Source organism: Nyctibius grandis, chromosome 6 (genome assembly GCF_013368605.1).
Source record: "Nyctibius grandis isolate bNycGra1 chromosome 6, bNycGra1.pri, whole genome shotgun sequence".
Lineage (NCBI taxonomy): Eukaryota > Metazoa > Chordata > Aves > Nyctibiiformes > Nyctibiidae > Nyctibius > Nyctibius grandis.
Window position 1 is genome coordinate 51,827,990 of NC_090663.1, and position 64,279 is coordinate 51,892,268.

Here is a 64,279-nt window from a genome sequence, read left to right on the forward strand (position 1 = left end):
TTAAACAAGTTTCCCCAAATGTACAATATTGCTCAGAGATTTTCCAGAGCAAGAGCCTCTTCAAAAAATGTTATAAAAGTTACAGTATTGATAGCAAGTTCAGATAAATGGAAAACCCAAGGTCTTTGTCAATTTTCACACTATGAGAAGTTCCTTTAACCAAGTACAACTGGCTGAATTTTTTTTCATTAAATGGTTTATTGGTTTGGATGATTCAAATAAAATGGGGAAAAACACCTAATGCTGTTTCTTTTTCATTTCCAAGGTTGGGAGTGGACATTTCTGAAATTAAATATTCCCATTTTGGTAGCAGACTTGCACAATCACTGGCATTATCTATACTCACTCATGTACACTCAAATAGATACATGAGACAAGACAGCAAATACTTGTCCACGCTGTAGGAGATCCAGGTTTAAATCTGTCCTCCCCTCCCCTCTGTGCTCCATGTCCTAGTTCAGATCAAGAGCTCAACCAGTAACCAGAGATTTTGGTAGTTACACACTTGAATAGGGAGTATGCTGAGTGTTTCTCCTTCAACTTTGCTACTGAAGCTTTTCCAAATAGTATAAAATTATAGAATAAATCAGATAGAGAAAGAATAAGCTTATGGCCTGATGACTAAGTTACTCACTTTGCACAGCAGCAGGAGAGCATGAAGTAGAGGGGTCAGAGCCCATCTCTGATCCTCAGCTTCTCTCTTGCCCCTGTAAATGTGTGCTGTGGCCGCACGTCAGACTCATAAACAGAGAAGATCCAGCACAAGAAATCTGACCCAGGAGTTCTGATTTCGCTTGCTTGATCCATTGGGGTTATTTTTTAATCTAGGCATCCTAGGAAAGGAAAGAAACAGAGCTCCATCCCAGATTACTTCATTTCCAGTGTTAAGACTTTTATCTGAGAGTTAGGTGAACCCTACTAAAAGCTTGAAGCAGTTTGGAGCCTTGAATTTAAGTTGTTAACATCCCAGGTAAATTGCCCTACTCACTCAACCAGTGGGTAAAACGGGTGAGCTGCAACTACTTCCCTTTCATGTTTATGATCCAATCCTTTGCTTTTATTAAATGTACCTGAAAACCAAATGAAGCAGTTTGTCAGGTGTTAAAAAATGTTTCTAGAACCTCAAATCAATTCTTGTTGCTCTGCTGACAATTCTAAAGAAATGAAGTTTCCATTCAGTCCATAACATTTTTTTTTCAGTTCAGCTGCCAAAATACTTTAAACCCAGCAACTATTTGCACAGCCCTATAAATTAGGTTTACTAAAGGAAACAATTAGCAAGCCTGTAGCCTTCAGGAATTTCAGTTGGTGCTGCTACAGTGCATTGTTTAAGTAATTAGAAAATGATTCCAACTATTGTAAGTATTTGCAACACAAATGCAGAGCACATAGATGCTGTCGTATTAATAATGGGAGCTATAAAAAGATTGAAAAGCTAGTCTGCAGAGGAGGTCACATGCTTATTAGTCTAACCAGTATATGCTTTTCATTGTCACCGAATAGCAATATTAAAATAAAGTAGGACTGTACAGGGAAATGTGCTCCTGCACTGCTAAATTTGTAAGAAATCAAAAGATACAGATGTGTCACTTATTCCAATCAAGCTTAAACAGAAAAGCATCTGAATAAAGACATGAATATAATAATTAGTGAAGTTAAGGTGTACCACCGGACTAGAATTCTGTATGAAACACAAAGCAGAGCTATAAAATCAGCAGCAAGATGTTATGAAACCAAAATGAGTTTCCAAATGAGTGTCTATTTCCAAATGGAAACAGCATCAATCATAAATGTCGATCTTGTGGAAACTAACTCAATGAGAAAACTCAGTAGAGATGCTCAAACCACAATTTAATACACTCCACAATCCTGAAATGCAGTTAATCTGCTTAAGATGGTAATACTTCCAAGTAATAATTTCAATTGCAGCCTTAAAAAATTCTGCACCTCAGATTTAGCTATTAAGCTTTAGAGATGGGCTAGCAGCCAGATGTTTATAAACTCTTTTCAGGTTACAATTTAGTTACGGTTACAGAGTTAGACAATGTCCTCTCGTTTAGCCCTTCAACTGACTAGCTTAACCATTATTTGCCACTACACTAGGCATATGCACCCTGCTGGCTGCTACTCTCCAATGCCAAGTCATCTATTTCCCCGCGACTGCTAGGCTGAGCCTGCTCCATTCATCCCCTAGACAGCCTCCTTTCAGAGGAGCATTACAGGCTCAACAGACCTCTTTGTTGGAGTTCTATTTACACCACCATTTTTTGTTACTCAGATTGTGAAAGGAAACAACAGGAGATGGAGAGGAGACGGGCTGCTAACACAGTGGACCAGAAGTCATCAACCTTGGTTCTTTGAAGTGATACGCACAGTAAACACGGAAACTATACCAATACGTGAAATAACCTGGTGGTCTAAGTGCAATTCCCAATAGATGCGTGAATCTATATCTACAAAAATCAGCATCACAATCAGCAATAACTGGCAACTTTCCTTGTTATTTACAAAGAACTGCAGTGTAATTATTCACCCGGCTCCCATTGGTTATAATGGGATTTGGCTGGATAAATCCCCATGTAACTCTTTGAAAATTTAGGAGCTTTGGGGCAGTTGCTGCTCAGAGGTGCAAAACCAAACACGCATTCAGATGGAATGTGCTCTCTTCAGAACACAGCTAAAATGCAGCAGCAAGTATTGTGAGCCTTTGACTCTATTGCTGCTGTCTCAGAGCTGTTGCGAGACAGAAATGCACCTCCCTGCAGCAGGACAGCACAATGACCGTGCGCCTCCCGGACACAGGAGGGCTAGAAGCACATGCTGAACTTTGAAGATGTGTTTAATTCCCTTTGACTTCAGCAAGACTAAAGCATGCACACGACTGCTTCATGGCATGGATTTCAGCATGTGACCCAGAACATAAGGCGTATGGCAGGGGTCCGGAGGCCTTGCAGTGGCTTCACTTGTCAGGTTTTAGCTGGGGAAGTTGCTTTGCATACACACCATGCTGCTCAGCAGCTGCCTCCCAGTACGCCATGGGCCAGTGCACTCCTTGCCCACACCACACTGCAGCCACATCACTTCACTCCCATGATTCATCCTATAGACTTCAGTGGGAGCAACACTCTGCATTTCAGCAAGCGATAGCAAGACCAAGACTTTAGATGCCGAGGTGAAAGACACAGTAAGTTGAACCACAAGCTGAGTAAGCATAAAGGGCTTAGGTTCAGTGAACTCTGTGCTCTTCAGACTTCCTACACAGGAGAGCCGCTCCAGTAAGGGTACATGTGTATCACTATTTCACTGTACTCTGGCTGGAATACACCTGTTATCACCCAGTCGTGTCATCTTCTTTACTTCATGCTGCACCCCATCGCCCAACTCCAGCTTCCTCTCCAGCTCTCAGCCATCCTACTACTCCTTGCTGAGCTTTCCTGGAAGGTAGCTCCACACTACTTCAGTTGCCAGATTTTAAGTTTGCAAGTGCATGGCACTCCACTCCCACCAGCCACGATGTCCATTAACCTTTCCAGCACTCTCCCATTCTCCGGTACTATTTTCCAAAGTGGTGATGCCTTAGACAACATAAACACCACCGCAAGCAAAAGTAATGCTGCTTCTCTATGGTAATTATTTCCCATTTCTACAGTGGGACAGACGCCAGATAGTGCTATTGTGTAAGACAGGTCTACATGTGTTGCCTTTACCATGAGTCCACTGCTGGTCTTTCAAAACATTTTATTGGTGTCCAGATTCTGGGGTACTGGGATGATAAATGTCTCACTGTTTTCATTTCATGAAATGCGCATTTTCAAACTTCCTTTTTCTGGAAAAAAAATTGAAAAAGAGAACCGTAATAGCTAAAAAAGTTAAAAGTGACTAAGAAGAATTGTATTGTTATTGTGGAAATTTTTCTATTCCTAAACCAGTCACATCGCTGGGGAAACAGGGAGATTGGCTCCTGAGTTTTCATTATTTGAAGTAAAGAGGTTTGCTTCACTAACTTTTGCAGCTATGAGGAGAAACAGATTTTCATGTCCTGCTTTATGGCAGATTAACTTACTATTTCTCCCTTGTCTGGTGTGCTTTGCTGCTTTTTAAGAGCACCTCCTCCACAAAATAAAAATGTTCTTCTTTTATCTGACAATATCCAGAGGCTGGACATAAAATAGACAATGCACAGAGCACAGTGTGTGCATGCATGTTTCAGTGCACAGAAATTTGCACTTTTAATTTTAACCAGTGCAAATGACAATTAAAAGCAATAACTTTTCAACTTTTGCAAGAAGAAGTCCCATTTTTGCATTTTACGGGATAGTTAGAAAAACAAAATTTTATTGCCTGTACAGGGGAACAATTTTCAGTCATTTAAGCTTGTAGTGAAATCAGCTGATGTCCATCTTGCTTTATCCACATTGCTTTATTTTTTGATCATAAATGTATTCAATGAATATTTTTATGTTATTTTACTTTCTTGGTAAATTGCATGCATCATGAGATATAAAAAAGTATACTAGTTACTTGATTTTCCTAATGGGTTTTCCTTTCCAGTACAGTATTGCATTGTAGTTATCACACTGAGAATTTGCCAAAATTATCTGACAGACCTGCTCTGGAGCTTCAGCAGTTCTGACATTCCCACAAAAGCTCCAATAAGAAAAAAAATCCATTATTTTTTGCTTCCCAGGAGTCCCAGAATCCAGCCTAGTCAGCCAGAATGAGTTGTTTCCTTCTACAGCCAAAACAAGCCTTTTAAGTATATCAAGTTTATAAAAACATAGACGAATCCAGTAAAGCAGTCTTTAGGGGGGAGCTCAAAGAATAAAATTTGAAGCGTTTGTTGCATTCTGTTGAATGGTGGGGTAAAGCTAACTGCTGACAGGTCTGCCTGGTCGTCAAGATGGAGATGGGAAAACAGGGCCCCAAATGTTAATTGCGCATGTCATTTAAATTGCTGTGATTCGGTTTACACTATCTTACACAGCTCCTTGGCTTTGATTAGATTTCTGCCAAGCGTTCTGAGACTCATTTGATAAGTGTTATAAAGGTACAGTATGTGCCTACTGAACATGGGCACTGTTTTTATGCAGAAACATTCCTCTATTGCCTAGTCTAATTTCGGATGCTTAGCTCTATTTATTACAACACAGAAGAAAGAAAGGGGAAAAGTAGGATAACAATATATACAAATTTTCCCTTGAATATTTCTGCTTTGTCAGAGCTAAATGCATTTTAGCCTTCCAACTTTTGCAAAAAAGAGATCCTGCTGTTGCATTTTAAAGAGCAGTTGGAAATATAAAGCTACTAATTTTATAACAGAACAATTTTTAGGGATTTAAGCTTATTGTGAAGGTTTTGCAGTGTATTCTGTGTTAAATGGCCAGTATGGAAACTATACAACAAAACTGCATAAAATTATGACATGCAACCCACTGTATTATTTTTGTAAATAAAAAACATACGTACTCATAGGGAAATATATCACTGTCTTTCTCAGATAAGGCCTTTTCTTCCCACCAGTGGCTGATATTAATTATATTACTGTAGCATTTATCCATGCACGTACAGGGAGAACTCTGTGGCAAAGACTGCACAGGTCTTGCTGGCAGGCGACCCCAGCTGGAGAGCTGGCTAGCCAGGAGCAATTTGTGAAGCCGCCATAGCCATACCTGAGCAGCACTCAGCTGCAAACCCCAGCCCCTAGGCTACTCGGTACAGGTGCAGAGCCGGCCCACCTTGGGTTACTGCAGGGGATGTCACACGACGAGGGCCAGCCCCTGCTGCCATCTGCAGCAGGACTGATGTCTGCTACATGTGAGCATGTATAGACTAACTACTGGTATTTCTCCTCCGTGCAAGAGGCACACTAAAAACCTCCTTCTGCACTACACAAAAAGCGGACGACTACGTACAAGCCCTCGGCAACCTTGCCACTTAGAAATGAAGCACTTCGCGGCCGTTGGGGACTTGCACTTGTGCCCATCTCTTCAGGATCCTCAATACCAGATTTAGAAAGGCCCTGGAGACCACATACTACCTCCATTTTGGTGTCTCGTGCATCAGATAACAAAATTAAGTAATTATCTGGCACCAACAAACAGTAATGATGTTTGATTTGATCAGCTTCTGTCTTCGAGCGGGCTGCTCCAGGGAACTCAAACAAGCCACTTCCCCACAGCCGCCCGTCAGGCGCACAAAGCAAACTCAACAGGGAGAGTATTTCATAAGGACACGTGTCCCCTTTCGTGTTTAAAACGGGTAGCAGAGGTGGGAGAGGCCAGTGGCCCACGGCACCGCTCTGCACCGCGCATGTCCAGCCGGGCATGAGGGCGGAGGGAGCCGGGTGCTGTGTTGTCGGCGCGCTACTGCTCAGCCCCAGGCTGGTGATAGCGATGCCGGTAGCCCTCAGAGTCAGAACGACCCCACGCCCTCTGTATACCGCTGCCGTGACTCGGGCTGAGGGAGCGGGGACGGGCGGGCAACGCCGAGCCGGCCCCGGCACGCCCGCGCCCCGCTCCAGCGCCGGCATCTTGGGGCTCTGCGCACCCCCCGCCGCGCCGCCGCCAAATGGCCGCCCGCCAGCGCCGCCGCTGAGGGGCCGCGGAGGGCGGCCGGAGAGGGGCTGGCGATGGCGGGGGGGGTTGGCGATGGCGGGGGGGGACGGACGGACTGTGGTGAGGGGTCTCTGCAGCCGCGTGTGTGTGTGTATACGGGTGGGGTGCGTGTGTATACAGGGAGTTGCATTTTCAGCCGCGACGCCCCGCAGGCTGCGAGGGAGCAGGGAACTCGGGGGATGCCCAGGCCTCCCCGGGAAGGGGCAGAGACACACCCGCATTTCAGCCTAAACCCAGTGCTCCTGCCCCAAAATACACGGGCATTTGTGCTTCCCAGCCCACTGGCTCGGCATCGCTCACCTCTCCTGGCACAGCCAGGTGCGCGCCCGCCCGCCCCTGGGGAGCCAGGCTGTGGGGTCCTCGTTCACCTCTACGCCTTGTTCCTTCCCTCTTGGAAATGGAGCCATCAAGAAACTTCCAACCTTCCCCTGGTTTTGCAGGGGTTTTGCAGGATTTTATGACAGCTGGCACAGGGTGAGACAGTAGCTGTCTGTACAGCTCTATGCATTAATCATAATTACTCTTCATTAGGACTATAGTAGTATTGCAAAGCCCAGGCACAATTTTTGGGTGCTTAGTGGCTAAAGCATACATAAGAATACATGGGCCTTCCCCCAACAACCTTGCAATCTAGTTTAAAACAAGACACAATAAATGCTGGAAAATTGGTACAACACTGCAATAAAGATGAGATCAATGATAATGAGCAATGCAGATGTATTTGGAGAAATTAGTTTTTCCAAGATTAAAAAACCCCCAAAACTCCATCATCCAACAGAGGAAGTTAAAGCGCACATCAGGGCATCTGCTTGTTTGCTCTGAAGTCTTTATTTCACCCCAGTGTAAATAAACTGGGAGTTACCTGGACTGTGACAGGAAAATAGTTGTTCTGCTCATATAAAAGCCATTCTGCCCATCCTTTTAAGTTGGTATTATTTTTTTGTCCTGTGCTTTCCACTTTTAGGTAGATAACATTAGTTTGCACCTCATTAGCAAGTACTTTTTACCCAGCAGCCAGAAGAGAGGCTCTGAGTGGATAAATGGCATCTCGTCTTTATCCCTGTCTGCTGCTGACGGACACTGTGTTTAGACAGGATTTTAGCATATGTAGCAAATACTTTTTTGGCCAGGTCACAGCTTGCCACTAATGAAGGGACACTGGAAAGGGAAAGCTCATTCACATGGCCATACATTCACCAATCATCCATTACACACTGATGTTACAGTCCCTAGCTGGGTCCAAAACCTTTAATTGTGCTTTTCCTGGGGGCCAAATAAAACTTTCAGATACCTTAGTCTGTCTACACATTAAAACAGGGCTTTGCTGTCCTCTCCCCATTGCCAGCACCCACAATACTCTCCCCCTTGCTCCCATGCCACGCAGCAGCCCCTGACACTTTCCCTCTACATTGTATATCCAACCTTCACAGCCAGGGTTGGTCTGTGTCTGGTGCCCACCACTGCACACACAGCACCACGCTGACGTGTAGTATTTGCCTCTGCTCATTGTATTTCTCCATGGCCACCATCAACATACTCCACTGTGCTTCCTTGTATACACCACTTTTTTTTCTTCCTTCTCCCAACCCCTGTGCCACAAGCTGCAGCACCCAGATAGCAGCATCTCATGGTACATCCCTTACTCCTTCCTGTCCAGTCCTTCACCCTACAGACAAAGCCCTTCCTAGCTGCTTTGTTGTGACAAGCCTTCACCAGCTGCTCTGGTCTTTGCCTCATGTGGCGCAGCCCCATAGCCCAGGGCAGCCCTCATCATGAAGCCATTGCCACTGCCATAGGGGAGGAGAAGAGTAATCAGTTTAAAAAGGGAGCAAGGATTCATTTGGCTGTGCAGTATCCAAAATAAAAACACTGTGTGGACTGTAATTTTGTTTCCATTTTTTAACCTCTGCCACATGCAAATTCTGGCACAGATAGGATGATACTTAAAGCAAAAGTGTCATTATCAGTATGTGTTGAGGGAAACAAAAATCAGTATTTTGTACAAGTTCTTTAAGAAGTTGGGAAGAAGTATGCTAATAGAATATGATTAAGTACTAGCAAATGGTCTGCTATCTTTGAAATAAAACTAATTTTATTTTTAAGGCCCAATAGCCTTCCTCTTGACTGGTCCCTACCTTGCTACAGAGTCAAAATGTTACCATGTACAATGGTGAGAGAAGTCGAATCTAAACGATGCCAAGTGTATTTCCAGCTTTATCGCACAGTAACAACAGAAACCAGGTTTAGCAAGATATGAACGCATTTTCAGAATCTGCAAGTTCTCTGTTACTTGCTAGCTGGTAAAGAAATAAATATTGCAGTGTGAATTGAAATGCGTCTCTACTTTGAGCTGTATAATGTAATTGCTGCAATTTAATTTGGCTCTAATGAGATTAGAGTTTGCAGATCTGTAGTCCAGTACTTTTGTAAAGGCACATTAGCATACATACAAACTACAAAAGCAAGTCTCCGTTTTACAGTATTTGTTAAGACTAGACTGTCAAGACATTTACTTGACTCTGCAAAAGTATACTGAAGACTTTTTTCTTTTATTTTCTTTTTTTTTCCCTTATTCCCTCAATTCAATCCTCATGACCTCCAAAGATGAGAGATCAGAAGCCACTTGCCTCATACCTTTTCTGACAGAAAGAGCAAAAGGAGCTGAGGAAGCAGAGCGTGGCAGCTGGGCATCTAGATGGGTTTGAAGTTTCAGCTAGGTCCAGCTGTATCTTTCGGTACTTAAATTCTTCTAAAAGCATACATCTTTCCCCAAGTGAATGATGACTTGCATTCCCTGTTTTCTCCCTTAGACAAGTACAAAGTGCCACACAGTTACTTAAGGCAGATGGTAAAACTGTAGCATACACCTCAGTACTCAGAGCAAAATGCACAGACACATCATCCGTAGGGCTAACATGTACATGGCAAAAAACAACATAAAGTGGTACCTTGACACTTCGAGTTATGTTACAACAACCACCACCACCACCACACATGGCCATTTCAACTGAAAAACAGCAAACATTCATAAAAATCAGAAACATTTGCCCTGGAGTTTTAGAATTTTTATAGAAAATTTAAAGACATGTACAGAATTGGAAGATTTTGAAGGAAAAACAAGAACTAAACACTGTCTTTGATAACAACCTTTTCTGACAGAACCAGTTTGGAACCAAAAGTACTACCTTTAGACTTCATTGAGTACTCTCGAGTTCCCCTTTTTGGCCGTTTATTTGTGAGTTATACCACAGGCTTATGGTGTACCCATACCGCTGCCTAATTAGAGTAGCTGAAAGATCAGACCTAGACCTTTTTGATAAGTCTAGGAGACATCTCATTTAAACCTTGGCTTGCTAATTTTGTTGCAATGATTTTGTGCCCATCTATTGAAGAAGAAAAAGAGAATTCACTGTCACAGAAGGCTCAGAGGGGCAGTCAAATAACCATCCATGGAGATATTAATAACTCAGCTGTGCTCAGCCCTGAGCAACCTGATGTCCTTCACTCTGTTTTGCACTGGAGGTTGGTCCAGATAGCTGCCAAGGTCCCTTTTGGCTGAAGTTACGCTATAACTGTAGGTCTCTAGAGCATGCAGTCATCCCTGTTGGTCAGTCACCCTGAGGGAATTCATTAGCTGCACCCATCGTACACGCAGCCATTGAAATTGCGTGACCACCATCCTTGGCATAGCTGCAGGTTTCAAAGCAGCTTCCAAGCGGGAGAGGCAGAGGGAACTTGCCAACATGTCCAGCAACTCACAGGACTGAAGGGATGGTGAGGGTTAAGAGAAGAAAACCCATCTGGCTATTGTTCACCGTGAAGTTATAATATTTGTTTTGAATGTGTTTCAGGAAAATGATTTATTATCAACAGAGGAACAATGGAAGTATGTTAATTTACATATTGCTTGCAAATGTTTTGTTAAATGAATTGTACATTTATAGCAATACCAGAAACCTTTAACATTTTGTTCACAGAAGTGTAGTTAGTAAAGAATTTTCTTTTCTTGAAAAGTTTTACTGGAACTTTTTATTCTGTCAGTTTAATCAGTTCCTCAGCAAAACAAAATAGGGAACAGCTTTATAGCGATCATTACGGAGACTGCTGCTGTAGTACAATGTTTTCCTTTAGGTATAATAAATATAATGCTTCCTCTCCTTGCACATCTAATCTAAAGAAATGGTCCTTTCACCATCACTTTAATGCCTGCTTGAGGGGGGGTGAGAGGAAAAGCTTGTTATCTCCCTGTGGCCGCCTTCCCTTCTCTTAGGATGCACATTAATTACGTCACCCCCAGCTGCTCGGCGCAGGGGCACTGCCCGTAAGGGGGCACCCTTGGTCGCGGCCTGAGGGACACCGATCAGCTGCTTCCAGATGCTTAAGCAAGCACGCTGTCAGCAAAAATGATGTGGTACTCTGTGGTACTTGCATAAAGCTGGGAAGAAAGACATGTTTGACACTGGTATCGGTACCCACTTCGGTGCTGTGGCATGTGAGCGCAGCATCCATTGCATAGCCATTTATTTATAAATGCAAAAACAACGTGGCTGCTGTTGCACTTTTGCTTCTTCAGAAGGGATGGGAGAGAACCACATGTTTTAAACCTATATCCAGATTTCTGCAAAGTCAAGAGTTTTAATTGGATTCAAAGTTTGGCTAACATGGGATAGTGAGTAATAGCAGCAAAGAATGGCTTCAGGCTTTTGCATAGTTCTTTGCTCAAATCTGGATCCCAACTGGTTTAACACTGGCTGTCTGGACAGAGTAGCTGCTGCCCATCAGCCACCATGACACAAGGTCTTGATCCACGAATCATCCAGGGCAGGTGTCAACCAGAACATACTGCAGCTCCCTTCCAGCCCATGTGCACACTGTTTCTCCCCACAGGGACCAGAGCATGGAAGGGGAAGGGAGACAGTGCATGTCTGTCTCTAGCTTTGTTTCAAGGTGCAGTTGGGGTGCATTCAGTGCACACACAGATCTAGAAGCCAGGAGGTGCTGTTGAGTCCTGAAATGTGGGCTCTGAAATCTCCAAGTCAGAGGAAAACTGACACCCAGGTTAATTTGAGACAAGCTCAGATGAAGATCAAGATTCTTACTATAGGAGCATGAGGCTCTGATCTAACATAGAAGCTCACTCAGCTTTAGTTGTAAAGGATGCTGATGTATGGCTCCAAGAAATCCCTTCTTTTCTTAGGGGGTTCAAGGAAACTCTCATTAACTCTAGAAGCAAGATAAATACCAGCTACAATTCTCACTTTATAGGGAAGGAAGCTGAAACAGGGGTTTAAGCCCTCTTCCGAGTTTGCATTTACCTTGGGCTAAAAGATTATAAGGGGCTTAGATCTGCGATTATGAAATGTCTGGTTAAAATTCATAGGCAGTATGTATTTGTGGCTATATGTATGTTCAGGCCTGATTTACTAGAAAAAGAAAGACAATTCTCTGCCCATTACTTTACTCTACATTTACTTTTTGCAGGATCATAGTTCTAGTTACAAAGACCAAGTATTCTCATCTAGTTTGTTACCTTATATCTTCATGCATAAAAACACTAACCTATTACCTCATAAAGTATCTCTTGTACATAGGCTTACTGTCACCTCTAGGTATAACAAACCAATCCAGACTTTTTTTTTTTTTAAATAGCATGCATATTTTCTTTCAGGTTGCAACAGCAGAAGATGCATGCAAAGCACCATGGCTGTGAATCAATGCATATGGAGATGGTTCTTGTTCTCATTGAGGCCTTGGTTGTTGCCCAGATTGTGCTTGTTCAGTGGAAGCAAAGACACTGTCAATTGTACAATGTGAATTCTTGTCAGAAAGGCAGCAGTGCTGGAGCTGTAGTGGTTAAGACATCATCTTTCTCAGGTAACAGTTGGGAATCATGACATACTCTTAAGGGTTTACATCTAGAAATATGACTCAGCCTCTGTGGAAAGCAGCAAGCCATGGCTTTTGGTCAGGTGGAGAATAGCTTTTATGTAGGAAGACAGAACAACTTGTATTTTATTTTCTGTGTATGCATACTGATGTTGTGGTCAGTCTTCAGTAGGTTAAAGCTTTTGAGTTTTCAAACAACTGTCTAATAACGGACTAGGTAGGAGATAAAGTCACTACCCTTATCTAACTGAAGTAATGCTACAGAGGGTTTACTGAGAGAATCCGAGGCCTCTATTCATCAAGTTACTCATGCACATGCCTAATTAGAGAGAAAGCTTGTCTTGTGGTTAAGGTGCTAGAACTAGGGCTTATGGTGCTTCAGCTCACTTCCTTCCCCCTACCACAGACTTCTCTGCAAACCTGAGAAAACTAGAGTGACGTGATTTCCACCCCTGACCTCCCTATTCAATAGTTTAAAAAAAAAGAAAAGTTAGGCAAAGGGCCAGTCCTTAAAAAGCAATGTGAGTTTCAAGTAAATGTTAAACAAATAATGGGGATTACACAGATATTTCAGACAGGCAGAATTTTAAGCACACAAGCAGTTTCTTAGCTTGTCCCTCTTCATCAGCTGATGAGTGCCCTAAGCCACCTGTAGATGGAAATCCAGTTTTTTGTAACTGAAATTCTTAATAGCAGTGACAGCAATAACTGTCATGGTCAGTACTTTATCCTTTGGCAATTGCTCCTCAGACTTTGAAGCATCATATCCCCTGATTTGACAGGTCTGTTAAATGCTAAAGAATGAAACCTTGATACAATTTACAGAAACTGTTTTAGTAAGGGATATAAAACCACCCTGATCTATGACAGCTTTACTGTTAGTGGAGTTTCACAGTGGCATAAAATTGCAATACAGAGGTGGTGAAACAGGCTCTTCAGCTGTACTTTACAGAGTTAGGAACAGGAATGAAATGTTTATCATGGCAACATATATCCAGGTGAAGTACCTAACGAAGTCACAGGTAGCACAGCTCATTGAGGATTTTAGCTTCATGTCACTAACTCTCTACGTTTACAAACACATACTCCTAACCCTGAGCGCACACAGTACCTGAGGATATATAGTATAATCATAAATGATACTACTGTACCATTCTGTTCTCTTTAACTTCTCTTCTAGACCAGTTCTGTTGTATGATTGAATCATTTTATGTTCATGTTAGCATCTCAGTCCAGAGCTTTTCAAGTGTTTCTTTCCTATCAATTTTGTGGTGCTTAGGGACATGGTTTAGTGGTGGACATGGCAGTGCTAGTTTAATAGTTGGACTCGATGATCTTAAAGGTCCTTTCCAATCTAAACGATTCTATGATCCAGCAGACATTTAGAATAAAGAACACAACCCTCAAATGACTGAAGTCATTCAGACTGTCCATGTCTTTGTTTTACATTGAAAATATTTTGCATGAGACTGGTACCAAATCAGTGCTGAAACACACTTGAACTCTAAGTATGCATACAATGATGACCATCTGGGAAGGTCCCTGTCTGCTCGGAAAGCGTGTGGGAGTCTAAGCAGCATGCACGCTGCATTGCTTTGGCATTATCCTCCTTAGCAGTACTTAAAGTTAGTTAATGTGTACTACATCAACTTAACCTCTGTCAAAAATGCCAATAGCCTACACTTGTTACAGTCCTATTACTTGTGTAACAGTCTTCAGCAACTGAAGCTTCATTCCCAACTATTAGTGTACAGGAGCCAGTCACACCTACAAAGTGACATAGCCAATATGGAAAAAGTATACTTTTAAGTGCATTTAGTCTAATTTAGGGAGGCTCCAGTACAACTACAACCATCATAACACTTTGTTAAGACTTTGTGATGGTTTTTGTGTTTTTGCAGTGCATTTTAAAATAAACAAAACATCTGCACCAGAAACGTGTTGGGGCCTCAATTTTCAATGCATAGCGATATGGCAGCAGCAAGGCCTCCTTCTCCAGTAAAAGAGGAACTGAAGCAGAGCCGCTTTCAGTAAAAATAGCAGCACCAGAAGCTGAGGTTCACTTTGTACTGAGTTTTGCCAGTTCCACTTCGCACTCTGTTTAGTTGGGAGAGTAATATATTCTCACACCTACCATCTATCTGTGTATGAAGTTACTTTGTAATAGTGAACACTGCTCACAGCGGGTCTCTGCCAGCAGATGGTTTATTGCATTTATTCCATGTTAGGTAACTTAAGAGTGTTTGTCACCGAAACAACTTACAAGTTTGTGTATTGAGTTATAACTGCCCTCGTGTTTCATACCTAGATACTTCTGTGTAGTTTTTGAACACACTGTTGATCTCATCACATGAGCTTTCTTTAAAAGCGTGTCATGCAGCAATGTCAAAGTTACAAATTTCTACCAGTACAGTAACTGCCAAAATCTGATCTGCTGTACTTTGAAGACTAACAACCAGGACAAATATTAAGATTGAACAATTAATGAGATCCTGATGCAAGATAGAAGAAAAATAATTAGTATACATTGTTGCATCAGATAAAGAAACCTTCTGATTTAGGAGCAGAAACTGTGAAAATGGTCGCATTTAGGATTTAAACAACTTAGTTAATGCATACAGGAAATTATCCATTTGACATTAAACAACAACAACAAAAAATCTGCTGCTCCCCCTAAGTACAGACAGGTCTAGACTTACGCATTACAGTTCTTCCAGGTGGCAGTTATTACGCTTGCATTCATGTGCATATCATTTTTGTTTGATTTGGTAGGAAACGTTTAAATAAGTCAAAATTTGAAAAACAACCACATGCTGTTGTGAGTTGTGAGAGAAAACAGCCCTCTACTTCTGCTTGCTTACACATTTCTCTTACTTGCCATCCAGCTTTTAACTGCTTGGTTTATGCCTGTGTAGTTCACAAACAGCTTATGCACAGCAGTGTGATACTGAAGAGAAAAAAACAAACACTTTCCCCTACTTGTAACAACATGCTTGCATCTTTAGGAGCAACAGAGAAGGGAAATCAGACAAAGAGGTAGAACACATTATATTCAATGGGAGGGGTAAACCTAAGGCTCCTTTTCTCTGATCAAAACCTGCTTTTTTTTTCTATTTTCTGCCCCAAGAGATCAATAAAACAAATAGCTAGCCCTCCATTGCACATCATGGCTTGGAAGGCAGCATCAGCTGACAAACCTTTCTGTCTGATTCTTTGAGGTCAGGGTGGGCATTTGCATGTATGCATCCCTGCTCTGGATACTCATGCTATTCTCAGACATTGTAAGAGCTCACAGAGAATTGCACAGTCCCATTAGCAGAAATAAGACACAGGATTGCAGTGATTGACTCCCTCCCTCCCCTTCAAAGTGCTTTGCAAACATGTAAAAAAGAAAAGTTTGATTTCTTTTTGAAAGAAAAAAGGAAATGAAGGTCAAAGGGAGCATCAAATCAGCCCTGCATGGAAAGGGCATTCATTAACTTGCTCAAAAAGAACAAAAAATAAAAAGCAGCAACTACTTACTAGATGCAAGAGAAACAGCAACCGCTTGTAGCTTCCAAAAGAGCCTTATCCAGGCTTATCAAGAATGTAAAATGTCTCCTGGAAAAAAAAAAAAAAAAAAAAAGACATGCTGGGGAAGGCTCCTATTTCAAAGAGGAAGCAGCAAAAAAGTTGCAGCAAAGCAACCAAGGCTCAGCTGTGGATAATTTTGGCAAGAGAGAAGAGATTGCCGTTCACCAGATGGCTATATGGGTGTGATCCTAGCACAGAAGGGGGAGGAAAAAATTAAGGAAGAGGTTTTTCTACTAAGTCTTGGCTTGAAATAAAATGTACGCTGCTCTGACAATTGTGTTTTTTCTTCTAGATGGTAGCTGACAGTTTGGGATTAATTTCCACGTGATGACGAAGCAGATTAGAGAAAATGATCATTTCTTAGTTAATTTTGAGAATTTTATTACTGTTATTTGAGATTTTAAAAAATAAATATGGAACCTGTGTTCTGCTAATTTACATTGTAAAAACCTAATTTTCAATAGGTTTGCATCCGTGTTCAGATAATGCTCTCATTTCTCCACAAATTTTGCACTCCTCTTATTCAGAGAAGTGAAGGCAATTATGTGCTTGCAACTGTGTAATGTGATCTGGGACGTGGGGTGGCAATGAAGAATGCTAGTCAGAGAATTACCATCCTTGAAAAACCATTCTATCCTGTCCTAGAATATCCTGTCCATCTTTCTCAACGTAAAGGCAGGAGTCTAGCATATCAAATGGGGAAGGAAGGGAAAAGCTAGTTAGTGTTCTGACTCTCTATTTTCCCAAAGGAAATACTGACTATCAGGTACTCAGCTGATTCTTATAATGCAATTGCTTGCCTTTGGATGCTCTCCATTGATGAAAATTAAATAAATATGATGTATGTGGACAAAATTGTTCTCCTCTGACATAATAGAAATCTTAAAATACCTGAGATAGATAGAAAGGCAGATTTGTCATGGTCTCAGAACAATCTCAAACACAAAAGCCTTACTTCCGGTCCCATAGGTGGTTGCCCATTTTACTGATTATATATCTTGTATCATGTGGCAGTCATGCAATGAGAACTTATTTTGGGATACAGTTGAAAAATGAAGCAGCATAGTTATGACAGCATTGATTTCTATACCTAAGTAATGAGGCAAATCTCAAAAATAAGGTTGGTTGATTTACTTAATATAGAAATCCCTGCCAATTTCCAATGTACTATCAAGTATAAGCATATTAATTTAAACCTTAAAAAAACCCAAACAGCTGATTTACTATTTCTTTCATGCATATGTTTTTGAGTATTTGAATATGTCTACATCAAAAGAAACTAGAATTTTAGAGAGCCAGTTAGCTTGCGTTGCCAAGTTAATGACTGCTGGTAAGGTCAGCCTGTCACAATAAATCTAATTATTGCGCAGTTATTTTCTTTATGTATGCAGTTTTCACCATATGCTATAAGATGGAAAGGCTAGTGGAATAATGCTGTTCTGTTGAAGTCGCTGGTGATAGGCATTCTTACTTGCTCAGAGGGGGGGAACATTGTGAGGGAAGCAGAGGACAGATGGACATTTTTCAGTTGGTGCTTGTATGACCTATTTAATCTGCATAATTAGAAAATGGGAAGGTTGTCTATGACGCTGATGCTGACTTCACTTCTAGGTCTTTTTGAGCTCATTTAAAGTACGGTAATGAGAAAAACATTTTACCTTTGGGCAGCAATCTGATTTGTCAGGAAATTCCTCTTGCTATGATGGGTGGATGAGAAAAATTTGGAATAATATGATCCAGATGTTAAAGCTCCCATTTAGCAGCAATGCAGATGTATTATTTTATGGAATTGTTCAGATGGTGACCTTCCAGTATTAATAATAAATCAATACTGGGGTTTTCATCGGTATGACTTGATTCCTATCTTTGTCCTCATTTACATGACAAAATACTCATGCATTTCATGTAGAGGCTAATGGTATTGAAATTAACAATCTGGAAGACATAAAAATCAATAAGGAAATTTGGAACAATTACTGCAAACAATATATACCAATTGATCTGATAACAGCATCACCCAAGAGAAGCTGTGATACCATTTTTTAATTAATTAGCATTTCATTTTGCAGCTAACATGATAACACAGTTCTGTTATAGGTTTGTATTAGAAAGAGCTACATTACCAAAGATGTATGCTAGTTCAGTTTTGGCTTTGCCACTTAAATTCAGACTTGACTTTCAGTTTACTGAAAAAAAAAAGCAACCCACAGGATGTAAGCGCATTGAAGAGGGATCACGTTGGACAGTAGCAAGGCAGGCATGCAGCAAGGAGCCTTTGGAGGCCTCCAGTGAAGGCCAGGAGACCTCAGGCTCCGTGATCAGGGATGTGTAGGGACCACTGACCTGTGGCATGCCAAAAGGACTGCATGGCACAGAAGGAGTGCTGCCACTTTTATGGTCACAAGCAGCAGACTGTGGTCCCATAAAGCCAGGGCTGCAGGGAGAGAAAGGCATAACAGTGATGTCATCTAATGATGCTGTGTCATTATCCTTTATAGGTGTTTCTATCTGTTAATTTATTAAAATTTATATTGTGAAATACCAGTTTGCTCAAGATTTGCATGCTTTCTGGGGTTTTAGGGGATTTTTTTTAAGAGTTTCTCCTTTTTCTTAGAAGAAGAAGAATCCAGTCCTGCTTCAGTTGAAATATGTGGCAAAACTGTGTTAGGTTTCACAGGGAGTAACACACATTCCTTCAGAATTCTACTTTTTGAGTTAAGGAAGGAGATTCATCTTCCGTAGAAATAGCTTTTTACTGTAGATGGACTGTGCTTTCTGTTTGCTTTTAAAAAATCCCGCTGCCCCAAACCAAACATAAATTTGAAAACCATCTCCCCTCAGATTTTTTTTTATTTTTAAGAAACTTTCTGTAAAGATCATAGAATCATAGAATGTTAGGGGTTGGAAGGGACCTCTGGAGATCATCGAGTCCAACCCCCCTGCCAGAGCAGGACCAATCTAGGGCAGGTTACACAGGAACGCATCCATATGGGTCTTGAAAGTCTCCAGAGAAGGAGACTTCACAACCTTTCTGAGGAGATGTAGAAGCTAACTCTACAAACACATATTAAAGTCAGTCTCTCTTTATCTTTGTCATCATCAGGCTTCCACAATCCCAAATCCATGGTTTATTAACGTGATCGTGGAGGGAACTGACATTACAGGGCTTTTGACTCTTCAGTGTGTTTCAGATATTTGCTTATTGGAAAAGAAGTAGAATATTTCATCACTGTGGGCAATTCAAGCAAATATACGTATTGTTTGATATAATTTCATTTAGAAAAAAGGTTTAAAAGTTTAAGCCACAGCATTTTGTTGTGCTGTAGAAAGAGTTTTTAAGAAAAAACTTCAGCAGTGTGGTTGTGTAACTGAGTGGCATCCCGAATCAATGCAGCCAAATGTGCCTTTCTGAAAGTTTGTAAGAGCAGCTCTAAGGCTTAAAGGCCAAATGCCTCCAGCGATTTCAGAAAACTTGCTCCTAAAGCTTTAGCCCTGCTGTCACCATACATAATTTGAGTTAGAAAACAAACTTTAATGTTTTTTTTCAGTAGCATTAATTCTATCAATAGACAGTTTCGTTTTTTGAGGATAGGATGTGGGGGTCTGATGACTTGTACCTCAGTGCTATAACCATTTACTACACTGGGATTACTAATTATTTACAGGGTGCAAGGCAGACCAACGTCATTAGTCTAGGGTCAAAGGCCCTCCTGTGTCAGACGCTGTACAAGTCACATTTTTTTGTATGGGTTTTACAGTTTGGCAATCTGTTAATCAAACCTAGCCATGCAAAATGGAAACATAGGATATCATTACTCTGAAATGACTGTCTCAATTTTGCCAACAGTTAGTCACGCTGCTACAGATGTGGGTTATTCCTCTTCATTTCACCATCAGACTTTACTGGTGGAGATCCCTGTCCATGTGGGGAATGCTCTAAATTATTGCCAGTTACATCACTTTCAGAGCAACCCACAAGCCTCTCTCGGGAAGAACACCACAGTATGTCCTTTTTTGTTGGTTTTGCCTTGATTTTGTTTTTTTTTTTATTGTTTCTTAAAGGAAACCTGTAGAAGGAGAAGAGTAAATTAGAATTTCCCTGGAACAAATCTTCACAGATTACAAAAAGGGCCATTAGCAGTTGAATTTGAAGGAATCTTTCAACTGCAGTAAGTTCCTCTAAACCAATGTTTATCAAACATGGCATGCAAATGAAAAAGAATTAAACAAGAGTTAATATTAAATTAATTCCATCAGTTCCATCTTGGTTTTTCATTCTGCAGACTTACCATTAGCAGTCATCCCAGGTATTATTGAGCCTGAAGAGCTCAATTTGGTATGTATGCCAAATAGTCTGAATTTATTCCTTAGAGCCCCCTCTGCCTCCCTAAAGCGAGGTCTGTATTCTTCCTTCTCCAGTCTTCTGAAACTTCGCCTCTCCACCCCAGGCTCACAAAGACAGCTATTAATGGTTCAGAGATTGCTTCTGCTAACTTTTAAGTATTTTAGATAAATTTCATTGGTGGTATACTGTCTTGACTATATCTAACTTACCTCAGTTGTTCCTGCAAAACAATGAAATATACCTAATTGTTCTGTATAAGACGACCCTAAGCAAAGTCTCTTTCTATAAGAAAATGTATCATCAGATTGGCCTTCCTATAACAGAGCTGAGTAGCTGTGGCTTCAAAAGCAGTTCATAGCCTGCTTTGAACATTGCTTGACATCAAGGATATTGATACAAGTATGAGGGTGCTTGCTGCTGCAAAAGAAAATGAAACTAAACCTGCAATTTGAAGGAAGCAGGAGCTAACTGGAGTAAAAATCTTGTTGATATTTTATTCTGGCGTTTGGTCAAGAACAGACTCACCCGAGTACTCTTTTGTGGTTTTATGACAGAATTGAGTCCGATGACTCCATGGTTTTTGGTGTGATGCTGCTTTTTTACAGACTGTACTATGGAGTGATGGGAAGAGACTTTGCAGAGATTTGTTCTGACTAGACTACATGGCTTCCACCATTGGTCTAAGTGCTGGTGATCATCATCCTGAATACCACTTGCAAGGACTGGAAGTAAGCTCTTGAATCGCTTGTGCCCCTGGGTTCATGAGAATAAGGTCTACTGGATACTTTTGCAGTAAACTAACCTCACTTTTCCTTGAGGAGAGCTGTTCTTGTGCCACAGACAGACTGTTGAACTCCCTTGTCAATCTTATCATTAGAAGGACAGTCTTAACGAAGTAGTAGCCAGTGACATATGCCAGGGCCTGATTTGGGGTTTCCAATGGGCTGATCCCTATGTACAAGAGACTAAAAAATTTTCCTAATTGCCATAGGAAGACAAGCTTCTTACTTCCCTAAAGTCTGTGAAAGCCTCTTCTTGCCCTTTCCTTTTTATAGCTCTTATCTTCCCTTTCCAAATAAGGTGATTATCTCAGCACAATTCTCTTCTGTCCCAGTTACTTAGAATCAAGCAGATGTTTGCTAAAATTCTTGCATCAGCAATAAGATTTTAATATTTCTTGGTAACTCTGTGCATCCTGGCACTAGTAAACTAAGACAACTGTAGCCATTTTCGTGGTGTCCGTATCTTTGATGGCACTTAAAATGTGTTTATGCATCCTTGACTCTAAGCAAATATTTTGTTGTTCTTTGGCTTCTTTTTTTTCTGTGAACTTGATCTTGATAGTTTTACAACATCAGTGGTATATCCAATGACATCTGAGCAGTCTGCGGGCAGAAAATTTTTGTGGATATAAATGAAGAAGGGATCATTGGAAATACCTACCAGCTGTCCTGTAATCATGTGTATCCTTTCCATGTAATTATAGAACTGTTGTTTTCTCCTCTTTTATCCTGCATTAAAAAAATAATAACAACGGCAATAAATACCAAGAAATAAAGGAACCAAAACCATATTCAGAAACAACACAGCACAAAAGTAAAAATAGGAGCACTAAATATACTTCAGTTCTGTGACACAAGCTGAGGCCACGCAGCTTTTTGACAGACAAACCGATGCAAGAGTGGCCATAACCCTACAGTTTCAGGCCTAAATCTGCCTTGCAGGAACTTCATGCACAGCCTGTGTGGGTGTGCCTGGCAGTACATTAGACCACGCGTGCTAACCCATTGGTTAGGTCTGCTAATTCAGGCTCCTGTGTACTGCAGAGGATTTCCCCAGGCTGCGCCTGGGGCTGTGTTTGCTGGGTAGTTTTAAGGCAGATGTGGAACCCATCTCAAAAGGTGGCACATACTTAACCTACAGCCTGAGAGAAGACCCAGTGTCTCATACTCAGAGGTACCAAACAACTCCGCATTTCACATTCCAGAAACCAAAAAGAAAGGTACTGGAACATTGTTACTAATCACCCTCTTCTGCAGTTCATAAAAGTTTCCTGGCTTCTTGCGAGCTGGAAGATACAAATACCAGTCTGGATGTTCAGGACATTGGATTCAACTTTAAAATAATTCTAAATATTCTAAATATTTTAAGTCATTTGAAACTGCTCGGTTAGAAAACAAGGCAGTATCCATAATCACTCATTAAAATTATCTGTTAATGGTTTGACTAGGTTTGCAGATGTATGCACTGGGCCTTGTTTATATTTGAAAGATTCCTTAACAGTACACCCAATAACAGGTTTCATAAATTCTGCCTCTGTGGTTGGTGCATTGCTGGCAAGAACCAGACATGCCCATACTGCCCTGAGAAAGTTGATTTGAAGAGGATGTTAAGCCCATATCCTTAAACCCATACCCTTTCCCTAACAAGTGTGCTTTTGATCTGGATTTTCTAAACCATAGCCTGATTACTTGCTAATTCTTGTTTTGATCTGCAGTGGAGGGATGAGATGGTCACATTAAATACATAGAAAACCAATTATTATTAAGGAACAATTATATTTAGGGAAGATGATAGTTCTGTGTGGCTTTATCTTATCTAAGACCCCAAGAAAGCTAGAAAAAGAAAAGTGCATATATATTTTCCTTCTTGATTTTAAGACATCCGGAAATCATTCTTATAATGAGAGGAACATTTTAAAGAATGTAAATCGCAGTTTTAGAAAGACCATGCAGTGGATTTTGCTCTTTAATGAAATAACAAAATTGATATAATCCACTTTCAGAACAAGTGCTGTTGTTTCCCCCTTCTCTTAGTAGTTAGTAAACAACATTTTTCCTTTAGCAAATGAAATAATAGTTGAAGATGTGCTGCTGCAATTGTAGAAACATGCTTGAGTGGAAGCAAAGTTTGGCTTACTTTTTTGAAGCCTATTTTAAACATATGTGAGGAGGATATTTAAATTTAACCTTACCCCTACAAAAAAGGAAGTAAATTAGAAGAGTTAAAAAGAAGGCATTTCAAAATTTTAACCCAATACTTTTTCTTTCATTCTGCCTAAGAAAAACACCAAGATTTACCTATTGTTGCATTTCCTCTCCAGTTTCCTTAACAACAGATTAGGTGGGAATGCACACGTATTGTATGCACAACTTTTGGACTGGCTCTGCTATCTGGTGGTTTGGCAACTGGTGGCTATAGGCATCGTCCAAGGCATTAATTACTCATTTGGTCTAGAATACGACTCAGATTATTAGTGAGAATGCAAAGTGTTGGATATTTACCTATCTACAATAATATGCATATTCTGTACTTAAATTTAAAAGACTAGAGAAAATAGCAGTTGATTGAACTCTGATGTGCTATATACCCTTTTGCAGGATAGTGCCTCTTTTTGCATTATTTTGTTTTCTCAAAGCAAGAATTAAAAGAAATTACTGCCTTTAATGAGAAGATCATGCTAGAAAAAATAGGACTTATTTTCTTATTATGATTATTCCTTAAAAAAGGAAAAGAAAGTGCCAATATTTTAAGTTTATTTCATTATTAAATATATGGGTAGTGGCTTCCAGTTGAAATTCTGACTACAGAAAGTTGTGCAGCAGATAAGGAGAATTTTAAGTCAGATAATGGCTTTGTATACAGCAAATTCTGAAACATCACACCCAAACAGTTTGATCGTTTGGTTAATGTAAAGTAAAGTAAGGTTACCATTAGCTGTTTTTTTTTCTCACCTCTTTCAAGAGCTGCTGTATTGTAACTCATACATCTTCCAATGGCCATTTACAAAAAGCTCTGACCACAGCATTGTTATAGTGTGCTTGGTAGTCAGATAGGCCTATATGAGGAGGTCCTATATTAAGTCCTCTTTGACTTACTGTCACCATGCTCAAAAGTCCCAGCTTCCAATAACCAGCTTCTCAAACACAGGAGGACAAATTTGTGATCCCTAACCACCAATTCCATATGTTGCTATTGCTTTTCTTTTTTTTTTTTTAAAAAAAATAAAAATACGCAAAACAGGTCAAAATGAATGCCTAAGTCTTCCTGCTTAGCAGCTGAATGTTTGACATCTATACTACCCTGGCCACACTGTGAGGAACTGAAACGCAGCATGTTTATGCAAAAACAGGCAGTTCTGCATAGGAGTCAGAGACGTTGGTCTTAAAAGGTAATTAGCCCAGCTGAAGTAGCTTTTGAACTCAGATGAAAGGGTCTTACACTTCGGCCACAACAACCCCATGCAGCACTACAGGCTGGGGGAAGAGTGGTTAGAAAGTGGCCCGGTGGAAAGAGACCTGGGGGTGCTGATCGACAGCCGGCTAAACATGAGCCAGCAGTGTGCCCGGGTGGCCAAGAAGGCCAATGGCATCCTGGCCTCTATTAGGAATAGTGTAGCCAGCCGTCTAGGGAAGTGATCGTCCCTCTGTACTCGGCACTGTTGAGGCCACACCTTGAATACTGTGTCCAGTTCTGGGCCGCGCACTTCAAGAAAGATGTTGAGGTGTTGGAGCCAGTCCAGAAGAGGGCGACCAAGCTGGTGAAGGGTCTGGAGGGTCTGACCTACGAGGAATGACTGAGGGAGCTGGGGTTGTTTAGCCTGGAGAAGAGGAGTCTCAGAGGTGACCTTATTGCAGTCTACAACTACCTGAAGGGAGGTTGTAGTGAAGTGGGAGTTGGCCTCTTCTCCCGGGCAACTAGCAATAGGACAAGAGGGCACAGCCTCAAGCTTCACCAGGGGAGGTTCAGGTTGGACATGAGGAAGAATTTCTTTTCAGAAAGGGTTATTAGACATTGGAATGGGCTGCCCAGGGAGGTGGTGGAGTCATCATCTCTGGATGTGTTTAAGACAAGACTGGACAGGGCACTTAGTGCCATGGTCTAATTGACTTGGTGGTGTCAGGCCAACGGTTGGACTCGATGATCCCAGAGGTCTCTTCCAACCTGATTGATTCTGTGATTCTGTGATTAGAAATCAGAAATACAGATTAGCTTAACTTACTCTTTAATGTATATGAGAATAAAGCAGAGATTGCATGAAGCCACCTACAGATGAAGGTAAGGTTTAGATGCTAAAAACAGGAAATGAAGGAATAAACAACTCCTTAAGTAAATGAAAAAAAGAGCAAGTCTTAAGTACATAGAAAGAAGCTAGCTTTGTTTGCTTAGATGAAATAGCAAAGTTAATAATTCTCATAATGCATTATGCCTGTGTTCATATATGCAAAAATGCACATAAATAAATCTTTCTCTTTGTGTTGCGCTGTCAGAGTTGCCTAATTGTGGGTGTAATGGAAGAATGTTTGTCCTTCTCAATGGCTAGCAAAGGACAGGAGGACTTCTGCTCCCACTGACATGTTGGCTCTGTGGAGAAGAACCTCCTAAAAGCAGTAACACAACAGGTAACTAGCTGTGACATGAGACTTCCAATATACCAGCTCAGTCACAAATATTGAGGTGTTTGAACAGAGATTTTGTACGTGTTAGATGCCCAAGACCAAAACACAACAATAAAAACATTAACTTGGACATGATCTAATCACAGGTGTAGCAAAATGCTGTAGACATTTCCATGTGAAGGCTTTAAGATCTGCTTCTGTACATGGCTGGAAATGTCCTACACTGTGCCTAAGCCCTGAACTGATCCAGAAGTTAGTTGTCCCTATGCTTACCAGATTCAAGCTGCTAGGGTTCATCTGAAATTTTCTGGGGCTACAATCACCTAAGATACCCCTTTCTTTTTAAACCATCTCTGAAGGAAGAGCTTGATGCCAGTGTCTCCCATTTATTCCACTTTTTCAGCAATTAGAGGCCTTGCCCCAGCAATCTTCTCAAGAAAACATGGCCCCAGCTGACAGCAAACACAATGTCTGAGATGGGATGCTCTCTACCAGCTATGGTTTTGTGAACTACATTTACAGAGGGACCAGAAAGGTAGGAAACACCCATTTCATGCCTGTGCTAAGGCTGCTGGTCAGAGAGAGGAGTATGGTGTTGGATTCAAAGACTATATATATATGAAGTGCTTCCCACATTCTAGCTGGGAATAGCTTAAACTCTATTTAAGCAAGTCGGAAGAGTGTTTGGACCCTACTCTGAAGCATCTATTCCGATACATGGTACAATGCAACTAGAGAGAAATCATCCATAGGTGTCTTTCACCAAGAAAGTTGTCTGCCATAGAACATACATGCTACAACAGCCAGCACCGCAGTGTGAAAGTGCATTCTTACATTAAGCCTTGAAGCCACAATCCTCGGGAGATCTGGACATTTAACTTACAGTGATTGTGAAATACTGCTGAGAATCAGTCCTTAGATCCACTAACTAGGAGTGGAGCAAAAATCCTTGCTGCATAAACTGAGGTTTATTGTATTTGATTAGAAGTGGTTTATACAAAGAATGCAGAAAAACCCTTGGCCAGGCAGGCTCTCTCCTAAAGCTTTTACAAAGATAAAGATACATAAACTACATAGCTGTATATCTAAACAACTTTTAATCATTAAATATTTAAATGAAAGAGCTTTTGCTAATGCTGCTGATTAACGTGTGTAAACAACAGTTGTGGTTTAGCCCTAGAAGGCAGCTCAGCACCACGCAGCCGCTTGCTCACCCCCCACCCCCTGCCGGTGGCACAGGGGAGAGAATCGGAAGGGTAAAACTGAGGAAAATCAGGGGTTGAGATAAAGACAGTTCAATAGGTAAAGCAAAAGCTGCATGCAAGCAAAGCAAAATGAGGAATTCATTCACCACTTCCCATCAGCAGGCAGATATTTAGCCATTTCCATGAAAGCAGGGCTCCATCACGCATCACAGTTACTTGGGAGGATGAACACCATAACTCCAAATGTCCTCCTTTCCTCTTTCTTTCCCACAACTTATATTGCCGAGCATGACATTATATGGTATGGGACATCCCTTTGGTCAGCTGGGATCAGCTGTCCCAGCTGTGTCCCATCCCAAATTATGTACCCCCAGTGTACTCAGTGTCAGAAGAGCAAGAGAACAGAAAAGGCTTTGCAAGCACTGTTCAGCAATAACTAAAACATCCCTGTGTTATCAACACCGTTTTGGTCACAAATCCAAACCACAGCACCATAGGAGCAACTATGAAGAAAATTAACTTTGTTCCAGCCCAAACCAGTACAACAATTCACGACCACAGCAACAAAAAGAAAATAATCTCACAGCAAGTAATAGAATTCACAGTAGCTCACCTGTCTGTTACTGAGGTACAGATAGGTGATGGGATGAATATGCAAGGGAAACAAATCCAGAGTAATTTGCTACATATTAAGTCTTTAATGTCCCTGTCTAGGATCTTAGAGCTATTTTCAAATTAAACCAAAACATCTCCTGCTGCTCTTCTTCAAGAGGCCACTCCAGGTAGGTCTTTGTGTTCATGATCTTCCGCAGCTTGCAGAACCTCTTGGGAATCGCTTTGCTCTGGATGGGCTCCAGGAGGACGAGAATTGCTGCGTCGTTGTTCTCATCAAAGAGGCGGAAGTGCGAGAAGTCCAGCTCATATTTGCACCACTCGCTCTGCACAAAGTGCTCAGACAGCACAAAGAGCGTTTTGTGGCTCTTCTCTATGGAGTCGATGATGTTGTCCACGATCCACTTGCCAGGCACAAAGTCCCGCTTGTGGAGGCAGAGCCGAAAGGGGGGGCAGGCCTGCTCCAGCTCCTGCACCATTATGTTTTCCACCCAGTCAGAGTCATTCTCACTGTAGGAGACAAAAGCGTCGTAGCAGATGTCCTTGGGGGGGGCTCGCCTGGGCTTCCGCTTGGCTTGGAGCCATGCCCAGGTCATTCGCAGGTACCAGACCGCGTGGTACTTGTAGCCGACGGCCACGAGGATGAGAATGACCAGGAACACCAGGGCACAGATCAATGACACCATGAGGGACCTGTGGCACTCCATCAGGGAGAGGTGCACGGCTCCAACCTGCGCCCCTCTCACTGCCAGGGGAGAGTCACAGACGTACTTGTCTGGCCATCCCACTAGCACCTGGGCTATGCCAGCCTGGTGGTGGATGAAGGAGAGGAATTCACAAGAGCAGATGAAGTTGTTGTCACTGGCATCCAGCAGCTCCATTTTCTTGAAGGACTGAAACTCTTCCCTGGAGAAACTGTTGAGCTTGTTTCTTCTGATTGACATGGCCACTAAGTTAGGAATGGGTGCAGCACCAGGCAAGGTCTTCAGCTGGTTTTTTGCAAGGTACAGCTCTTTGAGAAATGGCAGTTGCAGTCCAAATTCCCTCAGGCTGTTAGCACTAACATCCAAAACTTCCAGGGTTGGGGGAATGCAAGTCGTTAGTTTAGGAATTTGAGTGCTAGAGAGGTTTAAATATTTCAGGTTTTTTGGCCATTCACACACATCTGGAATATCACCAAAATTATTTTGGCTAATGTCTAAGAGAATTAGGTTTCTTAGATGAGACAAACTTTTACTTGTCATTTCGAAGTCACTCAGTGAATTCTGACTTAAATTTAGAGTTTGTAGTGAGGGCCAACCACCCCGACAGGCTGAATGCTCCAGACTCTGGTCTCCGAGCAAATTTGCACTAAGGTCAAGATATTCTAATGACAGAAGATGTTGCGAAAGGCTGCATGGCACCAGAAAGACCTTGGTGTTTTCAACTGTGACTTTAGTAAGAAGAGATAGTAGACCTTCCACAGCCTGAAGATCTGTAAACAAATAAAATTCTTCTATAGATAATTTCTTTATTGTCAGAACTTTAAGGGTCTGTGATTGGTTTGCTTGAATTTGTATTTCCCATCGTCCAGTTCCCAACAGTCTACAGTCTATCATCTCCACCTCCACTAATTTTGGCATGTCTTCTAAAATGCTGACCATCTCGGGCACAGTAGCATCTGTTAATAACGCCTGTCTAAAAGAAATTTTCTTTGCAAAAGAAGACGACATGACTCTCAACAGTTGCATTTCAGCAGGTATACTGAATGTTATTTTTCTCACTTCTAACCAAATGACAGAGTGCAGAAGGTCCCTGACAATTGCTGAGAATACATTGATACTTCTTAGATTTATGATTGTGTGATTTATCTTCTTAATCGGTTTCAAACTTCCCGGCTCATACTGAGAGAGATTGCCACCATCAATCCACATCTCGTCAAGAACCGCAATGCCTTCAAAGTTTCCTTGCCTTATCGTGGAGAACCATGGGTTGCCCAGGTGGAGAGAGCTCAAGTTCCTCAGCCTAGAAAAGGGAGAGCTTTCCCCCAGGTCTCTGTAGGAGTTCCCTTGCAGGTGGAGGTGCTGGAGTGAAAAGAGGTGCCCAAACCATGCAGGTATCAAGTGAGCCAAGCTGTTATTTGATAAGTCCAAGAGCTCCAGTTTCCCAAGGGAGCGAAACGAGTCCTCGTCTATTGAGCTGATTTCATTGGACTGCAGCAGCAGGGCTCTCAGGTTCACAGCCTGCTGCAGATCCTGGGATCGGATGTGCTTTATCCTGTTGTGGGCCAGGTTTAACACTGTGATTTTGTCTGTGAGCCCTGGGGGAATAAAGTCCAAGCCCATGGAAGAGCAGTTGCAAAGCTGAGTGGCATCGCATGAAGGACAAGCCTGCTTCAGCACTTGCTCTTCGGAGAGTTTTGCAGCTAAGACCACATAGATGGCCCACACTTGCCAGGTGTGTTTAGTCATTATTTTGCCTAAAATACAAAATACAGTCAGAGCAAATATAAGATGAATAGTTAGTTTTGAAGAAGCTACATTTTAGATGTAGCTTAAACATAACCTTACGGTTCTGTCCTGTTGAAGGGACTAGAAATATATTTGGTTTTAACACTGTTCAGAGAGGAAACAATTAGTCGAAACAAGGCGCATGGTACAGAAGTATTCCAGAATCATTTGCTAAATGCTAAGTACACTGAATTTACTCTTTTTTTCCCCTGTGTTTTCTAATTTTGGAATTAGGACTATCAAATCAATTAAGAGCTGCAAAAATCTTTTGCAGATTCAGCTGCACACCTGAATAATCACAACATTATTACTAATCTGATCCTTTGCCTGTTTAGGAAATAGTCCCCATACGTCCCCCCCTCAGACCCGTCTTAGGTCTTTTTCTTCTGGACCTGTGAATATTATTTTTTATATTCATTTTTTACTATAGGGAGTCTCCTGTACGTGTTTCAAATACTGGTTACATCAAGAAAAGTCAGTCTTGCGGGCGATAGTGACGTTCACATTTAAAACTCATTTCAAGCATATGTCTAACCTCCGTTCTGACAATAGAGAGAAGAGAGTTGCTTATGTTTCAGTCCCTTTCCTCCTTTTTATCTGCCTTTGGCTATTCTGATTGTAAACACGCTAGGAGCAGACAAATAAATATTTGCCTGGATATCTGTGTAGGCCATCGTTACCATGTTGCAATCAGTCCAATACTTGCTGATGAAACTTAAGCTGGGAAAACTGACCATTGTAACCTACCGACTCTCAGCTCTTCCTTTTTACTGCCACATCCTTCTCCTCTGCCAGTAGCTTTTTCTGCTTTGGGTCTCTGTGGCACAAAGAAGGTCAGGCCCAGCCACGAGGAAGAGCCAAGGGCTTTTGGAGCCGCCTGCAGATCTGCTGGCTGGACTACATAAGATTTTTGCAGCCCCACAGCCTGTTCCTCATCTTCTGGACTGAAATGATTCAAGAGAAGCCGCGTAGCTGTGCATCCTGTGTCACTTCTCTTTCCTCTCACAGTTGTGCCTTTCATAGTACTGATTTGACACAGTTTTTTGTGTTACGGAGCTTGCTGCAATATCCAGCCCGTCCTTACTCCCAACGAGGTGACTTTAGTTCTTCTGTCCCTCTGAGATGTTGGAAAAACAATTCTTGAAGCCCGAGAGGGCTGTTTTCCCTTCAAAACCCTTATTACATATTGAATTATAACCCTTTTTTTTGTTTATGCTTTCTTGGAAAGGATCAAAGAGCACTTTTAAAGCATAACTTTCCCCAGTGTGTCACAAAACTCCTGGGAAGCTGTTGGTGGTGCAGCCTCTTGGGCTGTTCTGAGATCTCCAGATAAGCCTCATTGTGCTGTTATCTTGGTTGCAAGGGTGTAGCCTGGGGCTGGGGTGGCCAGGCACCCCCTGGCCACACATGGGCCATCTGCTGCCAGAATCGTACACCAGAATGACTCAGCACAAATTGTGGCCAAAACGGAAAACACTGACCAAAGCCGATCATCTTGAGATCCTATAAAGAGTGATCCAAGGGAGACCTTTAGAGCTCTCCAGGACTGCAGTGGGCTGTGTGACCCAGTATCTCCCCCTGAGCTGGGACGCCTCTCAGGGTAGATTTTGTGAGGATTGAAAGATCATCTGTTGACGATTTCATGAGGACTCAAAGGCCTGATTTCGTGAGGTTCACCGACCGGCATTGATGAATGCCGGCACATAAAAGTGAGTAATTCATGAAACTCACGAAAAGGGAAATTTTAATAATAGTTTAACCTCTGTGTGTGTGTGTCTGTGTGTGTACGCACGCAGTTTGGTTCAGAACTATTTGCCTGTCTGTCTGTGTGTGTGCGCAATTTGATGCAGAACTGTGTGTCTGTCTGTCCCTATGTGTGATTTGATTTAACCTCCAACTGTGTGCGCAACTCTGCTGTAAGTTTCAGGTGACCATTGCCATTCTCAAATCTTTAACTGGAGTTGCTATTTTGATCGTAACAAATTCCATTGAATCGCTCTGTTAAATTGGCTGATGATTAAGTGCTGTTAAGAATTATACAACCTAATCTTGCGATCTATCAAAAAATATTAATAAATCCTAAATTGCTGCTAAACCAAAGCCGTGTAACAAAATCTTATTTGCAACAGAGGTAGGTGTCTTACTGATGGTGAAAAGAGTGACCAACCCCAAAGAGGCCAATGAACAGGTTCCCAAAGACCATCGTGGGCTCTGTACCAGGTTAATTGGGTTAGCTTGGCTCACTCAGGAGTACTTTCTCATTCAGTCATCACACTGAGACTTTGTGCAAAAGATCTACTGTACTTTGAATTCATACTCTAATTTGTTTTACAATAGCTGACCATGCAGTCAAGTTCATACAGACAAGTCCTACCCTTCTAGTTGCATTATTTTTAGCCAGAATTGCTTAAAATTATGCAAAAGAGGCAGAATTAGCTGAGATTGTTTGGGCATACGGGGAGAGGAGGAAAAGTTGTGGATCATTTTTTCAGTCATTCCATCTCTTCCCACCTGAAGGACTTTAAACATTTTGACTTCTAGTGTTATTTTCCTTTAATCTCTGTCTCTCTCTGATGTAGAGCTTTGGGTCTTGAAGGACACAGTCCTGTCCCCTGTCTTTAGATGCCCACGGTGGATCTGGTCGCCCACGGTGGATCTGTTCACCCACTATGTCCTCCAAAGTCAATTGAGAGAAATAACAACTTCTAGGGGCAATTCACATCATGTCTCTTGGACACCCACATTAAGATGTGATGACTCCAAGAGAAACAACCCCATCGACTTAAAATGGAGCACCACAGTTTAGATACCTAGATACTTGTCCATGTGAATCCCACCCAAAGAATTGTGATCAGTAGTCACACTCACCTGCTGTCCAGCTGAGGCTCTTTTATGGGGCTTTTTTGGTTCTGCAAGTCTGATTGGATAACACAGTGCTGTAGGCCGCAGGAGCAAAACTATGAGTAAGATGAGTTTCACAAGCAACAAATTTAAGTGAGATTTTTAAAGTTGCCATCAAAATGCTTACTGTTAGGAAAAGAAACAACAGGTAACCTGGCCAATCAAAATCTATCTATCGGTAGATTATTTACAGATGGAAAATTGGCAGCACAGAAAGGAACTGGGCAGGTACTGTGCAGGAAATACTGGCTGAGCCTAACAGCTCTCCACCTTACCTGAAACCAACCAGGGTCTGCAGGACCGAACCCCATTTGGTGGTATAGGATGCTTTTCTTTATTGTCACTTCCCTGAGCATCTTTTCCAGGTCTTTTTGCTCATCTATAATGTGAGCAGACACTCAGGGAAATGCCATTCCCACCCTCATTCATTTTCAGCCACTCTCTTTCCCTTCCCATTCCTGTCTAATAATTCAGCTTAACACCCTGATTTACAGGGTCGTTTCAGGCCTCTCTGCACCCACTCAGAAATACAGCCCCAGTCCATGATATCATTGTCTTACCAAGGAATCACTTTTCCCTGTTGCACTGAGAAAAAAAAATTCACATAGAAATTGAAATGCAGCTAATAATACAGAAACTTGCACAGATGCCCTTATACCATAAAGTGCTGTGATGAACTAGACTTTCAAAGCATTTCTGGGTTATGGATAAAGGGTCTGGCCCATCAGACATGCTCAGGATTATCTTTCCTGGCCCAGGCCAGTAGAAGTATTTGAGGAAATGTGTGCATATTCTTAAACGAAGCCATGAGTGTCAACACAACAAGGTTCTATCAATGCTAACAAATGCTAAAGGCTAATGTAACTGCTAAAATAAAGCATGCCAATAGTGTGCAAATTGATTCTAGCTTGGGGAACACTATCAAGCTAAATGAGGGCTGGTAAATTTGAGCAGTGCTACGGAGTCTGCAGCAAGAGGGTCACTGGTTGGTGAAGGGATTGATCCACAAGCAGACTGGGGAAAGTGTGAGTTACATACGTGCTAGCTATCATCCACCAGCATTGCCTTAATAGTATGTATGTGTATACACACACACACACATATATAGGCATGCCCCTTCTTGTTTCCGACACAGAGGATGTGCAACAGGGCAGAGTTAGGTGGGGAGACAGCTGATCCCACTGCCTTGAGACCATTCCTCGATGAGCTCTTTCCTGGTTGGATTACTAAACAAACACAGCCCACCTTCATGCCCAGCCATCCCTGGACAGCTGGTATCAACCCGCAAGTGGGACAACACACAAATGGGACAAAGCACATACAAGGCACCCTCCCACGAGGAAACTGAGCAGAAACTACACAGTCTGACCCAATTTGTCTTTTTCATTTGCTGCTTTCCTCTCCCCTCTTTCCTGGAGGACATTGCTCCCATGAGCATGTCCTGGCTGTCCCAGGGAGCCTTCCTTTTGCTGCCTGGCTGCCATGCAGCCCTGACAGCTGCCTGCAATTGCACCTGCCTGCTCCACTTCTGCTGGCAGCCAGAAATCCCCCTGCACCCTGCCCTCCTGCAGGAGTTGGCCCCTGCCCAGCAGCCCCAAGCACCCTGAATCCACCACGCAGAGGAGGTGGACTTGGTGGCAGAGATTAGATAGCCACTTCCCAGTGCTCCCTTCTTGCTTCTGGCTCTGGCTTTGCAGCTCCACCCTCTTTCCCTGTGTGTCCAGCCTCCACCTGCCTGCAAACTCACCTCTGTGCAGAAAAGATTCCCGGGGACGCCAGCTCCAGTGCCGGTGCCTGCATGCCTGTGTCGTGTTTCATCTCTCTCGTGCTGATGGCGCTTTACCCAGCTTCCTCTCACGCTGCTGCTTCCTTCCCACTTAACCTCTCTGCCTCGGCTATATAAGCAGGGGAATTCCCACCTAGGGGATCTGATTGGCATAAGAGCAGTAACACTCCCAGTCCTTTTAAATGTGCCAACCCATAAAAGTCTGGATCTGTGATAAAAGCATACTGTGTGAAAGACAAGGCTTCTCCTACCTCTCTCTCTGACCCTCTCTTTGAAATGACTGGCAAGATATATTTTCCTCCTTACCTCTAGGCACGCAGTCTCCTAATCTGTTTTATCAGTGCTCAGTGTTTGCTATCAGATGATTCACTCCTCACTTATTTGTAGTCCAGCCTTGATTAGCCCTCGAGCTGTTCTTATCCAAGAGAGCAAATAGAAAAATCCTTTTATAGCAGACTTTGCACTAACCCTACAGATATCATTATAACAGGAAAGTAGAACTGAAAGTGGTGTTTGCAGGCCACACCCACAGAAACTATCATCTCATGTGAGTATAAACGTATACATGTACACACAAGAGTATGAATATATACATATGCATAGGCACATAGACAAATATATATACATATTAATATGTACATATATACCAACAGAGACACATATGTATAAGCAAATTTCCCCGTTTTTCAAATACTCACTCAGTTCATATGCCAATGCTTTGGTATTTCACCACAAAGTAATTGCACGCATAAAGTTTAATCAAGATTCATTTAGACTCTCCAGTACTTAAGCCCCAGCAACATAAGCAAAGTGCAGCATGAAAGTGCCGAGTTAGAGAAAACCACACCTAACTTTATCCCCCCTCAGAGACAATTTCAGGTTTCCACAAGAACACCTAAAGCATGAGAAACCCACAACTGTGACTCCAGGCACTCAGGGTAGGACTAGCTATCCTAATATAAACATCTGTATCTACCTGCTACTCTAGATTTCCTTTGTAATTGGTGAAGAGCAATACAGTAGTTCTAGGAGATGGATGCCTCATACTGAAGTAGAAGGATGAATTGCCTCTTACTAGTGTGAGTTTCTGCACTGCTTATAAAGGAAGCTAAGCAGAGCTGTAAGGGGAGCACAGCCCAATGATTACTTAAATGTGGTGTGCAAAGAGCAGAAACAAGAAGTGAGCCAGTCTTCAACACCATCTAGCCCGCTGATTAGAAACATCCTCACACCCCAAAAATAGAAGGCTTCAGCTATTTCTGTGGATAGGTAGAAGGAAACGTGGTGGTGACAATGGATGTAGAAATAAGCATACACAGGGAGAAAGAAGCCTAAGGAAAAAAAAAAACACAGTGATTTAATGCCTCTGGATTTCACCACCATCATTGTGCAAGGTGCCGGGATGCTTCCTTCACAGTTATTGAGTAAGCCCCAATCTGTGCATGCTGGTACAGACTCTGGTGTAACTAGCCGGAATAACAGACTCGTGAATGAAAGTACATATTCAATATTGTCTTAAATTTTTGAGTTGCACAGCAACGGTAGGGCTTCAGAGGGCTTATTTTAATGTAAGTCTTAATTTTTTCTTTCAGAATTTAATTTTAATTACCCTGCTATGCATGATGGCACTTGAAATGAACTAAAGGAGAACAACAGACACAGGGGAGTATTGAAGCACTTGGCTTTTATTTTAATTTGTAAATTACAATGGCATTGTTATGAACTATTTGGGGATGCAGTAACAGGAAGAAAGAGTACAGAAATACCCTACATTCAGCTAAAGTATTTAGGAAAGTATATGAAGCCCAACATGGCTTCCAAATATCATAGTTATTGGCAGGGATTTTGAAAGATCAGAGTATCAAATCACTGGAAAGCCTACAGTGGGTCTTTCTCATTTAGTAAGTTGATAATTATTTCTATATAAAACAAAGCTGGTTCTCCTTAGGCAGAGAAATAAGAAAGAAAAATTTCTTAGCAGGAAGAAACACAGACATATATCCTCTGTGGAAATATGCTGAAATGGGTGCTGCTGACTTGTTCTATGACTTCAAGACTCCTTTCAAGTTTTCCCAAAATATCTCCTGCTGCTCTTCACCAGGAGGCCACTCCAGGTAGGTCTTTGTGTTCATGATCTTCCGCAGCTTGCAGAACCTCTTGGGAATCGCTTTGCTCTGGATGGGCTCCAGGAGGACGAGAATTGCTGCGTCGTTGTTCTCATCAAAGAGGCGGAAGTGCGAGAAGTCCAGCTCATATTTGCACCACTCGCTCTGCACAAAGTGCTCAGACAGCACAAAGAGCGTTTTGTGGCTCTTCTCTATGGAGTCGATGATGTTGTCCACGATCCACTTGCCAGGCACAAAGTCCCGCTTGTGGAGGCAGAGCCGAAAGGGGGGGCAGGCCTGCTCCAGCTCCTGCACCATTATGTTTTCCACCCAGTCAGAGTCATTCTCACTGTAGGAGACAAAAGCGTCGTAGCAGATGTCCTTGGGGGGGGCTCGCCTGGGCTTCCGCTTGGCTTGGAGCCATGCCCAGGTCATTCGCAGGTACCAGACCGCGTGGTACTTGTAGCCGACGGCCACGAGGATGAGAATGACCAGGAACACCAGGGCACAGATCAATGACACCATGAGGGACCTGTGGCACTCCATCAGGGAGAGGTGCACGGCTCCAACCTGCGCCCCTCTCACTGCCAGGGGAGAGTCACAGACGTACTTGTCTGGCCATCCCACTAGCACCTGGGCTATGCCAGCCTGGTGGTGGATGAAGGAGAGGAATTCACAAGAGCAGATGAAGTTGTTGTCACTGGCATCCAGCAGCTCCATTTTCTTGAAGGACTGAAACTCTTCCCTGGAGAAACTGTTGAGCTTGTTTCTTCTGATTGACATGGCCACTAAGTTAGGAATGGGTGCAGCACCAGGCAAGGTCTTCAGCTGGTTTTTTGCAAGGTACAGCTCTTTGAGAAATGGCAGTTGCAGTCCAAACTCCCTCAGGCTGTTAGCACTAACATCCAAAACTTCCAGGGTTGGGGGAATGCAAGTCGTTAGTTTAGGAATTTGAGTGCTAGAGAGGTTTAAATATTTCAGGTTTTTTGGCCATTCACACACATCTGGAATATCACCAAATTTATTTTGGCTAATGTCAAGATTAATCAGTTTGGGTAGATGAGTTACAGAACTTGCAGTTTGTTTCAGAGATTTTAGAGAGTTTTGACTTAGATTTAAAGTTTGCAGTGAAGGCCAAGAATCTTCACAGATTGTCTCATTTAAGCGATTATTTCCAAGCAAATTATCATGAAAGTCCAGATACAGAAGCGATGAAAAATGTTTTGCAAGTTTGCATGGTACCATGAAAACTCTAGAACTTGCAATGGTGAGTCTTTTCAGTTTGTTTATTTGTGACTCCATACCTTCCAGGTCAAAAAACAAGTGAAAATTACGAATCATTATATTTATTACTGATACGGTTTCAACAAAGCTTTGCCCACTGCTTGCAATTTCTTTAATATCCCATTCTCCTTTCCCCTCGAGCACACAATCAATTGCCTCCAGCTCTTGCAAAGATGTAATTTCCTTCAGTAATACTATTATTCGGCTAATATACTGATCTGTGAATGAAGCACCTTTAAATGTAAGCTTTCGTATCCTAAAAGGAAGTGTAGAGTTCTCCACCAAGCTTTTTTTATCAATCTCTAATTTGATTTCTTTCACTTCTAACCAAATGACAGAGTGCAGAAGGTCTCTGATAATTGCTGAGAATATATTTGTATTTCTTAGGTTTATGATCATGTGATTTATCTTCTTAATCGGTTTCAAACTTCCCGGCTCATACTGAGAGAGATTGCCACCATTAATCCACAACTCGTCAAGAACCGCAATGCCTTCAAAGTTTCCTTGCCTTATTGTGGAGAACCATGGGTTGCCCAGGTGGAGAGAGCTCAAGTTCCTCAGCCTAGAAAAGGGAGAGCTTTCCCCCAGGTCTCTGTAGGAGTTCCCTTGCAGGTGGAGGTGCTGGAGTGAAAAGAGGTGCCCAAACCATGCAGGTATCAAGTGAGCCAAGCTGTTATTTGATAAGTCCAAGAGCTCCAGTTTCCCAAGGGAGCGAAACGAGTCCTCGTCTATTGAGCTGATTTCATTGGACTGCAGCAGCAGGGCTCTCAGGTTCACAGCCTGCTGCAGATCCTGGGATCGGATGTGCTTTATCCTGTTGTGGGCCAGGTTTAACACTGTGATTTTGTCTGTGAGCCCTGGGGGAATAAAGTCCAAGCCCATGGAAGAGCAGTTGCAAAGCTGAGTGGCATCGCATGAAGGACAAGCCTGCTTCAGCACTTGCTCTTCGGAGAGTTTTGCAGCTAAGACCACACAGATGGCCCACACTCGCCAGGCGTGTGTAGTTCTTGACTTGTGTTTTGTTTGGTTGAACATTTTGCTGCAGGAAACAGAAAGAAGAGGAGGTAGTGTCAATTTTTAGTTTTGAACAGCAACTGAAAACAATTGAAAACCTGTGCAATTTTATTAGGAAATTCTGATTCAATTTTTTCTTGGAAGAGTTATCCTGTGACATCAGTGTTCTGCTCCTACTTCAGCTGCTTAGCCCTGCAAACATGGCATGCTACCCATTTCTGGACTACAGCCGTATCACCTGTCAACAGTCATCAAGGACTGTTGTCAATGTCCTGCCTTTTCATATGTGCATTGACTGTGGCTCTCGCCTCTTACATGTCTTGCATTACACCTCCTCTCAGCAACGAAGCTACGGCTGGATGTTTCAGCTCTAAACAGGGGAAGATGGTGGATCATCAATGATCTGGATGAGGGGATTGAATGCACCCTCAGTAAGTATGCAGATGACACCAAGGTGGTTGGGAATGTTGATCTGCTTGAGGATAGAAAGGCTCTGCAGAGGGATCTTGACAGGCTGGATAGATGGGCCGAGGCCAACTGTACGTGGCTCAACAAGGCCAAGTGTCGGGTCCTGTACTTGGATCACAACAACCCCATGCAATGCTACAGGCTTGGGGAAGAGCGGCTGGAAAGGACCTGGGGGTGCTGATCGATGGCTGGCTGCATATGAGCCAGCAGTGTGCCCAGGTGGCCAAGAAGGTCTGTGATCACAAGTGAGTGATCCTCCCCCTGTACTCAACACTGGTGAGGCCATACCTTGAGTACTGTGTTCAGTTTTGGGCCCCTCACTACAAGAAAGACATTGAGGCGCTGGAGCAAGTCCAGTGAAGGGCAGTGAAGCTGGTGAAGGGTCTAGAGCACAAGACTTATGAGGAGTGGCTGAGGGTACTGGGGTTGGTTAGCCTGGAGAAAAGGAGGCTCAGGGGAGTTCTTATCGTTCTCTACAACTACCTGAAAGGAGGTTGTGGCAAGGTGGGTGTCTGTCTCTTTTCCCACGTAACAAGTATAGGACAAGAGAAATGTCCTCAGGTTGTGCCAGGGGAGGCTTAGATTGGATATGAGGAAAAATTTCTTCACCGAAAGGGTTGTCAAGCACTGGAACAGGCTGCCCAGGGAAGTGGTGGAGTCACCATGCCTGGAGGTATTTAAAAGACATGTAGATGTTGTGCTTAGGGACATGCTTTAGTGGTGGACTTGGCAGTGCTGGGTTAATGGTTGGACTTGATGATCTTAAGGGTCTTTTCCCACCTAAATTATTCTATGATTCTAAATGCTCACAGACTTCACAGTGTTAGCCTGTCCATCGAGTATGACTACACGTGAGGCAGAAGCCTGAACAGAGCGTGTCTGCCCTCTCGGCCCTTTGAGTGGGCTGCGACTTCTGACGCTGCAAACTTTCCCAGAAGAGATTTTGGGGTCCCCTGCATGGAGTCTCACCAGCCTCAGGGCTTCTAAAAAGCAGAGCTGCGTAGGCTCCTGGCACACCCTTTTATACATTGTGTAAGCAATTTACATTCTTTACTGGAAAGGCAGAACAAGCTGATATGCAACCAAACAAGTCTGTTGCCCTTTTCTGTAAATCAGCACTGGTAATAGATGGGAATTGGATGTTACCATCACCCTATAAACAGTGGATGTAATTAGAACAACACTGATTTTAATTTACAGAAGGGCTGTGTTTCCTGCCACGGGTGCCAAAGAACATTTCACCATTGGCTACACCAGAAAACAAGTCACTTATTAAAGCTCAGAAGCTGCTGCAAACAGCTCCACTACTGCAGACAAACAGTATCCCCACATCCTGAATACGCAGAGAGTAAATACTTACCTTGTGTACTGCATGCTGTGTTTCAGTCTCCTCGTGTGCTGACTGTGTACTCTGGGATGCAAGTGGTCACCTCATACCTGAAAGTACAACAGAAGCTGGAATTTCTTTGGCAGGTCTGATGCGACGACAGTCCTGGAGTGAGAAAATATTTCAGCCCGTGCTCCTCAAACAAAACTTTACATTGACAGTTTCCCAACGCTCTCTAACTTCTCAGCCAGTGAAGCATACCAGTTTGCACAGCTTTTCTTTAGTGGCTGCTCCCCTAAGGATTCCATGGCTTCTGAAGAGATCGGTATTGCCCAGCACGCATGACTCCGCCCTTCAAACTCGCATTTCAACCACTTCTGTTGCCGCTGCTGACAGGGGACACAAAAATGAGCATAGGTTGTGTTCGCACTCTCTTCTTCACAAGCTGAAATTCAGTGGCAGATCTTTCTCCTTTTGTCAGTCATCGCCATTGCTGAAAAGGCTGATGCAACCATTTTGCGCAAGTCATTCTTTCACAATCACTTCCTTCAGCACTAAGTGCAGAAATAGTTCCTAGGCAGAACTGCATTCACCTCCCCGTGTCTCTACTTTTGATTATTTGGTACGCATTGGGGGGGTGTTAATGTACTGAGCAACAGAATATCCCAGCACAGCCAAGTTATTTTGTTGTGTAGGTTCTGTAAAATGTTATCAATATATAGATTGATATATGTATTATATTAATATAAATATAATTTTTGGAGTCAAATTGTTTAGTCCAAGAAAGTACTAGAGAAACGCTCGGCATCATTTCATTTCCTAGGACACTGCAGTCATACGTTATCAAAAAATAGAAAATGCATAAGAACAGGAACAGTATTCTGTCTGAAAACAAGACACAGTTTGAAAGAAAGTATCCCTCTGTAAACATCCAAGGCAATTTTGAGAGTGGAAGTTTGATGACATTTATTTTAGCCTGACTGAATGGAAACACACGGCTGGTCAAATGGCCAAGTACACTGCATGCAGGCAGGGGTAGGAAGTCTTCCTACCGGCTCTGAAAGGGAAGCCCATTAAATTCAAATACCAAACCTTCCTACTGCCGTTTCCATTTTTTTTTCTGTGCACAGAAATCATCACAGTCTGCTGCCCGCTTGCCCCAAGAGGTACCTGCCTGGGAGCAGACAGACCAACCAATTCTTGCCAGCTGCTTGGCCATGTGTCAGAGGGCCCACAGTGGCATGTGTGTGCTCAAGGGTGGCAAAGCCCAGGCAGAAGCCTGAGTGTGTCTCATAACAACCTTCAGTCCCACTGCGTTGAAGTTAGCATTGCACATTAGGTTAAGAACTCAACACTTTACCAAAAAAGCAATTGACAGACTGGGATACCCTTGTATATTCTGTCTGTTACAGAGGATAGATGATAGGCATAACAACATTTTAAAATAGACACAGAGCAGCTGTGGGACACAGAAGAGAAGGGAAATGGTGTTTTAGTGAAAGGATGTCATCAGCTTCCCCAAAGCTGCCTCTTCCCTCTAGAACCTCTCATCTGGAATCATTCTTGTTCTTCAACAAGGAAGACTTTCAGTTTTCAAAATGTTTAAACATGTTAATTCTGAGTTTGATGCAACTCGTTCCTATACGTTTTAGTCATCAAAATTGCAATTTTTTGATGAAGTTAAATATAATTAAATTTGTGAAGAGCTTTGAAGAAGACGACCACATATGAGGCCACATACTTCACTGGATGCATAGCAGGCACACTTTTTTTGTGTGTTAACAGCTTCACCACCACACATTCGTGGAGACTCAAGGTAGGCATCAGCTATTTTCTCAGAATTACTGACTTTCTCCTAACATCCAGGCTCAGCCCATTCTCATCACGCTTCTAAACTGGGCCGGGTTTCTGGTTTCTCTTAGAAAGAGAAGACCAGAGAGACCCTGCCCACCTTCCAATGTAGCAATTCACAAACCAAGCAGTTCATTTCAGCAAGCTGCTTAAGAAGCCAAGAAATTGGGATGGGCCTTCTGCTTGTTCCCATCAGCAGGGAAAAAAAGTGTACAAGCAGCACAACTTTTCTCTCTCATTCCGGGTCAATTTTCCAGGATTTATCAGGTCATATGGAGTCAGGAAGGTCTGAGGATGCTCAAGGTGGCCAGAAATGCCCTCCTCAAGCTGCCCCGCAGACAGAGCGGAGGTACTAGCCAGCTGCCTCCCAGAGCACCAGCTTTCAAACTGAGCTGCAGCCTGGACTCGGAACAACTTCTTTTGAAATCAAAGAGTCTAAAGTAGGAGAAAACTGCTGTCTTTTAAGGTGAGAATACTGTTCATCTGCTTTTTCTCCAGAGTAACTGCATGTTTAGCACTGAACAAAGTTGCACCTTGTGGGTGCTTTCTCTCCTCTTCCAAGTTTAAGCTATGATTATCCTTCCTCTATTATAGTGTTGAAAAATGGCATGTACCTCCATCTGTGCCAGTACATTACTTTTTCCCAGCAGAAGGGCAAAGATCTGCAACAAGGCTGTGCTTTTGTAACTGCAGATGTTCCCGGCAGAGACACCACATAAGCCTTTGCCAGCAGATAGACAGGGCTGAGACAGAGCTGTGGTCATCGTTTTTGAAGCTCTCTTGCTTTAAATGTTCCTGCTTATCCGAGAGCAGCACACAAAGCACACATTTCCCTCAGCTGGCTCTTCCCTGACCCCCAGCTACAGCCTGCTCAGCGTCACTGCCGCCCGCGACTTGGTGCCGGGTCCCTGCATTGCCTCTGCTGGCAGAGGGACAGGCTCCTGCCACAACCCTCCTCTGCTAGTAAACTGCTGCTGCTAGACATGGCAGCGAACAGCAACAGTGGGCTGTATTAGAAAGGTGTAGACCAAAGTAGGTGTAGAAACAGAAATATATATATGTGGGAGAGAATCCCACAGGAATGGACTTTCTGATCAAAAACCATGAACCAAATGGCAACACTAGTCCTCAGTCAGTCTGCCATCAGAGTTACAAGAGTTATTACATCGTTATAACTCCACTGCCTCCTCTTTCTGCAGCTGTGTTGTGTTACTCAGGGGAACACAGCTTTAGGGTCAGAGTCCAGTTGCTAGAGCCCTGCAGACCTCTCCCCTCTGCCAGCCAGAGGCACCAACCTCTCCATCTCCTGCAGTATCTGGGCATGTCACACTCTTTAAAGCACTTCCCCTTCCCAGTCCCACATGAGAGGACCCTGCAGCCCGCCCCCTCCCTTCCTCTCTTTCCCCCTGTGCGTCAGCATCCACACTCAGAGCTGCTTTTTGCTTTTATGCTGAGAAAGGATGAGTGAGCAGTGCACAAGGGGCCCAACCCAGGCAACACCCTGCCCCAGACCCCTGCCTCGAAGAAAAGGCAGAAGCAGTAGAAAATGGAGGAAGGTCATGAATCTGTTGGCCAGCCTGCAACGTGGTCAGAAACACTTTCCAAATCTTTGCAAGCAGTGCAAAACTGCTTCGTGATACTTACCGCTGGTAATCAGGACGCGTCAGCGCGTCAGCTCTGCTGCAGCAGTGCCAGCAGGTTTTCTCCTAACCCCTCCTGGAAATGGCTGGTGAGGAAAAGCAGTCAAATCTGTGCTTGCAGTCTTTGGAGCAGGAGGTATAATACTCATGTAATTGAAAGCAGGACGGCTTGGTACCCTTTCATGGTCCTGGAAACAGAGCCTTGGCATGCACCGCTGGTGCCTATGCTTTAATCTGACTTGCAGGGCTTCAGGTATTCGTCTTCAAACTACAACAAAAAGGAATACTATAATGAAAAATAACCAATTCTAACTTTGTTGTGTTCTGTATCAGGCCTACCCTGCCAGCAGCTAAATGCCCTGGTTAGATCTTCAGCCTGAAAGTTTAAATGCAAAGGAGCAGATTCCCTTTTTTTTCCTCCTGGGTTATCCTCGCCTTGCCGTTGTGGCAGAGCGTGATATGCTGTGTACATGGTTACTCATTCAACAGCCAGCCTTCGGTACTGCCTCTGCAAAGGAAGCAGGGTTGTGGGGATTTTTTTCATCATATCCTTTCTGAAAGCATTCAGTCGGAATAACATGACACTGGTTTGCTGCCTTAACAGAGGAGGAAATAGCAGGGAAGTTCACAGGCTAAGACAACAAAGCTTATTCTAATAATATGGAAAGTTTGTTTTTTCTGGTACAGTTGCATCAGCATGACTCAAGAGGAGAAAAGCCCCAGTTTCTCCCTAAATAGTCCTGATGAATTTCTGAATCCCAACGAAATTGCATCAGCAGAAACCAGCCTGCACGCAAGGCAAAGCTGGACAACGCAGTTCCTTTCTTTGCACTCTTTCAGGTGGGGTGAAAACAATTTGTTTCTGACAGGAACATTAGGATTTTTGATTAATACACAGCTATAAACCAGTAAATACTATAGCAAGTTTTGGCACCCTGTTCTGAAGAGCACTGTGACAAACACACAAAACCCATTATCATCATCACACAAATCTGTTACTCCAAACTGAGAGCTCTGAGACAACTCACCCCCCTCACTGAGCATGGGGCCAAGGGTGGAAGAAACCAGCTGTTAACAGGAAGAACTGTTGTACAATGAGACCTTAAGGAATGGAGGATGATGAGGGTATGTGGCTCTAAGGCCCAGAAGCATCAGGATTAGCAAGGGCTGTCGTACCTAGATCAGCTGCCATGGCAGAGATGGGCAATGCTATTCCAGCCTTACAGCTGGAGGGAAAAGAAGCACCTCGGGTAGCCCTGCAAAACAGAACGGCCTTAAATGAGGTGCTCGTCACTCGAGACAGGTCCATGGGCACTGGGCAGCCCTACTTGCTGTCTAGATGCAGACTGAGATCAGAGAGCAGAAAGGGATGTCCATAAAACGTGAGGTCAGCTTCAGCTACGGCATGAAAGAGCTGGAGAAGAACCTTTCTGAGGGCTGTGGATGGCTGCGAGGCATGACGGGATGGTTAGGAAGAACTGCTTCAGACAGCAGGGAAGTAAAACTTGTTGGGATTATTAACTATGGTGGGTACGCATGTATTCAGCAGCTCCCCCTTTAAGAGGTGTCATCCCCATCCCCCACTGGGCCCCCAGCACTGGCTTCCACCTGCAACTGCCATTGCCTGGCAACAAGCACAACGCAGCCCTTCTCCCCTGTCCCAACACAGCCCTTCTGCCCTGCTCCCAAACCAGCCCTTCTGCCCTGCTCCCGACACAGCCCTTCTGCCCTGCTCCCAACCCAGCCCCTCTCGCCTGCTCCCAGTGCCTTAGTCCCCATCTCTGTGCTGCCATCTGGGTGGCATCATGAAGGCCCCAAGGAAGAGGACACTTGTCCTGACAGAGGTACAGCCCCACTCCATGGAGATGGGCACCCCCCCTGACTGCTTGGGCAGGCTGGAGCAGGCACCGCGGAGATGGTGCGGGCTGGGGACCCTGCTCTGGGGAGCTCGGCTCGCCCTCTCCACTCATCCTGCAAGGACACAGGCTGGGAGAAGCCCTTCTGGGCTGCTCGTCCCCTGCTGAAATCGAGCATTCTTGCCTGGGGGGGATCCATCCCCGGGGGAGCCCCAAGTACCCTGGGCTTGTGCTGGAGGGATGGTCACTGGGAGCGGTTGGGTCCTGCCCGGAGCCCAAGCCGGTGCCTCCTCTGCCCCTTTCCAGGATGGAGCCACAGGAGCTCAGCCCTGCCTGCACAGCAGCACGCAGCCAGAAAGCCACCTGCGCAGAGTAAGGAGCTTCTGGGCGCCGAAGCAGGCGCCGGGCTGGGGTCTGTGCCTAGGGACCCATGGGGCAGGGAGCAGGGCCGCTCACCGCTGCCCTCTCTGCTCTGACAGATCCACAAGACCCTGCCACTCGCCAAGCTGCTGAAGCAGATGAAGTGCAGGACTGCCGGGCTGCAGGCGCTGGCCCATCAGTTCAGGTGGGTGCTGGTGGCGAAGGAGCCACCCAGCCTCCAGCCAGCTCCTGCTGGGGACGTGCCCAGGGGCCCCATCGCCCCACAGCTCTCTCCAGACGGCGAGAGGGGGCAGGGCTGCCAAGACTCCCGTCCCACAGGTCTGCTGGGCTGGCCAGGGAAGGACCAATGCACTTCTCTCTTTGGCTTTTGGCTCAGCAGGCTGGAGGCACCTACCAGAAGTGTGGGGGAGGATCTGGATGAGGAAATGGAGGTGGGGATCGATCTGGAGGTGGAGGAAGAGATGGAGGTGGAGATCAATCTGGAAGTGGAGGAGGAGATGGAGATGATCTGGAAGTGGAGGAGGAGATGGAGGTGGACACGGTGGTGATTAAAACAGAGAGGGGCAGCAGCAGCAGGACAGGCACGTGCTCCTCATCCTCTGCTCCAGGTGAGCGTATGTCGCCTGCCGCAGGGCTGGGGTGGGTGGGCCCCACTGCAGGGACACAGCGCTCGGTCCCCTCATCCTGGTGGCACAACTTCCACCACTGCACTGCCCTGAGCACCCGTCCGCTTTGGGAAGGGAGCGATTGCTTAGAGCCGGGCAACCCAAGCCTAACCCTAAGCCCAGCCAGGGCTTAGCGCTGGCAGCAGAGTCCCGCTGTCCCCAGCGTGTCCCAGGGCTGTGGCAAATCTAATGCCCATCAGGATGAACCCTGCGTGCATAGGGGAGAGGCCTGTCTGGAACTACATCTGGTTGAGTATAACTTCCTCTGAATGCTGCCCAGGGCTTCCTGCATCCCTGCAGAAGGGGTCCAGCTCCCAGAGAAGATGCAGGGATGGGAACAACACATGCAGGCAGGTGCCCAAGACCCATAAAAAGGCTGCTCAGAGCAGCCTTGACTTCAGCTTTTCTTACAGGCTAGCTTGGCTGTATCAGCCCTTATATTTCCCATATTCATAGCCCTGAATCCCCACAGGCACTCCACAGGGAGTCCAAACAAGCAGTAGGACACAGGAACCTGAAATATAAACATCGTGATACTGGGACCTCAGAGGTCAGCTCAAATGTACCCCTCATCACCTGGGCAAACAGGGTTCCAACTCGCTGCTGCTGAGGACCCATCCCCTAAAACAGGAAGGAAGAAGGAACGTAATCTGGAAATCACATTTCCTTTTAATTTATTGTCTGTGACTTTCATACAGTTAATTGGTTCAACTTTATCAATGTACAAACTTGCTACTTCAGGATTTTAGCCACCCTCAGGAAACACCTCTGCTTAGCTTTCAGAAGTACAATTCGCTTAGTATTTTGAAGGACCTTTTTCTTTGCTCTACATATATCACATTCTTGTTGTGTCAATCAGTTTTCTTTGCTGTATCCCAAACTATATGACAGAGGTCATCTGTTATGGGCTGCCCAGAGAGGTATTTGGAGACATAAAACATATTTCCAGTTTTTAAGAAAATGAGGTGCCACGTCTATTTCAAAACAAGGATTTTGCACACTTCCGGGCAGAGCTGCCACCACCCTCGACTCTGGCCTCCCAGGAGGCACCAAACCTGCCCGTGCTGAGACAGCGCTGTCCCTCAAGCACATCCCTGGCCATTAGGGCCGCTGTAGGTACCCGAGGGTTGGGGTCCTCACATACCCTACAAGGCACAGGCTGCATTACGGGGGGTCGGGGAGAGAGAGAAATGGGATCTCCTACGCTCGCTGTGGGGTGGCTTCTGCTTCATTTCAGCTCACCAGGAGAGAAAATACCATGTCACAGCAAAGCGGGTGCAAGCCATCACTGGCAGGCTGTTGTGAGGAAATTAGTTTTTAACATCATGGCACTGGAATTTCCCGCAAGAGGAAAAATGGCTTTGCTCAGCTCTGAGGAAAAGCTCCTACAAGAGAGGCTGGGCAAAGGGACATGCGTGTCAGTGCACTTCAGTTTGGGAAAGGTCCAACAAACCTTGTCTTGCCTCGTTGAGAGGAGTGCATGGACACATCTCGTGCCTAGGTCTATCTAGTGCTAATACACTGAAAAAATGCTTTCTTTTTTATCTTTTTTTTTTTTTTAATGGAAGGAAAACATTCCTGGGAATGGGACCAAGTCATTGCAGAACCAGCTAGAGTTTGTTTCCTGTATGGAGATAGAAAACACTATGCTGGGATGCAGACATACATATTTAACTGCTTGTTGTAAAAAAAAAAAAAAAAATCTGTTTAACAGTTGGGTAAGAATCTGAGCAGGAAATGATTCAGATCATTATCATATGCCATAAAAATATCAAGATTTTTCTGTTCATTCCAAATAAGACAATGCCAGGATATATTTTGCACAGGTAGTTCAGGCTTTGCATTCAGCTGCTGCCTCCCTCTTGTATCTGATGCCACGAAATATTTCTGACACAACAGTGCATTTCAGAAAGGGAAAATCATTCCATTCCAAATCTTTATCTTCAGTTATTCAAGACCTCAGAAGCTCTTTCTTCAGTGCAGGTACTTTTCTTGATTTAGCTCCTATCAAATCTCCATATTTAAAAAAAACAGGACAAAATCTTATGAGCTATTTCCAAGTTTCTTTGCACTGGAAAAATGACGTTTTCTGCGTTACTAACAGGGATTATTTCTATTGTGTTCTTTTGCATTTGTATAATTTTTTAAACCAACTTTTTAGAAGCTTGACTGCAGCATAGTTGTAAACACCCATGAAAAAATAATTTTTACTAAAAAAGAAAATCCTGATCATCAAGCGATGCAAGTAAATATTTGAAAAGTGTGTTGACTCTGACAGAGCCACCAAAACGTCTTCAAATAATCAGGTATTTCCAATATCTGACCATTCTCTGACTTTCCAGACTTGAACATGATTGAAAACAGACATCCCAAGCTGATTTTGAAATACAAACTCAGCTATTTTAATCATTCCTCCTAAATTATCCTCAGATTGCATTTCTTGCTCTTCTGTAAGTTTCCCTGAGTGTAGCAGTACCCACTTAGTAATGATAGATTCAGAATGGACTGTGTAATTCTTGTGCCTGTACTGCAATATGACTTTTGTCTTTATAGCAGTATCTACAGAAAGAATCACCCCATACTAGGGGACCAACCCCCAAAACAAGGTGCTTTCTACTACTGTGAAATACTCACATTTACAAACTTCCAACTGAATTCTGCTTTAACACCCAACTGAAGTTACCTGGACATGCCACGTAGGGCATGTCTGTGCCCTGGCAATGCATGTATGGCCAGGATGGTCTGGAGATGCCTGCAGCAAGCCCGGCTGCAGCTGACCATGCTCTCTGAGAGCAGTGTGTTTAATCAACAGCTTTGACGGGAAATGGTTTTCTTTTCTTTCTTCAGGTTTTGTTTCGACCCAGCAGTCTCTGCCAGGTCATGGTGCCCATTTAAGGAAAGGGAGCACAGGCTGGGCAGTAGTGGCACAGATTTGAGAAGGAATAGTCCTTTCTTCGTAATGTCCCATTACTCCAGTAGTGATGGTCCAGGAACATTGCTGACCCTGTAGGTCTTTTAGCAGGACTTAGGAACTCCAGCAGAGACCAAAACCCCGGTGCAATAGGTGATTGCAGGCACAGGGTAACAGAAAACAAAAAAAACCCCACTCTTCTCTTGAAAGCAAGTAGGGAACTTATATGAAGATGGCAATAGGGGGTTGTAGTAATGCTAAAAAGATGTTTGTAGATCTCTAATAAGTGTAGGATGCATGGTAACTTGTGCTTTCAAGTAATTTGCTCCCTAATTTGCAGCTTTTGTACAGAGTTATCAAAGGAAGAGGAATCAAAGGAAATACCATGGACAAAAAAGCAGTTAAAACAACCAACTTTCATTTCAACAGCTATACTACAGGACAATAATAAGTTGATTCAGAGATAAACACAGGGTAATAAAATTTGGCTACCTTACATTTGCTCTGTGTGGGAAAGATCATCAAATTAGATGCACTCTTTTACCTTGTATCAATTCAGGTGATATTCCTCCAACGCTGAACTCACCATGAGGTTTGCACCTGTGGGCACAAGAGATCTTTTTTTCTTTGAGTCTTAGCATCCAACGTTTAACAACTCTTACCCAATAGACTGGCCACCTGGTTTGTTTTCAGCTTATAACTTACACAAGCAACGGTATAAAGATTCTTTTCTATTTATAGAAATTACGTTACATTTGCACTTCTTTCATGTGCTATTTTTATGACATAATTTTAAATTAATTTCCTGTATGTTCCATGATTAATAGGTTCAACAAATTCCCTTTAAAATCAGTCCTTTGGAGTACTTTATTCCACTGGGGTTGGTTCCTTGAACTTTTTGTTCCCAGCTCACATCTGAGACCAAAAGGCCAAGCAAATCATACTGAGATGCATGACCCTCTGTCGAGAGGACTCCATCTCAGTCATCTCTCTGGTGTCTCTATGTTTCTGTCTGATAGTGTCCTCTCTGATGTTTGCAAAGCCTTCCAGTTGAATAGTATCTTTCAAAAGTCACTAAGAAAAATGCAGAGAGTAATGGGAGTAGGGTTTGACTTGTTCCTTGTTTCTGCACGTGGAGAAATCCTGTCTCCAGGCTGGACAGCCCCTTCTCTCGCATGGGGAACTTGGCAAGGAGTTGGCAAGTTGGTTTGCTAGACAAAAAAAACGTGAGCTCATAACTTCTTACCGAGTAACAGGACAACATTGATACCTCTGACTCATTCTGGGTAAGTCAGGTCTGAAACTGGATGAAGAGAAGAGGAAGTGTTTCCATCCATTTTGTCTCCGTACCACTCCTCCTGCCAAAACAGCCTCCTGGTTGTGAAGGAACCACTTTGTAATTTGCTCCGCCTTGTACTCCTGCTAGGAAGTCCCCAAAAGAAACTCCCCCACCCCCCAGGAAGGTCACTGATCATAAAATAATCCCTCCCCATTTGCTTTCCCTAACTCTGCTGGCACAACGACGACTACACACGCTGCCAAAGTTAACAAGCAGGCACATTAATCCCTCCTCTTGCTAGAGAGCCTTTCCAGACACGCCTAAACTTTCTGCCCGTGGCTGCGTGCAGGGGCAGGTTTGTATCAGGGCGATTCCTTATAAGCCTATCTGCAGGGGAACAGCAAGCAAGCACCTAATCTGAAATGACTAGAGCACTCAAGGATAAGGGACCAGCTTTGCCATGCGGCTGGCTTTTTCATTTGCAGTTTTTCATTCGGGTGGTTTACTTTGGTTGGTCTTCTTTAGTAAACATTGCACAACACTGAAACCAGGAAATACCCAAAAATAAACACAGAAATGGCGATCACTAATAGATCTTCCTTTGCCTTCCCAAGGATTAGCCTTACTCAGGCCAGATCCTACCATCCCAAGGGGAGCAAGACCTCCCCAGGGACCTCTTGAGGGTGAAGGACACCCCCAGCACCGGAGGCAGCCGGGATGGGGGCTTGCTGGCGGGCCGGCAGGACACTGCTGGCCTTGGCACTGCCGGTCCTGTCACTGCCCGCCCCAGCCTTGCACAACCGCTGCCACGCCTGGCTGCCCAAGCATTGGGAAATTGCAGGCTGAGACAGGGCCTCACTCCAGCTGCCCTCGAGGCACGGGGAAATGAGAGGCTCACCACCATGCCTCAGAGCCTTTTCTGTCCTGTTTTGTCCCTGAAGTGTTGTGCTTCCCACTCCAGAGTTCAGCCAGGGGTTTTCCTGCCCCTCCGACCCTTGCTTTTCCCTACAACTTTTGGCATGAAAGAGAACAGCTTTGTAGCTAAAGCTGTGCCTTTAATGGTGTATTTACTCTCTAGTTAGATGGACTCCTACTGCATTTTAAAGAATAAATCAGGTAGTGAAGGCGCTGAGGTGCTGCAGGGCCATCTGTCTAGAGTGGGGCCTGCGTCCACCCCTCCTTGCTCCGTCCCCCCTCCTCCAGGACGGAAAGCCAGAAGACGGGACAGACAGGAGACAATGAGATCCCCCAGATCCCCATTCCCACCGGTGGGGAAGTGGCTGAGAGCTGGATCACCACAGGCACGTAAATTTAATCTGGCCTGCATTTGGCAGGCAGCAGGACAAGACTGCTCCTGCATGCAGAGGCACTGGATTTGCCTGGCTCTGGAAAGCTGTAATCTTCTGTCTGAGAGGCTGTGGCAGGGAGAAATCACTGGGACAAGCTGTCACAATCACTCCCTTTCCTACAATAAGCAGGATACATACAGAAATTCAGGGTAGATACCCCATGCCTGCTTCAGTCCTGCAGCAGAGGGCATTTTTTTTGGAACCCAAGGACCCTCCAAACCTCTGTAAATGCTCCTACAACTGAGATACAGAAGAAAAGGAGGTGCTACTTTCTCCTCTTCTGGATATATTTTCTGAAGGAGCCAGGTGATTAGAAACTGCATTAAGCCTTGTAGAAAAGGTGGGCAGAGGAGATAAGAGTGAGAGCTTAACCACAGGATGCCAGCAGGTTCAGTTAGCACCAGCTGTGCTGAGACATCCCGAGCATCCTCAGAAACAGAGCCAGAGACCTGACAGGAACTGTGGTATCAAAAACCCAGGGCCTCCAGATATGAGGTACCAGCTGAACATGGGACACCCGAGAACTAAATGCTAAACTCTTACATGTCTAAAGGGGCAGTGGGATCCCAAATTCTGCCCAAGTCCCTCCCTCTGTTGTCACTGAGGTCAGACTGTGTTGTGTAATTCTTAAAGCACATTAGAAATGTCACTAAATGTGACCTGCTTATGATCTACCTACCAAAAGAAAGCTGACTTTCTTTCCTTCTCTCTTTATTGTAGGAGACACATTAAGGTCTAACGGAAAAGACTGAATTTGAGAAAACATCCCTGCTACAGATTTTTTGCACAGATTTTGGAGGTGACATTGACCTCCAGCTTCTCGCGCATGCCTTCTGGAAACTCAACTCCAGGCCGTTTTGATGGGGAACACAGAGGAAGGGTACCATTACCACATCCAGGGGTTTCTTAACTGGGCTCTATATTTCCGTCTCTGCTGCCAAAAATATGCTTTTCAATCAAGCTAAGTAAAAGGTTAGAATCCCTAAAAACAAACAAACATGCACATAACGAACAAACCAGGCAAACAAAACAGAAGCCCACGTCCCAGGAAGCCAAGTTTCAGTAAGATAAAAGGAGCTAAGAGTCACGGTGCACGCAGCAGCATTCCCCTCTGATAGCACAGGGTTTGGCTTACAGAGCAGAGCAGCACAGCGAGGCACAGGAGAGAGATAGACTTTAAAACAGCATTCAGTGTTTGTGGAAAGCAGAAGCAGCTGTTTTGCAGACAAACTAATAAAAGTCGGCATCTCATGTAAGAGCAAGCTTTACCTCAACTGTAACTCTAAAATAGTCTGGACTCCAAAAGGTTTATTCCAGATTGGGAGAAACGGCCTCTTCTGCCCTCAGAATAAATTGTACAACTGGAAAACAGTTTTCAGAATAAATTGTACAACGGGAAGACAATTTTCTGAGTTTGCAGCAGCTGGCACACGTTTCCGCTTGCTCCTAGGCAGCGCTGCAGTTCCCGTGGGTTCAATCACGTTAGACATCATACTTAAAACCTGTCTGAGAGACCACATCACAGTGCAGAGCCAGCTTATACCAGTCGAAGTCAGTCATGCTATGGTCTGTCTTCTCTCCACCTCTTTCTGGAAGTTAAAACAGATACCCATGAGTAAGCGCGTTGATCTAAACAGTGGTGGGTGCTGACTTACTCAGCTCCTCGAGGAGACCTGGGCAGCTCCAGAGGCTTCCTGCTTCTTCCTCACATGAAACACTTCCTTACTGGCCTCTCTCACAGACCCCAGACCTGCAGACTCCCCTTAATATCTGCAGTATTTTTGAGGCAACAGTAGTAGTAATTAAAAAAAAAAAGCCAGAGCAGTCACTAGGCTTTATTCACTCCAGGAATACAAGGGGGAATTTGAAATCAGCAAGCCAGTCCCATTACTGTAAGGATTCATTTGGTCTGTCATCTGTTAAAACGTACGGCTGCGTGTGCCTAGCAAGTGCTTCAAAGTTGTTCTTTTGATCTTTACAAAGATAAAACTGTAATATTTTTGTAGGTATATGAGAACATTAGTTACTAGACTAGTTAAAAACCACTTAACTTTTGAAACTGGTGCCATCTGTTTCCTATTTTTATTTATAGAACTCAATACTCAGTCTCTTGAGGACTTCTCTAACAATCTCTCTATATATGAAATGTCAGCTGTGCTTTGGCCAAGATAGCTGAACTCAGGCTTGGCAGGTCTGCTGATGGGGCTGGTCATACAGACAAAGGACTGCTCAGACAAGAGGAAGCAAGGAGAAGGTCAGACAGAAGGCCATCTAAGAGCCTTTCGCTCATCCCTCAAGGAAGCTCTTCAGAAAGAAGAATATTGCCCTGGGTAGGTGTCACCGTTTAAAGCTGGGCTGGCTATTAACCAGGTGGCAGATGCTCTCTGTTAACCCTCTCCCCCCCCCCGCAAGGGAAAGGGAAAGGGAAAAGGGAGAGAGACTTATGGGTTGGAAAGTTAAAACAGTTTTAATAAACTATAAGAATGAAAAAGAATATAATAACAATAATAATAGAAATAACCAAATATATATACAAAGCCAAGATTGAGAGCTTGGAAATCCTCCTCAGGCAGAGTTGCTCCCCCAGCACAGGCAGAGGGCAAAATGCAATAGCTCCACCCAGCACGGGCAGAGGGCAAAATGCAATAGCTCCCCCCAGCACGGGCAGAGGGGAAAATGCAATAGCTCCCCTGCCATCACAGCTGCAGGCTTTTAACTGGAGATTTGGCAAAGCTGGTACCAATCAGTGGGAGACAGGAGGGCCCCTCCCTCCTGGGCCCCACCTCCAGGAGACAGTGGGTTAGTGATAAATAGGAAAGTGAGAATGATGTGTATGGGATGGAATACCTTGTTGGTCAATTCTGGGCCAGCTGCCCTGTCTGCTCCTCCCTGCAGGTACGACCCCCCTTCAGCTCTTCACTCATAAGCAGTGAGGAATTTAGCAGTGACCTTGGTTTCTCTAAGACTAATTGGCCTGGTTTGGGCCAAACCAGGACAGTAGGCTTCGGGCTTCTCTATTACAGCAAATGGCATATGAGGTTCTTGCAAACAAAACCAAACCTGCAGCTTACTGAGCTTCAGTCATGCAAGTCATTCTAGGGCAATGCAGAGATAACAGATATTTTCTATCTCACTTAAGGATTTTAAAGCATTTCTGTAATCCATTATTTGGTCCTCAACAAATTGTGTGACAAATTTTAGTCCTTAAACTGATAAATTATTAAAAACCTTTCAAGTGAACAGAAATGTTCCTTTCTTATAAAAAAAACAAACAAACTTTTCACCAACTCATGAATGTGCAAGGCATCTATAAAAGGCACAAAGATATCTCTCCTTAACTACATTGTGAGTTGAGGGCTTCCAAAAGTTGCACGTTGCTGTAGGGTATTGACCTGGGTCATGAAGTTCAGCTATTGCAAGGGAAACTCATAACGTTGCTTGTGAACCTTGCTCAGAAGGCAGAGATACCTACAGACAGGAAAATCTTGTGTCACCGTGAGCTCAGCCCCTGCAGGCTGTCCACACCTGGCATCTCCATCAGGTCTTTGTGTCCCAGGTTTCTGCTTGCCATCGGGAGCATCCCACTCCATAAGTTGTGGACGGCTCAGTCTAGGCCATGCAGAGCCGCTACGTTCAAGGCTGCAACCGAAAGTGTAAGCAAACCTTGCAAGCCAGGAGAGAGGGAGACCAGCTGTGCTTGCTGTGATGTAGCAGTGGTGAAAGTGATAGCAAAGTACCACGAGAAAATTGCTCAGTGGCATCTGTGCTCACCAGAGTGACATCACAGGAAAATTGGACAACTGAGCCCTGATTAAGCAGAAGATACCGATGGTCTGATTTCTTGCAGCCCTAGAAAGTGCATTACACACCAAGCACATCTAGACAGGAAAAACTGAAACTCGGTACTCAAAGTCATTTGGTGAGTGCATGAGCTGAACACAGGACTAAAAGCAGGAGCCCAAAGGCACACGCAGTGTGTGCCTGATGTCCTCAGCCAAACGGTGGCAGATGCCTAATTAAAAGCTAACAACCGAAGGAGGAACACAAGCTGTGATTTAAGAGAGGCTTTCATCAACAGAAGTAGGGCTGGTATCTCCTTTGGTTAACTTGCTTGCTGTCCACAAAGAGACTGATTGACCTGCAGGCAGCTACAGAAAGAGCAGATCAATACGAAACCACTGCTGAGCTCCAGAAACCATTTACGCCACAAACAGTAGGTTGCACGGCTGACAAGCACAGAGGGTAGCTGAGGGGGAGTGAGGGCTTCCCATGCTGCTCCGGTAACAGGGCGACAATGAGGTCATTTTCCATTCCCTCATGAGCGTCATGTGCCCCATCCTGGAGGTATGTGCACCATCATGAGCTGGGCTGAAGGAAGGGTGAACCAGTCTGCGTGCAAGCGGCTGGAGGAACACCGCCGAGATGCAGCCTTTCTCATGTGAGCACTGCTGAGAAGAAAGCAATAGGCTCCCACGGCCATGCCGTCGTCTCACAGTTCTAAGGAGAGTGGTGGGAAGGTTACAGCATTTTCTGCTGTTTCTGCAAGGTTCCCTTATCAGCTTCAACATCTGGTTTACACTCCTCGGCATTTCCTACGCCACACTGCAAAACACCTTTCATCTAGCAAGACTGTGTCGAGTGAATGAAGTGAAACATTTCTTTCCCTAAATCAGAACCAGCAATCGTAGCAGGTTCTCGTAGGGCGTTGATGGCCAAGCACTTCACTGCAACACCTCAACATTGCGTGGGAAGGAGGTTATTTCTAGTTTTGAGACAGCCCCGCACCACAGCACCCGCTGACCTCCAGCACAGCAAAGGCAACTCGCCTGCCACATCACCATCTCTGAGAGCCGGAGCGGGTCCGGTGCACAGGCTTCCCCCACATCTGTGCTAATGAAGACGTGCGAATGCATTAGTTTCCCTTCGCAAACTGTACATTCAGTCAAAATTAAAACCAAACAAATAACTCCCAGCAAACTGAGCGTTTTGCCAGCGCAGCTGGAGAACTGAAGTCTGGCAGAGCCTGTCACCCCACAGGTACGGCAACCATACCCCAGAGCGTGGTGGGGATGGTCAAGGTATGGACCACGACCTTTGGGAAAATACTGCACGGGAGTTGGGCTTACTGAAGAGGATGGGGGCTTTTTGGTCACTCACAGAGGTGACGTGCTCCTTCCAAGAGATGTATACATACGCACTTGGTTGCGAGCCAAGCCTGGCTGCTGGTGGCTTAGCTGACGATGATTAAATAACTGGTGCATGCTAGATGAGAAGCTCGTCCACACCAGCTAGAGAGGCTCATATGGCACTGGTGTGTACACTGGGGAGGCCCCTCGTTCCAGGCCAGCGTGGTCCCTGCTTGTGCAGGTTGCTGGCAGCCTCCAAACAACAAAAAAACCCAAGAGGTGCATGGGGTCACATGGAAATACCAAACCACCACCACCTCTGAATAAGGCTACTAAAAGGCCAAACAGCCCAGGGAGCAGTGGTTGCTGCTCAATGCACAACCAGGGGGAGTGGCCAGGAATGGCTGCCCTTCAGAGCAACCCTGGAGTTAGAAAAGGTTTCAGGAGTTGTGCTGCTGCTGCTGCTGTAGTTGAAGAAAGCAGCAAGAAATGAAATACAACAGAGGTCATGGAAAAAGCAAGCCACATGGTGTGCAACCCACAGTGACAAAGGAGGCATTTTTGTCAAGGAGGCACAGACAGATGGCTTTTGCAGGGAAACCCACTCCAGAGATGGAGCGAGGAGCAATAATATTCGGCTTTCAGCAGCAGGGGAGCGCCTGTGTCCGTGCATTAGCAATGAGCTGCAGAGGCGGGTGCAAGCTCCCAGGACCTCAGTTGCAACATCGCCTTGTAGGGCTGGGACAATAAATCCTCCCTCTGCTCTGTTCTTGTCACTCACCTACGATGGGGCAGAGCACAGATCGCCCACTGCCTCCCACTATTCCATGCCCCCCAGCTCACGAAGGTGGGTAGCATTGCTGGGTCTCACCCAGCAGAACTTCCTCCAGTGCAGGACTGGGCAGCTGCCCCAACTAACGCCAGGGACCTCCTTCTCCAGCTGGGGCACCTACCTCTGCCAGCCTCCCACCTGTCAGAAAGGCAGGGTGAGTGTTGCATTGCCACTGGGATGGAGGATGTCCATGGCAGCACAGCAGTCCTGGGGAGTCCAATAGTGCTGCAGAAGAGGACGCTCACTAGCGGTGTTCCCCAGGGCTCAGTTCTGGGGCCGGTGCTGTTCAGTATCTTTATAGATGATCTAGACATAGGGATTGAGTGCACCCTCAGCAAATTTGCAGATGACACCAAGCTGGGTGGGAGTGTCGATCTGCTGGAGGGTAGGAAGGCCCTACAGAGGGATCTGGACAGGTTAGATAGATGGGCCGAGACCAACGGCATGAGGTTCAACAAGAACAAGTGCCGGGTCTTACACTTCGGCCACAACAACCCCATGCAGCTCTACAGGCTGGGGGAAGAGTGGTTAGAAAGCGGCCCGGTGGAAAGAGACCTGGGGGTGCTGATCGACAGCCGGCTAAACATGAGCCAGCAGTGTGCCCGGGTGGCCAAGAAGGCCAATGGCATCCTGGCCTCTATTAGGAATAGTGTAGCCAGCCGGTCTAGGGAAGTGATTGTCCCTCTGTACTCGGCACTGGTGAGGCTGCATCTTGAGTACTGTGTTCAGTTCTGGGCCCTGCACTTCAAGAACGATGTTGAGGTGTTGGAGCGAGTCCAGAGGAAGGCGACCAAGCTGGTGAAGGGTCTGGAGGGTCTGTCCTACGAGGAACGGCTGAGGGAGCTGGGGTTGTTTAGCCAGGAGAAGAGGAGGCTCAGAGGTGACCTTATTGCAGTCTACAACTACCTGAAGGGAGGTTGTAGTGAAGTGGGAGTCGGCCTCTTCTCCCGGGCAACTAGCGATAGGACAAGAGGACACAGCCTCAAGCTTCGCCAGGGGAGGTTCAGGTTGGACATTAGGAAGAATTTCTTTACAGAAAGGGTTATTAGACATTGGAATGGGCTGCCCAGGGAGGTGGTGGAGTCATCATCTCTGGATGTGCTTAAGAAAAGACTGGACATGGCACTTAGTGCCATGGTCTAGTTGACAGGGTGGTGTCAGGGCAAAGGTTGGACTCGATGATCCCTGAGGTCTCTTCCAACCTGGTTGATTCTGTGATTCTGTGACGCAATAAGCCCTGCCCCAAGCCATTTCCCCCACAGAAGTGGACAGGCAGACTAAACGACGAGATGGGGCAGAGGAATCAAAGGTACAACTAAAATGTGCCCATTGTGACAGGGAGGTGCTGTCATGCACTTTTTCCACAAATTGCTGACAGCAAAGCAAGTGTGTGGAGAGGGCAAGAGGAGATGGAGGTGACTTGATGACTAAGAAAAATAAACAACAGGTGTTCCCTGAGGCTGGAAGGGGAAGAAAGCAAATGCTGGAAAGCAACGCCCAACCTACCACAGTAAAGACCAGCCAAAAGCTCACCTGGCAGGATGACAGTGCCGGCTCTGTGGGAACCTGCAGTGCTGCAGAGGCTGTAGCTTCCCAGGTGGCACCGGAGCTTCTCCCAAGGTAGAGAGAAGTTGGGTGCTGGAACTGAAGGCACTGCCAGCCCCAGCTCAGGTGGTGAGCACCTCCCCTGCTTCCTCTTCTTCTGCCCTCTTCTGCAGATTAAGAGAGTTAACATCCTCTTCAATGAGCTCATTTGCCCTCTGGCAATCAGATCTCTCAGCTGCCCTCAGAGCTTTCAGGATAATTTCTGCAAGCGCAATGGCAAGCTGTTTGCTGGTCATTGCCTTCAAGCAGCCGGAATGGTCCTGCACACCCACATCCAGCTGCAGAAGCTGTTGGGATAGACCCACCAATTGCCACCGTGCTCATGACAAGGCCACGAAAGCAAGCAACAACTGTGCTCCCGGAGGTGAGCCTGCCTTCAGGGACTTGTACTGTCCCCCACGTGCTTTGAACCCCACACATGACATTTGCAGCTTGGTCTGGCCAGCCTGTTGCTCCCAAGCAGTTCAAACCTGGCTGCCAAGCCCGGACCAATGGCAGCCAGACTGATGGGCAGTCCAAATCCCTCCTGGCAGAAGCAAGCTCAACACCATACCAGCCCCACTTACCAAGAACCAGGGTCCCAGCAGAGCACTACCCTCTACTACTGAGAAGCTGCATTGGGTGCTCGTCTTCCCCAAGCTCTCCAGCTTAACGCCGTGAGGGGCATGCTGCAGCCTGGCGAGGCTATGGCATCTGAACATCCCTGCAGTAGATGCTGGCTTTGTCCAAATGCTGTCTCTCATAGTACCTATAAACATTCACAAAACATGCCAGGAATGTTCCCTGACTCCGGGATGGAAATTCTGAACAAACGAGGCAGGCTTGGCCAAGATGTCCTGTGTGTCGTGTCCTGTCCAAGGACAGCGATAACTTGGTACCCCCAGTTCCCAATGCACATCTAGGAAGCCACAAACCCACTGGGCACAGGGGGGGCAGGAGTGGCTGTCACTTCTCCCAGGTCTCTTTTCAAGAAAACACTGAATGTCCTGAGTTTATGTAGCATTTGCATTGAGATAGAAATCAACACCGAAAGCTTGAAACCGCTTATGATTTCCCCTCCCCCCTAACCAGCCCTACTAGTGAACTGTGCAAGGTATTTTGCTTTTATACTAGTATTTTTGTTTTTCATGTTACAGTCTTAAGCATTTCTTTGGTTAACTGAGAACTTCTTTTGCTGAAGTTCTGAAAAAAAACAGTACCAGTTTCAGAGAGATCAGTGAAGCTCCTGATCCTGCTGTAAGGAATTCCTGGCACAAGGCAAGAAATCGGGAATTATTTAGCTCACGACAATGAGACGTCTTTAGAGCAACCTCTCCAGTTTCACTCCAGTAGAATTACAGTCATTTTGGTACAAAGAAATTTGTAGTGGAATTATTTATTTCATCTTCCCCTTTACTGTAGGAGGAATGATTTTTAACTGAGCTCAAATCCACTTGCATTCAGTGGATCGCTGATTAAGCTACAGGCATCTCCTGATGGCAGCAATTATTCCTAGTAACCTTAATGAGCTGCTTATATTCCTTAGTTATTGTTATGAAAAATTATATGAAATACTTTGCCTAATACTACACAGCTCCCAGGGGAATTACTTCTTGATCTGTTCTGGTTTGATTAAAGAGAATGATTGTTTTCTTCTTAGCAATATTTCCAAGTTGTTTGCAGCTCATTTCCCTTGTCTTTTGCTGGCACTTTAACAACTCTGACCAACTTTTTCAGAGGTCTTCTTTTCCAAATGTTCCTAACTTTTTTTGCTCTCCCTGAACTCTCCATTGTCTTTGCTTGGTTTACTGCATGTTTTTTTTCCTCTCTTTTTCAGTGATTTATTCTGTCTGGAACATAGACATTATTTACAACAGAGACTCTATGCCGATCACAACCGTGGGGTTTTGTTCTTGTTACAGTTTGTTGCAGATACAAGCAGAGCATCTCCTCACACTGGTACTTGAGGAAAAGCTTCACTTCAGTGCATAGAAAATACAGATCTCCTTAAAGCAATTAACAGAATGAGCTGGGTAAGCTAACTAAGCACAGCTTTGCACGTCCTCTCTTCTCTCCTGTGCCTTTGCACGTCCAAAATTTAATGAACATGTTATACAACAAGCAACATCATCCAGGGAATAAAGAACTTCATTGCATTTCAAACCAAATGATCACTTTTTTTCTCCATATTTATTGTGTTCGCACTCCCACTCTGTTCCTCCTGAAGTCTCCTGCCATTGGCAAGAGGTGCACAGAAAGCATGTCAGTGGTTATGACTGCTTCTCACGGCTTAGTACTGATTTCAGGAGCATCAAAGTTCATATGAACACGTGAACTTTCCTTCAGAATCACAAGCAATGATGATTAAACTCCATAGTCAAACAGATGCCTGCCCAGCACAACACATTTTGGAAATCAGCCAAAGACTCCAGGCACTAGTTCCTGATCAAGCCATTAAAACACCACGGTTTTGAAAAGCATTCAGTGACGATCCCATTTTTCTGACATAGGAACCAAAGGAAGGCTTAGGAGCACCTCCCACATGAGCAGTTATAGCAGGTAAATGTAGCAGCTTTTGACTATCCCACCCAGTGACACCACCTCTTTCGGAGCTAACTCCAACGCACGGGAAAGCATAGCTGGCAGGGTATCTTTCAACAAAGCTTTATTTGCAGGAACTGTTGATTTACTGAAACAAACTTTTTGTGGAAATAAGCTGTTTCTGGTGAAACATTTCAAGACCTGGGATGGCATTTCTGGCCAGCAAGTCAGAGGAGCTGGTCTGATAGCTCAGCAACATGGTGAAACTGGCAGGGCCAGAATTTAAGTCTGGGAGCTCAGACTGACGAGTACCCTTGCACACAGGCTGTCAGCCGTTTTGCAGTGCCTTTTCTGCTCTGCCTTTGAATAAAAACAAACGTGAAAACCTCAACACTTTGTTGTCAAATAGAGTTCTTGTCTTCCAGTCAGTCTGAGTTCAAAGGGAAAATAATTTAAGTAGCAAAAAGTAAGGAACTTGCTCAAGTTCACAGAATCCTCAAAATGGTGACTAGACCCTGGTGGTCTCTCGTCTGACCTCCCACAAGGGGCAGGACGGCCACCACTACAGCAGGTCACGTGTGGCTTTGTTCAGCCACATCATGAACACCTCCAAGCACAGAGATCGTGAGATCTGTCCACCCCTTGGGGCAACCCATTCTCCTGCAGCACCATCCTCCCTCATGTTCAACCTCAACCTCCCATGTGGCAACGTGTGACCATTGCCATTTGCCGTAATGCCTACAGCCACCAAGCAGGCTTTAGATCTGCCATCTTCATGGCTCTCCTTCAAGCAGCTGTACAAGGCTGCTACTGGATCCTCCTTTACTCTCTCTTTCTCCAGGCTTAAAAATTCCCCTTGTCAAGGACATCTCAATCGAAGGGATGCCTTCCCCTTTTTCTGCCACCTAAGAGTGAAGATGCCCAGACACGCTCTGCCATGCCAGCACAAAAGGCTCAATGGGAACAGTCAGTGAGAGAGCTTGCACGGTGGAAAGATTCAGCACCGAACTGGGTGGTAGCACTTCCCTGGTTGTCTTTCCCACTACAAAGGTTCAGTCTCTTAACACAAGCTAACACAATGCCGTTCTGTTTTGGAGAGTGGAGTGAACTCCACTCTCAAAGAAATATTTGTTCCAGTTCAAGCTTTGGCATTTTACACAAGGGCAATTAAATGCACTGAAAATGCTATTGCAACATGAAGACTAAAAATATAAACACAAAATGTCAGGAGTCACTCGCAAGAAAAGCTCCTGGAA

General features: G+C 44.4%; 3 protein-coding genes across 3 annotated transcripts; 1 reads left to right on the plus strand and 2 right to left on the minus strand.

The window, feature by feature from the left end:
• Positions 1-14,471: 14,471 nt before the first annotated feature.
• RNF175 (ring finger protein 175) lies at positions 14,472-23,675 on the plus strand. The gene is given in 5 exon segments (XM_068404164.1): positions 14,472-14,530; positions 20,973-21,102; positions 21,763-21,881; positions 22,717-22,806; positions 23,522-23,675. Coding segments are annotated over 5 exon segments (552 nt in total).
• A 4,057-nt stretch (positions 23,676-27,732) lies between these two features.
• On the minus strand, positions 27,733-30,084 carry TLR2 (toll like receptor 2). Its single transcript, XM_068403598.1, has one exon. It carries the CDS (start codon positions 30,082-30,084, stop codon positions 27,733-27,735), a length of 2,352 nt encoding a protein of 783 aa, XP_068259699.1.
• Positions 30,085-36,546: 6,462 nt separating this feature from the next.
• On the minus strand, positions 36,547-41,112 carry LOC137664973 (toll-like receptor 2 type-1). The gene is made up of 2 exons (XM_068403680.1): positions 41,042-41,112; positions 36,547-39,238 (listed from the first exon to the last, which is right to left on the minus strand). Exons 1-2 carry the CDS (start codon positions 41,053-41,055, stop codon positions 36,853-36,855), a joined length of 2,400 nt encoding a protein of 799 aa, XP_068259781.1. The 5' UTR covers positions 41,056-41,112; the 3' UTR covers positions 36,547-36,852.
• Positions 41,113-64,279: the final 23,167 nt, after the last annotated feature.

Bases quoted from the DNA above. Each gene is read 5' to 3' on its own strand.
- TLR2 (XM_068403598.1), bottom strand. From the start codon at position 30,084: ATGACTAAACACACCTGGCAAGTGTGGGCCATCTATGTGGTCTTAGCT.